The following is a 72,089-nucleotide window of genomic DNA, read 5'->3' as shown; positions in this document are numbered from 1 at the left end:
TTTCTAGAAGATCTTGAATTTTTCAATTTGGAGCTCAGTTTCCTTATCACAAGCTCAATCTCCCAAGGCTGGTCAAAATGTGCAGAATGAAGCTGCCAAAACGCAGAGTGATGTTGTAGTCAACTTTTGAAGGTCTTCCTAAACTGCAAATTGACCTTATGATAGCTCAATAGAAATATCTCTGTCTCTAGTTATCTTTTTACTCATCCAGAAGGTCATTTGGTCAATCTAGATAGGAGAAATCTTGATTTTTCCAAAGTCACTCCAGAAGTGTAACAACTCTTTTCTAACAACTGTATTTTTGAAATTTCTCTAAAACCATGACACATGTGTAAAATGTGAAGGAGGTGTTTCTTCCTTGGCCTATTTTGGATAAAAATCTCTCTCACATTTTCCAAATTCTACCTTGTTTGGTCTAAAACATAGTTTTAAGAAAAACCAGCCCTGTGCGTGGCAAATGATTTGTCCCTTGGAATGACTTATTGAAAAATGATGGAGACATGATGTGTATGAGTTGGAATGGCCTCATATTCGCTGAAATGACCTCCCTTCTGCCTCATATACTCAGATTCTTCTGATTTCATAGCCAACCCTAGCTCAATGGGTGAGAAAATTAGGGTTTGGTGCTTGTGGAAAATGATGATTTGGACACCCTTGGGAAAAAACAACTCCCTTTGGCATGCACTTAAACCTTTGAAGCTTTACCCTTTCACTTGGCTATTTCCTTTGAAAAATTGATCTTTTAATGGTCTGGCATCTTTGGAACACTGAGTTAATAGCTTGGGATGGTGAAATTATTACATTTGAAAGACATAAAATTACATAATGAAATAAGCATTTCTCTTTACAAATAATCTTCACATGCTGAAAGGGTGTTATTTGATCACCCTTTACTTGCTGGTCCTATGCAATGGAATGGAACCTTGGTAACCCTAATGACCTAATGAAATTTTGAAAAACCCTAAAGACCTAATGAGACTTTTAAGGACTAAATTTCAAGATGCCATAATGACCACATGACTGATACAAATGGCATGATAAAAATAACTTTATGGATGATGTACAGTCAACAAGATATGAAACTATGCCAGAAAATAATCGCATTTAAGGAAGAGTGATGTTTTTCGACTAGGACTACCATCAGTGACTAATTTTTTGCATGACCTAGTGGAATGATAAAAAAAAAATTGAATCAGACCCTTAAAATGATATGAAAAGAGGATTTTTTATCACTGATGGTAGGATGCAAATACTAACACACATTGGCTCCATTGGGGATGGTAGCTCCTTGGAGGTGCCAAGAACACCATAGACCAAGTAGCTTTATCCATTGGGCATGGAGTAAAAAAAACTCAATCTGAAATACATGACTGAATACTGATGACTCAAAGACACAAACTGACTTTTACTCAACTAAAAACCACCTCGATAATAAAACACAACTGACAAACTAGAAAAGATGCTCAAAATGGAGCTTATTCAATAAAACCTACACTAACTGCTCCATTCATCACCTATCAAGTGAAATGAAAGAACCAATGCAACCAAGTAAGCATTCTGTCTGCTGTTTGAATTCTCCACAAGTGCTTTTTTATGAACAAAAAGACAGAACTAATGAAAGGAAACTCCCATGAAAACTTGTAAACATATCAAAATTTTCCCAGATTAAATAATATGGATGCTCTATCTGACTCCAAAAATACTGCATAAGGATCTTGAAATTCATGTGCACTGGGACTTAGCTCATCCAATGGATTACTTTGTTTCTCTTCATACCATGAATGCAAACTTTCATCTGAGCTTTGTGACGAGACTCCTACTGAAAATGATAAAGAAATTGGCTGCCGGATCAAGTTTGTATCAATATTTCTTTTAAGCTCACAGTTAGCTAATGGAGAAGGACTTTCACTATATACATTATCCAACACATCAACTATTGGATCGTGAAAAACTTGAAAAGACTGTTGCAACCCATTTTCTATTGGTTCCAATGAGATTGCATGATTTTCTACAGGCTGCTCATCCTTTATTAAAGATATACTATGTAAAATTCCGCTAAAAAATTGAAATGATGCAAAACATAATGGTATGGAATCATCTTCCATCATTTGATCATATGTTCCAGCTGCCAAATCTTCATCTGCAGCTTGACATTCAATGGCATTCGGGGGCTACAAATCTATATATGAGAAGTCTTGAACAAGGATTTCATTGCCCTCTAGATAGTCAAAATCAAAACTTATCAACGGTTGATTTCTGATTTCATGAAAGTGGTCTTTGATGAACTAAAACAAAGTAAAACAAAGAGGCAAAGATCCTTCACCTACTTCAAAATTTTCTGCACTTTCCTCCTCACTTCCATAGCTGATATGCAACCACTGATCACTGTATTCGAGCTGTTGAAAGTGAACTTCCTTCTTCCAGAAACCACCTGTTGATTTGTCTGCAAGACTAGCTTCTGTTTGGAGAACATAATCATCATCATACTTATCAAACTTAGGCAAATCATCAGTATAAAACACATCATTAACCATACACGTCAGATCAACAGATCTCTCTTCTCCAAGATGATCAATAAAAAAATCGTTATCAGATCTATGACAACTGGGATAAGAAAAGAAATGTTTTGGATCAGCCACTTGTCTTTGCTCAATCAATGAGCCATGGTCTTGAACATCATACTCATTCCTTGTGGTGATATTTTGCATCATCTCTTCCATTGCACTTACCAAATGTCGAGCTTTACATCTAAAGATTTCGATTCCTCTATATCTATGTTCTTCATCTCTTCTTCCTTCAACTTTTCCCTTTTGATTAGCAGATTAGCCTCTACATCTACTACACTGTTCTACATCTCTTCAAGTGTTGTAAGGTTCCTTTCTCTCAGTTGAAACTCCATTTCCGGATCAAAGGCTTCCAGGTGAGCGAAATCAGGAGGAGGTCTTATATTAATAGGCATCAAACAATAAACTTGATTAAATCTGGCAGAAAATTGTTGTACTATCTCCCATGGCTGTCTTTTCAGATGGTTATACTCTTCTAGAATCAATAAAGGGTTTTGTCTGACCACCCACTTGTCGAGGAAAACTTTGATGAACTGCTGGAAATCTGAGATGCTCGCATCAGGTAGGGTTTTGAACCAACTCTTGACTTTTCCTTGTAAAGAAAGAGAGAAAAGCCTAATACTGACATCCTCTTCATCAACTTCAAAAAGGTCAAGAAAAGACTCAAAATTTAGTACATGTCTCTCAGCAATGATGTTGTCGCATTCACCACCAAATATTGGTAGATATAGGTAATGATCTTTAGGGAAAGCATAGAATATAGGAGGTAATATCAGAGGCTTGTATCTATATAGAACTTTACAAGGTATAGGAGTATATACAAAAGCTGTAGAATCAGTCTTGGTCTCTTAAGACTCATCAGTTTGGAGATGGTCATCATAAGATTCAAAAGAAGGTTCTTGATCAAAATCAAAGGCATGCGAATATTTTGTATTCACAATCTTCAAAGGGAAATAATCACATGCAGGTCTAGGATATTTTCTCAAATACAATATACTTTGCAAAGCCTTCTTGACATTCTTGAGAAAAGAGAAGAAATAATTTACAACAAAGAATGTAATGTCTTGGATGAAATTCCAACTTGAATACCTAATCTTTCCATATTGTCCCTTCATGTTTTTGCTGGTCAGGTTCATCCTCGAGTGGAGTCATTGGATCTAATCTCGAAACTAATTTAGAGTTGCCAGGTGAATGATTTCAGCCTTGGCATGCATCTGACCACTGTTCACCATCAACAATCAGATCTAAAATTGATACATTTGCTGAGGAACATAAAACTACATCCCTAGTATGGTCGCCACTATGTTATCTCTTGGATTGAACCTCAGGCTGAAGGAAGGCAATGCCAGGGTAACCACAAACCACGCTTAGCCAAATAAATAACCCTACTAGGCCGGGATAGGGCTCTCTCCGTAAGGATCTCAGTCAAGATGACTGGATCAGGTAAAGGATTTTAGGCTAGGTATAGTAGCACAAAAGTTTTGATTGGATTTTGTAGGGTTTTTGTTGGATCAGGAGGAGCTAGGCAGCTTAGGTCTGAGAAATTAGGTTAGAAATGTAGGGTGTTCTATGGGGCAAGGTAGGCATAGGCTTTAGCACTCTTTGGCTTGATGGGGTGAGATGTTTTAGACTGGTTACAAGCTAAGAAGGGCATGTGACAATCATGGATCCTTCCTAGACTGTGGAAAACATGAAATGGTGAATGATTTCCCAAGGCAGAGCACTGATACAATGGATTCTACCTATCAAACTTGAAAACATTCAACTAGAAGCAATGAAATGATATATGGCATACATAAAACATATAAACATATAATCGCAAAAGAAGAAACTGTACTAGAACTCCATACCATAGGGATCCCATAAGAATAGCTGCAATTCTTATTAATTTCCTACCAAACTGCACACAAAGGTGTAAAATCGAGCTCTAAGCATCCACACTGAGTCCAACCAGTAAAATGACTTAGAAACTACATGATATAGGACTCAAAAGAACTAATCATAGCCTCAGGTGTTGAATCCATGAGAGGAGGAGCAGTTGCAGAAAAGACTGAACTGATAGCTAAATACTAGGGTGCTCAAACTGACTCATCCCTAATATGAAGCAAACTAATTTATTACATGCCACTTTGGCCATTCATCTAATGTATCTACCCTAGGTAACAAAAACACACTTTAATTACAACATCATTATGAATTAAATTAGTGAAAAAACAAAATCCCCCAGGTGAAAAGTATTTTCTGAGAGAAACAATGAAAAATTTGGCTGCCTGTCAAGTGCGCAGCGCTAGTGTCAAACACGCAACGCCTGAAGGAAGTGTGAAGCACCATCTTCAAACCCACTTTTGACTACCTTCCTGATGTCCAAATTGAGCCCAAGATAGCTCGTTGGAAATCTTATCTTGTCTAGTTTCCAGATCTATCTTCAGTTTTCAAAATGAACTTGATTTGACCCTCCAAAAATGGACTCTCCCAAGACTGGTCAAACACGCAGCGCTTGGTCCAAAAATGAGGCAAAAATGTGATTTTTTTGCTAGTTTTTTGCCTATTCCACCAACTAGTTTTGCCTTCAAGGCTGGAAACATGGTTTTCCTATCTATCTTGGGCCTTATAAATCCAATGGTGGTGGCCATTCCTCCAACAGGTGCCTCCAAAAAGTGTGCAGCACCTAGCGCGTTGTGCGTTTGACTAAGCTGCTGATATAAAATTGCCTCAAAAAATACAGAAAAAGACAATATTTGCTAAATTGTGCCAAGAGTCTTCAAAATTGGTCAAGGAGCCGATGTTTAGTGTATCTAGGCATGGAGTGAAGCCTCTGCAAGTGTGTCAAGTTTTTCCTTTTTACATTTCTTCAATAACTTCTTCAAGTGATTATTGGTGGCCTGAAGCAAACCTTTCTTTTCGTCTTTGATCATATGATCATCAAGAATAGCCTCATCAACTATCTCTCTTTGCCTTTGCCCTTTAAGTTCCAAGGCTTTTTTCAAACCTCTAGTTCTAGGTTTGCCTCACTGTATGGTCTATTTTCTTCTTGTTCCATGGTGTTTTAATGTCAAACCCTAGGGAGGTATTAGGTTGTTGGAATTTATGTAACAGAGGAGGGGATAAGGAGTATTAGTATGATGAATATGAGTGTTGTGGTTTGGAAGCCTAGGTAGTTGTAGCACCTATGGTTTAGGGTTTTGGGACAAAGCTTTAGAGAGTGTTGGATGCAAAGGTTTAGGAAGAGGGAAGGAAGGTATAGGGGAGTATATGAAAGGGATTGTGAATACAAGGATAGCATTCGGCGATTCTAGGGTTTAGATGTGAAATTAAACCAAATCTTCAATAAAACCTTTCAAACACTTAGAAATTGACTTGAGGAGGAAAAGGAACATCCCTTACGTTTAAAGTACTTACTTATCTTGACGTTGAAAGCACTTTAGTAGAGCTGACAAGGCAATTTTAGCTCTCCTGGACAAATGCATAGCACCTTAAGGAAACGTGTAACACTGACTTCAAATCAACTTTTGATTACCTTCCCGATTTCCATATTCAGTGTGGGAAAGTTCGTTGGAAATATTGTTGAGTTTACTTTCTAGAACATCTTGAATTTTTCAATTTGGAGCTCAGTTTCCATGTCAAAAGCTCAATCTCCCAAGGTTGGTCAAAATGTGCAAAATGAGGCCTCCAAAATGTAGAGTGATGTTGTAGTCAACTTTTGATGGTCTTCCTCAACTCCAAATTTAGCTCATGATAGCTCAATGGAAATATATATGTGCTGAGTTATCATTTGACTCATTAAGAAAGTCATTTGGTCATTCTAGATAGGAGAAATCTTGATTATCCCAAAGTCACTCCGGAAGTGAAAAAACTCTTTGGTAACAACAATATGTTTGAAATTTCTCTAAAACCATGACACTTGTGTAAAAAGTGGAGGATTTGTTTCTTCCTTTTCCTATTTTGGACAAAACCCTCTCTCACTTTTTCTGAATTCTGCCCTGTTGGGTCGGAAACATAGTTTGAAGAAAAATTGGCCCTATGTGTGGCAAATGATTTGTCCCTTGGAATGATTTATTGAAAAATTATGGAGACATGATGTGTATGAGTTGGAAAGGCCTCATGCTCACTGAAATGACCTCCCTTATGCCTCATATACTTAGATGTTTCTGATTTCATAGCCAACCCTAGCTCAATGGGTGAGAAAATTAGAGTTTAGTGCTTGTGGAAAATGATGATTTGGACACCCTAGGGAAAAAACAACTCCCTTTGGCATGCACTTAACCCTTTGAAACTTTACCCTTTCACTTGACTATTGCCTTTGAAAAATTGATCTTTTGATGGTATGACATCTTTGGAACACTGAGTTAACAGCTTGGGATGGTGAAATTATTACATTTGAAAGACATAAAATTACATAATGAAATAAGCATTTCTCTTTACAAATCATCTTCACATGGTGAATGAATGTTATTTGATCACCATTTACTTGTTGGTCTTATGCAATGGAATGGAGCCTTGGAAACCCTAATAACCTAATAAAAACTTGAAAAACCCTAAAGACCTAATGAGACTTTGAAGGACTAAATTCCAAGATGACATAATGACCACATGACTGATACAAATGCCATGATAAAAATAACTTTATGGATGATATACAGTCAACAAGATATGAAACTATGCCAACAAATAATCATATTTAATGAAGAGTGATGTTTTTGGACTAGGACTACCATTAGTGACTAATTTTTTGCATGACCTAGTGGAATGATAAAAAAAAAATTGAATCGGACCCTTAAAATGATATGAAAGGAGGATTTTTGATCATTGATGGCAGGATGCAAATAATAACACTTACATACACATCTTTCAACATGTATGGTCAACTATGGAAGAAAAGGAAAATGTTTACAAGTTCATGTGATTAACTCCCCCTCATTCTTTTTTCCCCTATACTTACTAATTTCCTATCCACAAGTATGTTCTAGTACTTTTAAATCCTACAAGTCAAAGAGGCTCAGAGCATTTCTCTGACTTTTGGTGGGACCGGACCCTCGACTTAATGACTTATGGACACAAGTGCTAGAATCCCCTTCATAAAATCATTCCCCCTTCATACAATCCATTTCCCCTCATCACCCTAAGAAAACCCCTTTTCCTAAGGTTAAACACCATTTACCTAGGAAAAGTGAAAACCCCCATGTAAATCCCTTTTCGCTCAAAAACCCACAAAAAACCTTTTATCCTAAGTATAAAGCAAAGTGCGCGAAATGCATACATTTTACCTTTTTACTTAGGAAAAACCCACTCCGCCCATCGCATTTCATATTAATTATTAACTTTATTATATAATTCCCGATATAACCCTTTTCCCGTATATTAACTAAATCCCTATGTAAATACCCCCAACCCTTAGTTTTAATAGAAACTAATACATTTACCTTATTAAATCCCCCATTAACCCCAAATAAACACAAAGCACTTATGATTAAAGCTTCGGGACCCCCCAAGCCTCCATATATTTCACCCGTGCTACATCATCACCCGACCACTGTCTGATCATCCATGCTCAAATCCTACGACACGCAGCCATATCATCCTCACCCAATTCCCAAACTTTACCCAAAGAGTTAAAATCCCTTATTAATCCCCACCCGATCATGGTTAACCTGTGATTAAACATTAAATAATCTCATACCGCCAAGGTTTAAAGCCTGCCCCCCCCTCCTTAAGCCCAAATTTCTACCAACTGCATGTTTCCCATCACCTGACCATCATCCAATCAACATCCAGCTCATCCAACTATCCACGACCATATCGGCCACGCTCGATGGCTGAACGTTACCTGCCCGATAAGGCGGTTTTCCCTGACCCGCCGATGACTATGTGTCACGCTCTAGAGTATATCGGGTGACCCCTCCTAAAAGCTACCTTCACCTCATAAGCGGTGCGACGACCCTTAATACCACCTCCCCGCCAACCCGATAAACTACCTATTATCCATAAATATAAACATTCGCGCCATATTCACAAAAGTTATCGTTAAGCTTAAAACCGTGAAAACCATGTTTTCATGCCTTTTTCCTGTTTCACAGTATAAACCCATTAAACCCTTCAGCGCCACCCTGAACCTCTGCGACAAAATTTCACCTCCATTTACGTCCAAAACACTACCACGACCCCTTCCCCAGGCATCCCTATGCAAATAAAGTCATCAAGTGCCTTTCCAGCCGACCGAGGTTTTCTTAATAATTGTTGAATTTTACAGGTAATCAGCCAAAGACCAGAGCTTGGATAAACAATTCTGATACTAGTCGCAGAACTTTTTTATGTTGGAAATAATACTGAGAGGGGGGGGTGAATCAGTATTATCACATTAATAAAACTTTTTCATTTCCATATGCTACTTCCACAACTTCTTATGATTCAGTTAGTTGAGTGCATTAGAACATTATCAATCATATTAACAGTAAACTGGTGCAGTAAAATAGAACATATCATCACACATAAGTCACACACATGAACACCATGATATAAGGTGGAAACCCAATGTGGGAGAAAACCACCTTCTGCAAGTCATCTCAATCTTCTTCTTAATAAGAAAATTCTTTTACAATATTTTGTACTGGTGCAGTCTTATACCAGTACGGGAGCTACAACCCCCTTTGCTCTTGTACTAGCCGATTCATTTACTAGTACGCAGGCTGCTACCTGCTACAATGCTCCATAGATTTCCCTTAGCTCTTGTAGGTGCTGGCCTACAATCTTCTCTCCTCCAGGTACCACGTTTTATCAATTTTCAGACTGGATACACTGAAGCACAACACATAATCTAAAAGGCCACATTTCATCCAATTTTCATACTGGACCCAACAACAACATTGAAGCTCATAATCAAACAACCTTTTGAATCACCCAATCACCAAATCAATACATAAAGAATGAGAGTTATCAACCAAATCTAGTCCACCAGATCATATAAGGATAAGTCATTATGAACCTGATCCATTCATCTATCAATACCGAAGCTAATCATAATCATTCAATCAATCACTGTTGTTATCAGAACATAATACCAGACATCACTTCAAAACCCAGAACACAACAATAATAAACAGGGGCAGCTAAATAGATTTCATGAAAAGTCCACAGCTTCACCCATAGAACACCTGCGTACATCCACACTGTTTCAAACTGCTTTCCTGCGCACCCACGCACTGTGTCTCACGGACTTCCTGCGTACCTCCGCTCTGTGTCCAATGGAATGCCTGAGCCCCTCCGCATCTTCTGCAATTCTGGGCCTGCGAACCTACGCACCTGCAGCGCTTCTGCGCCTGCGTATCTGCGCACCTGCAACGCTTCTGCGCCTGCGTATCTCCACACTTTTCTTTCACTGCACTTGCAGTCCTGCGGGTATAGACAATTTTCAGACTTCAAGGATAACCTAGACTATCAGATCTACAGATCTGATCATGCACCGAGGAGATATCAACCCATTAGTAGATCCGACTTGTAATTCTCATGTTTCTCCTTGATATTGATTCAACTCTCTCTCACAAACCGATTACAAGAATTTCAGATCTAGCTTCTCTTAAGATCTTCTAATTTTGCACAAGTGTCTAGCCAAATGGTCTCCTTTGCTTTATATAGGCAAGCTCTTGCTAAAACCATGAGTCAATACCATAGATAACCAATACAAGGGGCCCAAAAACATGGGGCTCAATAATAATAATAATATAAAACAATACCATTGACCAAACCATAGGATCAAATACGTCGGGCTAAATACTATATTCCACCATTGGATTCCCACGTGAGAATACTTTTTCACTGCATGAAAGTGCGTGAACTAGAGTCCTCACTTTTTACATGGTGTACCTGCGGGTATGTACGCACTTTATCTATGATATTCCTGCGGGTCCGCAGCTTTTGTATGGTATACCTACGTACCTCTTATTTTCTTCATTATTTGTGAGCTAATCATCAATCTCTGCTACTGACCTATTGTACTGTGATCCATCACCTGTATGCATTGCCATCAAGGACAAGACTTTAGCCATAATGCCAACAATCTCCCCCTTTGGACTTGATGGCAAAGCTTACTAAGAACTTGATCTATGTATTATGTCACATCTGATATCTCTTCTATAGATTCATCTGAATGTATATAAGTGAGATATTCTTCTATGAGTGGGTTGCCATCAAGTACAACACATGCATCATAATGAGAACAATCTCCCCCTTTGGACTTGATGGCAACAACACCACATTACTCTCCTCCTTTGACATCAAGGGCAAAGGGTTATGCTCCCCCTAAGAACATGCTCCCCCTGACAGTAAGCAAGGTCTGCAAAAAGATGTTCTACAAGAAGAACATGACTCTATACATCATAAATGACCTTCCTATCACCAAAAGACTCAATACATATATCCATCACCCAACCAAGTGAGGATCATCCACCCAACCAAGTGGGGATACATCAGAAATATGAAAACCAAGTACATTACATCCTCATCCCAGGCATAGTGGGGAAACCAACATAGGTCGTTGCATGACCTGAAGAGATGACTACAATAGATACTATTACATCATGAGTCTTGATACGACCTTTACAGGGACCAAACACCTAAATAAGATCATGATAAACATCAGCAGCAACATTGTATGATCTGCTCCATAGTATCTGTCAACAGCAACTAGATCAACAACTTGCATTAGTGCATGAATCATCAAGGTATGTCCGCATCAACAGAATTTCACATTCTATGTGAGAAACACCATAGCCATCATGAACTAAGTATCAACAATCTGCATTAATCATCATATGTATGAAACAATCCTATCATCATAAGAGCTCATTATCATCATGTCTCCAAATCATCCCTATATCCAGCCAACAATCCTCATCCATATGAGCCAAGAATAAAAGGAATCATGCATCATAACTGTAATATATGATCTTTATGCATATGTCAACAACAGCATATGAGTGAATCATCATCAAGAAGATGTGAATTCAAGCTAAGTGCTTCTCCTTATCCTCATGAAAGTTACCATGTAATCACCATTAGAGAATCAACCACAAATCTGATCCAAGAACGATGTGAACAACTCATAGCAAGATGAATCATTTATCTATATAAGCATCATCACCAAGGACTATTAACCATAATGCCAACAATGCATTAAAAACATATGCTTCCCCTAAACTGGTGCCATCTGTCAGATCTTATCAACAAGAAAAGTCAGCAAATAAATGCCTTAAGGCAGATCCGCAGTTTCTCATTGTATGGCCTGTGTGGCTCTACACTTCACCTTCCGCTCCTCTGCGTATCCACACACTTGACTTTCTGTGATTCTGCCTATTCCAGCAGAGAGCCTTCTACTACAGCGCGTACCCACGCACTATTTCTTCAATCACGTCGCCTACTACTATTGTGGCCACGCACCCTCAGATGCAATCGCGCCGCGTATCTACGCACCTGCGGCTTCTGTAGCGCCGCGTACTTTCACTGTGCCTCCGCACCTAAACCTCTGCCACACCGCATACCTCCACACTGGGACTGTGCCTTCGCTGCATATCCTCGCACTTTCACTGTGTATCACCTGCGTTCCTCTGCACAGGAACTTTCACTCTGCTGCGTGCGCCTGCACTTTCACTGAAAATCGTCTGCGTACCTCTGATTAGAACCCAATTAACAGTCCTCCTCTGTGCAACTGACAGTCAGATTCCCAGATCTGATCTTGTGCTCGAGAGATCATACTTCATAGATTCACTTCCAACTTCATTTTCCCTACTGCCTTTCTTCAAACAAGCATATACGCGATTGTGCAGTATCCAACTCAAGGAAATACGCGACTTTCCTTTATGGAGTTTGCATATGAGATTCAGGACACTGAAGTTTTGTACTTTCAGCTCCCTCTGATTCTGGTATGTCTGTACGTTGTGCTGTGCCGCCTTTTTCTGACTGTACTTCCTTTTTCCTCCATATCTTCAAGCGTGATGATGACATTTTCTCCTTTTGATATGGTGCCCACACTTTGTTCCTGCATTCCTTAGCTATATGTCCAAGCTTGTTACATGCATAACATCTTACATGTTTCATATTCCTCCTGTAACAGTCAGTAGCTTTATGACCATATGTTGCATACCTATACTAATAGGTTTCATATTTCATGATTGACAAGAGAAAGGCCAAATATGCTCTGCTTTGAGTTCACAAAGATCCCATATTTCCTAGAAAGCAAGAGGTGGGTAAAGTGTTTCAAGTATTGAGGACCTTATTTCAGTTTTGTGGATGATTCAACAGCCTAATCTGGGTCATGCCATCTTTCAATTTTGAGTTATAGAATAGAGAAAGAAGTCTGTCCAAACTGTTTAATCTTGGCAGACAGCTAGTTTAGGTAGAGAAGAAAAGGATCCCAACAGCCTAATCTGGGACCTTGGAAGAGATAAGGGTAGAACTAGATAGAAAAGAATAAAGAAAAAGCCAGAGAAAAGAAAAGGCAAGTAAGGGTTTGCAAGTCCAAATGCACCCTCTAAGAAGAAACAAAAAATGCTAGGGAAATAGCTGGGTAGGCAGTTGTGGTTGCAGAAAGGGTATTTTCACCATTACACATATGTCAACAGGTGTTTTGCCAAGGCAAAATCTATCAATAGACAAAGTGGTTAATTCCATCATATTACAGCAAGGAGCATGACTAACTTCCCTCTTCCCCTCTATTCCATTACTAACACTCCCTTTCTTTCAGCTGAGATTTATGAAGAGAGATCATGGTTTTATGGTGGTTCTAGTTCATTCAGAATCCACATTTCTTGTCTAAGATCTTTTCATTTTGATCTACTCTCAAAACCAAGTCAATTTCAGATAAACTCAGTAAAATCCCTTTCATTTGCTCCCTTCATTCATATTAACCTCTAATTTTACTATATAGCTCCCCTATTTTACCCCTTCCCCTAATAATACTAACACTAAGGTGTATAAAGCCCCAAATCTTATATATGCTCCCTCCCCTTGGCATTATAGCCATATGTTCTTCAAAAGGGACCAAAGTGACATCTGGTCACTTTGGTGAACCTGTCCCATCCCATTCCCCCTTGCTGCAAGTCAAACTGCTCCTCAAACCACCATTTGCATTGGAAAACCCTTATAAAACCCTATTCCACCTTCAAATCCTTTGCAAAAATTACCAAAGTCAAAAACCCGCCTCTGGCGCATTTCCAAAGGGTTAGCGCATTATTGGTTAAATGAAAAAACATTCGAAAAACCAATAAAAAACCCGCAAAACCTAAAGTTCCCCGCCCACATATAACCCGAGCACCTCCATACTCCGCCCACCGTCGGATCAAGGCCCGAAGATCTGACGATCCACGTCAATATCGGAGCGGCTCCCACTGCTGTCCTTTACCGCCCGAGATGCTGACGTTGCGTCACGTCAGGGCCTCTCCACGCGTCAAGCGCTGAGGTATCTCGGAGCCGGGCCTGACAACTTCGGCGCCGTACCCAAACCGCCCCGAGAAACCGTAGCGGTTAGCTTTGACCGTAACCGCTACGGTCCTAAATGCCACCTATTTTCCGCTAACTCATCGCCACGTCGCGTCCGCTCGTACTCACCTCTGCTATTCGTCCACCTGTCCACTGACGTGGTTGCCACCTCATCGCCCCTTGGACCAATAATCTACTGCCACGTCACCCGACGACGTCAGCTGACATCACCTCACCGTGACCCACCAATGACGTCATGCTGACGTCATCACGAAAAAGCGCCAAAATGGTAAAAAACCCATATTTACCCAAAAAAGCCGTGTTTTTCCCACTTTCACTCCTGTCGCTATTGTTCTCCCTGCATGACCGTTTACGTTCGAATTTCCGCCAACCTGTTGATTTAACCCGGGCGACCTCCTCAGCAGCAACCGTGCACACCTGCTCGACCTCTGCTCGCCAATTTATAGGTATTTACAGTTGTCCTGCCCTCCATACGACGGTTATTGAACTTTAATTTGCTCAGAAGGATAAAGGCACCTCAAAAACTATAGTTACACTACCCATTTCCCTCTGCAAATCCACATTTTCCACTGTGAAGTCGAAAAGCACCAGCCGAGCCATAATTCCGGTAAATTCACCCAAAAACAATACTCACTGCGTATTCTCGGAAAATTCCTTGTTGGTCTCAATTCACCCGCTGGAAGGGGACAGTTAGACCTTAGAGAAGCTCTGCTCCTAAAAAACAAACAGTATTTCAATTGTTGTTGAGTAAATTCCCCTCTAGTATCCAAAATACAAATTGTCTTTACAGAGAATCACCTCTATTCTGTGTTGCTTCCATTTTGACTATTCACCTACAATTGTTGCACTTTGAAGAACTATGGAGACTCCTATTGCTCTAAATATCAAGCCCCTCAATGCTCCTCACCAAGAATTAGCATGGAAAGCCCTGGGAGACATGGATTACCAAATGCTGGACTGGTTCCCTATGGGAACCAAATACAATATCCAGATGATGAATGAGTTAAAAGCCCAGCACCTGAGTGGGGCAGACATCTTGGGAATTTGGGACTCAAATTTACCCATCTACAACCTTCCCCAAGTAAATCCTATGCCAGAACTCATCTACAGCTGCCAGGAATGTTATGACCCAAGCCAAAGAGCTGTCATCAGCCCCACAGGCTCAATCCTGTTCCAGATTACCCCAGAAAGTATAAATGGAATGCTGCACTTCCAAACTGCCAAGCAATTGACTCCCCTCTTTATGCAGAATTTGATAAACAAAGGGACCAAGCTGTCAAATGACCAAATCATTAAAATCAATCAGTTGTTTGTAAGACCAGGCTCTGAATCAGTCAGAACCCCTCCTATTGGGTATCACTACTTGAATGATTTGGGCAGGATGTTAGTGGATTTAATCAGTTATGTCCTAGGATTCAGGGGGATAGAGGATGTGGATGATAGCCTAATGGAAATGCTGTCTATATTCTCTCCTGGTAAACCCCCAGCTGTACATTATGACTATGCAACCTACATTGCAGATAAAATCCATGAGCAGTTTATGAACTTGAAGAGGGAAAGACTATTCAGGTATACTTCATATATATACCATCTATTCTTGTTCTATCAGCCAGCCACCTTCTCTGTTCCTTTGAAGCCACTCAATGCCCAGGGAATTCCAAGGTCAGTTGTGTTCTGGACTTCTGTTTTTCATCATACCTCTGTATCACCTTACACATACACTGAGTTCATTGACTTATTCATCCATCCAGTCATGACAGTATTGCATGGTACTCCTCCTCCTAGACTAACTGATGACATGAGGAGAATTCTCCATTTGAATAAGTCCTACAGCATTGGTAATTGGTACTTCTACCAAAACCACACAGTCATCAGGATATATGGCTGTGAGTTGAACCCATTTAGGTTGCCAAGGTATGTCCCCATGAGGCTTTTTGCCTTGGAATATTTCAGACAGTTTGGGAACTCAGACTATCTTCATTTTCAGAGCAACAACAAGAAGTCACAGTTGAAGGTAAGGAACCAGCTGGGTCCTTTCCTATATAACAAGAAAGAAGAGGGATGGAAAGAGGCAAACACTATCTTGGAAGGCCTCAGACTGCAAACCAGCTTTGAATGGATACCCTATGACCCCAATCATGCTATTTCCCTCAGGAGGATTAGATACAAATTGGGTAGCTATGCACACAAGAGACAACCCGAGATTGAACAGTATGCCAATGCATCAAATTGGGAAGAGGGTACCCTAGAGGAGGAAATTACTAATGAAGAGTTACTTGAGAGAGAGGCTAGAAATATGCAAAAGGAAGCTGACTTGGAAACTTGTGGACAGGTGCCCCTCTCCTACAAAAAGCAACTTGGAGCAGCTGTTACATCATCAACAGCACAGCAGCAAACTGCCGAGAAAGCACCACAGACAGCAAGCAGGGATAAAGGGAAGCAGGTGGAACAGCCACCTCCATTGACAGAAGAACAAGTGGACACATTGCTACAGCAGCAAGAAGAGATGGAGCAGCAGGAACTTGGGCAGCAACAAGAAGAGGAACAGTTTAGTGAACAGCAACCCTTGCAGCAAGAAAAAGTGACTGATCCTCCAAGCTCCACTGAGCAACAGGCTCAGACAATAGTGCCTCCTAGGGCAGAAACTACTGTTGATACCTCGGTCCTCCAAACCCCACAAAAGGAGGACTTAACCAGGAAAAGGGATAGAGAGACTCCCTTGACCTCATCTTTCAATCGGGGAGAGAAAAGACAAAGACTAAATGACTCTCAAGAGGAGGATATAGCAGTAAGGCAAGCAATGGGCATGGGCCCACCCAGTGGAGAAGTTTCAGCCAGTTCATTTCAGCATGAACATGATAGAACTATAGGAGGAGAGGTCAGCTCCTCCAGCCAGCACAGAGAAGGACAGTCAAGCATCAAACAGCAATTTATTGACATTAAGAGGAGGAGTGATCCTATTAAAATACAGCTGTACGATCATTTGTTGAACCTGGCTCCTACAAATCAGCAAAGACTCATGTCTGCCTTTGATGTAAGTGAAGGCAAGATGATCATGAGTCACCTCATGCCCACAACACTGCATCCTCAATCTACCTCGGATTACCTAAGAACCAACATGGAGGTGCTGGCCAAAGACATACACCCTATGGATAAGATTGAATTACATAAACAAACTGGTGAAATGGTGTATGCCTCCTTGGCAGGTGAGACATTGGAGAACTACAAATTGAAGAGCAGCCTGGATAACACAGCATCTCAGCTGGAATTGGAGAGAGCATCATCACAAGCCAAGGACAATAGGATCAAGTCCTTGGAAGAGGTAATTATAGAAATAGGACATGATCCTAAAGATGTCAAAGGTATCCAAGAACTCCTGAAGATAAGGGATGCAGACATGGCGGCTTTAAGAAAGAAAATCAAGCTCCCAGCCACCATCCACCCACAAACAGACGAGGTTGCCCAGCAAAGGCAGGAAAAGGATGCTACAGACCTGCTGGTATCCCTGTACAAGGAGCTGGTTCGGACTCAAGACCAGCTAGGACAATCAGAAGCTGCAAAGGCAGCACTACAAACAGCAATGAAGCAAAGAGAAGAGGGCCAACCCTCCCAGCCTCCTCCTGTGATAATTAATCTTGAGGAAATCCCTCCAACAACTACTCCTCCTCAGCAAACGGGAACTACAACACCATCTACAGCAACAACTACACCAACACCAGGACAGACTCCCAGTCTGGATATGCAGAAGCTACAAGCTGAGATCCAAGTTCTTGAATCCCAAATGAAAGAGCTTGATGAAGTCAAGAAGACTCTGGCCAAGGTGAATGAAAAATTTGACAAAAGCAAGCAGAATGAAGCAACAAAGGAGAGAGAGATAAAGGCTCTAAAAAAGAGAATAGATGAACTAGAAAAAGAGCTTGCACTAGAGAAGGTAACAACAGAACTAAAGGCAGTCCTCTGGAGTAACATCGGTCGATCCATCACCAATCAGTGGCAGTACATTGAGACTATGGATGAGCAAATAGCACTCATCACCAAGGCAAACAAGGAAATACACAGAGCCAGAGCAAGCCTTGGCCACATGCCAGATGCTGCCAGCAGAATGGTCAATGTTTTAAATAACAAAACTAGCTCTCAACTAGCGGCCATGGGAATTACTAACAGGACTGAAACAATCTCAGTAGTTAAAAGAGTCCTGACACTAAGAAGTCTAGTTGGTACGCTGGAGAGGAGGACACAGGATATGCAGACCGAGATCAACAAGTTCCTGGACAGATTTGTGGCATTGCAGAACAGAGGCCTCCCCAGCATTTTAAGCAGTGTAGGAAGACTGCTCACCCTAGAAAATTACAACAAAAGGATTGATGCCCATGCAGTAGCACAAATTGCAAAACAGCCCAGTACCTCAGCAGACACAGGGCCAGCATCAGGGCAGAATCTGTATGATAGGGTGGATAATCTGTTTTTTATTATGAATGAAATTGATCATCTGTTTGATACACCACCAAATTTCTTTAAGTACACTGAGGCAGATGAGACTATGGGGGCAATCATAAGACACCAATTGCCCACACAGGAAGAGTGGAGGAATCTGACACAGGTAATCTTATCAGGTCCGAACCCGTGAGGTTGGTTTTTTCTCCAGCACATGAGCAGTCATACGCAGGCACAATTTTGATGAATAAAAACTACAAGGAAGAGGCAGATGCTGAGCCAACTCGGTAGAGCTATTTACTCACTACTGCAGCAGTCACAATCACAGGTGACAAACACAGCATACAACGCACAAGCCATAAAGTCGGGTTCTCCAGCATTTAATCAAAGTATCTCAACCGACTCAGCAGATCCCAAAGGCCAAAATATCTTCTGACAGAACATTAATGCGCCTTTATTTTGTATTCAATGCTGTAATAAATTTCTGATAATAATATCTCAAAGTTGGTAAGAACATTAAGTCTGAGATAACTCAGGACTCAGATATTTTTGTAAACAATCGCAAGTATATATTGGCCCCTCACAGAAGCTTAAGGGGTTGTTGTTATTTTCCTTTTGGAACTCTCACTTGCTGTAAAAATTCTCAGAGAAATAATACAAAGGGAGAATGGAATTTCAAAAGCTTGGTGTATTTTATGCGTTGTGATGAATGGTGAACGTTGCAGGATTCCAGAGTGTTTCATAAAACAATAAGTTTTCTTAAAACTCTGTATTACATGTTTTCGAGTCTTTTGTTCTCTTTTGTTGTCTAAATATTTTACACTTAATAGCAAAGTAGAAGAATAGTTCCAGGATTTAATCACCGATTACCCTGAACTCAAACTGAGCTATTATCCATGTTTTCTTCAGATACAGTAAAAGAAGTGTAATTCTTAGTTGCTGCACTTTAAAACTATATCTTTTACAGTGATAGATATTCCCAGGGATTCAAGTTTGCCCCTGAGACATCCATCCATTTCTCATAACCAGTTTGGTGAAAATACTTAAACATTTAGTGAAAATCCTTAAATGCTCTCACTGCTTGTTTAGCCTGTTCATGTTATTAATCAAAAGTTTGTTCTATAAAGCACCCAAATGGCCCTGTAAGTTTCACCAGTTCATCTCAAAGTTTCTAGACACCTACAGCCATAGACTCCATTGCCCAATGATACTTGACTCTCTGAATAATACATCACAAGAGATCTGAAAGAAATTCTTCAACCAAAACATAAACGAAACCCGTGCTTAATAGCTAGCCTAAAACCCTATCATAAACAGTTACAAAATCATAAAGAGAGAGCCCTCTCTGATCACAGTTTGGCTAGAAACAATGATCCAAAGATTGGTTAGTCGTTACCCCGGCCGTATTCCCTTGGGAGTCATAGGGAACAACCTGGGTGTTAACATAATTGGCGACTCCGCTGGGGACTATCAAGATTTTCTCAATTACTATCTATCTTCCAAAGCTACCATCAAGCCTGAAACTAGCCAAGAGGCCTTAGGACTGTTTCTGCAAAACACAGGGACAGCTTTAGGGAAGAGCTAACTAGGGAATCTTCATCCTAGCTTTGAAACATATATAGTCATTCCAGAATCCTTACCTAGTCCTTGTACATATATAACCTCCTGTATAAAGTTCTAAAAGAATACTTAGAAGCTGGCTCCCAAAAGAAACCCAAGGCACACTAGGGCAAACCCTGACCCTGATCAACCCATCATTGTTGATAACCCAAATATCATTCCAAAGAACATAAGGAGACAGCAAAAGCAGGAGAAGCCTGCTGATTCAGATATAAGTTCAGACCAACCTATCCTCATTCCAACTCCTTGCAAAGTCCTTTTCCGTTCCACACCTAATTCCCCTAGTTCATCATCAACCCCTCAAAGTCCTCCTCCCCCATTCTCACCATCTGCACATACTCTTTCAACCAGTTTCCCGCTTGTTACCCATCCTATTAACCCTGTTACACCTGTAATCCCAGCTGTCCCATTTGTTCCTATTAACCCCATAAACCCCATAAACATGGCCAACAGATATGCACCTCTGCAGATACCAGCCAATGCTCCAGCTCTACCTCAAGACTACCAAACCAAAATCTCATTTTTTGACTCCCATGGCCCTTTGACAGCTGTCCAGCATGCTAAGAAGATGCAAGACCACTTTGAGACCTATGAAATAGATGATGACAGTGTCAGGATGAGAATTTTTGTTCAAAGCTTAACCGGGGATGTTAGAACTTGGTTTAGATCCCTGAATGCAAATTCCATTGCAACCCCTGAGGTCTTGTACCAAGAGTTTACCAACAGATGGGAGAAGAAGAAAGATCCCCTACACATACTCGGTGAATATAACACTATCAAAAGAGGTCCCCAAGAAACAGTTTTGGAATATTGTGCTAGGTTTAACAATGTATATAATGCTATCCCCCAGAACTTAAGGCCCCCTCCTGATTTGGCCCTGTATAACTTCCCTGACGGTTTTGACTCTGATATGGCCTATCAGCTGAAAGAAAGAGATCCTCCAACCCTTGCAGAAGCTCAAAGAGTTGCAGTCACTGTAGAGGCCAACCTAATTGCCAAGAGAAACAGGGGAAAGCTGGAAAAGAAGGCTGGCTTCAGAGAAGAGCCCTCAGGTTTTGATCAAAAGTTGGATGCAATACTAAACAGCATGAAGAGACTGGGTGAGAGAGTGGAATCAGTTGAAAGAAAATCATCATGGGAGGCATCACAAAGCAACCCTCCTAGAAACCCAAATTTTAGGAGAACTCAGAACCCAAACATAGGAAAAACAAGTGCTGACCAAGATATCAGACCCCCTTTTCAAGAAAACTATGCAGAAACTTCCTCAGCCAATCAGCTCAATGAAGATCCTGAAATCAACTTAATGGGTCTGGATGGTAAAATCCATGTTTTCTTAACACAAGAAGACCATGAGGAGGATGAAAGCAAAACGTTCCAAACTAAATCAAGAGAATCCTTTGACTTTAAGCAAGGATATGATACTGCTGTCTATGAAGTCCATAAACAATACAAACTAAGGAGTAGGACTCTGAATGTAAATCAGCCTGAAAAGACAAACGAGAAACAGCAATCTAGAGAAACCTCAGTCACAGAACTTAATGACAAAACAAGCTTGCCTACAAAAGAAGTAGTGGTTGAGGAGGTTACTGAACTACTGTCCCCACTACAACAGCCCATGGCAACCTCTTCCTCTCACCCTAATCCAAACATTACCCCTCAAGACATGAGTATGAGGGGCAAGTTTCAAAATCAAGATGAAATCCAACAAGAGGATTTAATGAACAGAGAAAGGACTGCTACCCGTGACTCCAAAACCCAAGTTGACAAACCCTTTGACCTAGGAGCAGAGATTGGCAAGTTAAAGGTAGCAATTCCCCTTTCAGATCTAGCCAAGCATGACATATATAAGCAACAGATCAAAAAATCCCTTCAGCTCACCAACAGCAAAGATGATGTAAATGTGCTAGATGACACTCCAGAATTACTGTTTGGCCCAGAGGTAGATGGAAAAACAGTAGTCACAGGGGTTTTACCTTTTTATGTCAGCCTGCATGTTCATGATAAAATACTGCACAATGCAATGTTTGACTCAGGTGCCTCTCATAACCTGATGCCAAAAGCAGTCATGGAAAGATTAAACTTGGATATAACAAGACCATACAAAGACCTGTTTTCTTTTGATTCCAGCCAAGTCAAATGTTTAGGCCTAATAAAAGATTTATGTGTGTCTCTGGTTCAATATCCCAACAAGACTATTCTAATGGATGTTGTAGTTGCTGATATCCCACCCAAATATGGGATGTTGTTATCAAGATCATGGGGAGCCAAGCTCCAAGGCTCCCTGCAATTAGATATGTCATATGCAACCATCTCTGTCTTTGGGCAACCAAAAAGACTTTATAGGGAAACACTCATGAAGTATATGGTCAGCAGTGAAGAAAAGCCTCAAAATTTTCCAATATATGCTGTCCATTCGGACATAGACTCCTTCATCCTCTTCAATGACAGCACAAGCCTCTCAAACAATGATATTAGGACCGAAGCACTCATACAAGAACAAAACATTGATCAGATAAGTAGAACCTGCCAAACATTGATCAGCCCAACAATACACAGTATCCCTCCTCTAGTTGTCAAAGATGGTCAAAAAAGTGATGAAACTGTCCTAGAAAATAAATGGGAAAAGAAACCTCAACTCATGCTCACATTTCCATCCCATGAACAGAATTTTAAATCTCCTGTTCAGCAAGACATCCTGTGGGTCCTAGAGTTTGATGGCTCAGTTAACAAGTTAGGGGCAGGAGCTGGAGTATGGATACATAACAAAGAGAAAGGCTATGCAGAAGGCAGGGCTTACAGATTGAATTTTAGATGCACTAACAACATGGCAGAATATGAAGCTCTCTTGCTGGGCCTAAAGCTAGCAAAATCACTACAAGCTCCTAAACTCTCCATTATGGGAGATTCTGATCTAGTAATTCAACAAGTGAAAGGATATTTTGTCACCAATGACAAAAGATTGAGGTCCTACAGGTCTGCTGTAATTGAAATATTAGAGACCTTCTCTGAGTTTGTTATCACAAAAATTTCAAGGGGCCACAATCTCCATGCACACAGCTTGGAAACATTTGCCAGCACCTTCAAATTCCCATTGGAACCCAACAATTGTTTCACGGCAGAGGTCAAATATAGGCCTTCTATTCCAAACAATGTCAAAGAGTGGCAAGTATTTGAGAATGACATGCAAATAAACAACTTTTTAACCTTGCAACAAGAGTTCACAGGATTAAATATTGACCTTGAGACAGCAAGTCAATCACAAATATTTGATGGAGCAAGTCCATCACAATTACAGTTTCAACAGTCTGCTCACCCAATGTCACCTAGGACAGCAAAACAATTACTGACTCCAACCATTTTCGACAATGAAAACATTCAGCAAATTCACCAAATTGACTGTGAAGAGGTGAGCAACGCTGAAGATGAAATCATACAACTCAAAGACAATTTCCTTCCAGCAGGCCTTACCCCACTAGAGGACATTTTTGACTCAAATGATGTCCCCAGAAAACCAAAGATGCAGCCATTAGATGCAGCAATTGAAAAATGCAACATTGGTACCACTGACAAGCCTAAAATAATAAAGCTATCTGCTGCTTTGCCCCCTGAGCAAAAACCCAAATATATTGATCTCTTTAAAGAGTTTCAAGATGTCTTTGCTTGGGGTTATGAGGATTTAAAGTCTTATGATACTTTTGTTATCCAGCATACCATTCCCCTCAAGCCTAATCAAAAACCATTCAAACAGAAATTGAGAAGGATCAATCCTATGCTCCTTCCTTCCATTGAAAAAGAATTACAGAAAATGTTCAAAGCTGGTATCATAGCACCAATCAGATTCTCTGAATGGATTTCAAATTTGGTCCCTACAAGAAAGAAAACCGGTGAGATTAGACTTTGTGTAGACTTAAGGAATTTGAATCAAGTATCACTCAAAGATAACTACCCTCTACCCAAAATGGATCACATTCTTCAAAGAGTAGTAGGGGCTTCGAGAATATCATTGCTTGATGGTTTCTCAGGTTTCAATCAAATCCTGGTACACCCTGATGATCAGGACAAAACTGCATTTACAACCCCATGGGGAACTTTCAAATATGTGAAAATGCCCTTTGGATTGAAAAATGCAGGGGCAACGTTTCAGAGAGCAATGGACATTGCTTTTGCAAAAGAGATTCATGACTTCTTGGTCATTTACTTAGATGATCTAACACCCTTTTCAAAATCTGACCAAGAACACTTGAAACATTTAAGACAGATTTTCATAACATGCAGGAAATATGGTATTTCCTTAAGCCCCAAGAAGTCATTATTTGGCTTGGAAGAAGGGAAACTTCTAGGACATATTATTTCAAAAGATGGCATAAGAATTGATCCAGATAGGATACAAGCTATCCTACAAATGCCTCACCCAAGGAATGTCAAGGAGCTACAAGGATTCTTAGGGAAAATCAACTTTTTAAGAAGGTTTATCCCTAATTTAGCAGAATTAATCAGATTACTAAACAATATGCTAAAGAAAGATTCAAAGGTCAAATGGACTGTTGAAGCAAAACAAGCCTTTGAAAGTATAAAATTAGCCTTGACTCAAACCCCAGTGTTAACTAATCCTCAGTTTGACAGAGACTTTATCATTTTTTCCTTTGCCTCCCAACATACTATTGCTGCTGTATTATTACAGAAAGATGACCAAGGGAATGAGAAACCTATTGCCTTCTTCAGCAGAGCTCTTAGAGATGCCCCCCTAAAGTATCAAATAATGGAAAAACAAGCCTATGCTTTGATCAAGGCTATTAAAGACTTTAGGATTTACATCCTTTACTCCCATGTTGTGGCTTATGTACCAAGTCCTATTGTCAAAGACATTCTCACCCAAGAAAACTTAGAGGGTAGGAGAGGAAAATGGATTGCCAATATACTAGAATTTGACATTGAAATAAAGCCTACAAAGCTGATAAAAGGACAAGGTTTGGCCAAATTAATGACAGAAGCAAATTTCCAAGCCTTAGACATCAACCAACTGGATAGTGAAACAGAGCTGGCGACTCCAAAGATCAATGTAGCCTTTGAACAATCTCCTTGGTACTCTGATATCTGTTATGTGTTACAAAACCTGTGTGCTCCCCCAGGACTGTCCAGAACTAAGTGTAGGTTCCTAAAAATGAAAACATCTAGATTTTGTGTGATGGATGAAAATCTACTGTGGAAAAACCATGAAGGTATTTTGTTGCACTGTCTAATAGAGAATGAAACTAACAATATTATGCAAGACTTCCATGCTGGAGACTGTGGTGGACATTTGTACTGGAAGTCCACTGTGGACAAGATATTGAGGGCTGGTTATTACTGGCCTACTATGTTCTCTGATGTTAAGAAATTTACAGCCTCATGCCACAAATGCCAACTGTTTGAAGGCAAAAGACAGTTGCTGCCACTTCCTTTGAAGCCCATTGCAACAGAGAGACCTTTCCAACAATGGGGCTTGGATTTCATTGGGGAAATTCATCCCTCATCTTCAGGGCAACACAGATGGATTTTAACAGCGACAGACTACTTCACCAAGTGGATTGAAGCTGCCCCATGCAGACAAGCAAATGATTCAGTAATCATTCAATTTTTGGAAAATAATATACTGGCTAGATTTGGCTGCCCAGAGAAGATAATAACAGACAATGCTGCTGCCTTCAGATCCAAGAAGATGGTGAACTTCTGCCATAAATTTCACATTACTTTGGGCCATTCTACAGCCTACTATCCTCAAGGAAATGGCCTTGCTGAATCATCAAACAAAAGTTTGATAAATATCATAAAGAAAGTGCTGGAAGAGAACAAAAAGAACTGGCATAAGAAACTAGTAAATGCTTTATGGGCAGACAGACTGACAACTAAAAGATCAATTGGGACCAGCCCATATGAGTTAGTCTATGGATTAGAGGCCAGATTTCCTTCATCACTAGGAGTGCCGGTTATGAAACTGCTGCAAGAAAGCCAAGCAGAGCCAAATGACATGCAAAGAAGGATTAACCAGATAATTTGTTTACAGCAGACCAGAGAACAAGTTTTCAGCAGAGTGCAGATACTACAAGAGAAACTGAAAAGGGCTTTTGATAGAAGAACCAAAGCAGAAGATTTCAATGTAGGGGACAAAGTTTTAAAGTGGGATGCAAGAAGAGAAGAGAAAGGGAAACATGGAAAGTTTGACTCTTTATGGAAAGGACCATTTGCTGTCCAAGCAGTACAAGGTAACAACACTTACTTCCTTAAAAGTCTGACTGAAACTGACTTGGATGAAGGTCCTGTCAATGGCAGGATGCTGAAGCACTACTTTGACTATTCCCCATGAGTGGAACCTAAGGATTCTTTGTATATATGCAGATGTACATATTGTTTTCTGTTTTAGATTGTAAAAAGCAGTTTTCCCAAGTGATTCACCAAGCAGTAAAAGGCAAATAGAATCAGAGGTCTTCCAAAAGAGAAACACACTATTTTGACACATTCATGCAGCAGATTTCAAAGACAAAGATGGGCAGTCAAGGAACAAGGCAATCTGACCTGCTGTTCTTGGTCTTTCAAAAGAAAAACCATCCCCATGTGGAGCCACTGTTGCATACCTATACTAATAGGTTTCATATTTCATGATTGACAAGAGAAAGGCCAAATATGCTCTGCTTTGAGTTCACAAAGATCCCATATTTCCTAGAAATCAAGAGGTGGGTAAAGTGTTTCAAGTATTGAGGACCTTATTTCAATTTTGTGGATGATTCAACAGTCTAATCTGGGTCATGCCATCTTTCAATTTTGAGTTATAGAATAGAGAAAGAAGTCTGTCCAAACTGTTTAATCTTGGCAGACAGCTAGTTTAGGTAGAGAAGAAAAGGATCCCAACAGCCTAATCTGGGACCTTGGAAGAGATAAGGGTAGAACTAGATAGAAAAGAATAAAGAAAAAGCCAGAGAAAAGAAAAGGCAAGTAAGGGTTTGCAAGTCCAAATGCACCCTCTAAGAAGAAACAAAAAATGCTAGGGAAATAGCTGGGTAGGCAGTTGTGGTTGCAGAAAGGGTATTTTCACCATTACACATATGTCAACAGGTGTTTTGCCAAGGCAAAATCTATCAATAGACAAAGTGGTTAATTCCATCATATTACAGCAAGGAGCATGACTAACTTCCCTCTTCCCCTCTATTCCATTACTAACACTCCCTTTCTTTCAGCTGAGATTTATGAAGAGAGATCATGGTTTTATGGTGGTTCTAGTTCATTCAGAATCCACATTTCTTGTCTAAGATCTTTTCATTTTGATCTACTCTCAAAACCAAGTCAATTTCAGATAAACTCAGTAAAATCCCTTTCATTTGCTCCCTTGATTCATATTAACCTCTAATTTTACTATATAGCTCCCCTATTTTACCCCTTCCCCTAATAATACTAACACTAAGGTGTATAAAGCCCCAAATCTTATATATACTCCCTCCCCTTGGCATTATAGCCATATGTTCTTCAAAAGGAACCAAAGTGACATCTGGTCACTTTGGTGAACCTGTCCCATCCCATTCCCCCTTGCTGCAAGTCAAACTGCTCCTCAAACCACCATTTGCATTGGAAAACCCTTATAAAACCCTATTCCGCCTTCAAATCCTTTGCAAAAATTACCAAAGTCAAAAACCCGCCTCTGGCGCATTTCCAAAGGGTTAGCGCATTATTGGTTAAATGAAAAAACATTCGAAAAACCAATAAAAAACCCGCAAAACCTAAAGTTCCCCGCCCGCATATAACCCGAGCACCTCCATACTCCGCCCACCGTCGGATCAAGGCCCGAAGATCTGACGATCCACGTCAATATCGGAGCGGCTCCCACTGCTGTCCTTTACCGCTCGAGATGCTGACGTTGCGTCACATCAGGGCCTCTCCACGCGTCAAGCACTGAGGTATCTCGGAGCCGGGCCTGACAACTTCGGCGCCGTACCCAAACCGCCCCGAGAAACCGTAGCGGTTAGCTTTGACCGTAACCGCTACGGTCCTAACTGCCACCTATTTTCTGCTAACTCATCGCCACGTCGCGTCCGCTCGTACTCACCTCTGCTATTCGTCCACCTGTCCGCTGACGTGGTTGCCACCTCATCGCCCCTTGGACCAATAATCTACTGCCACGTCACCCGACGACGTCAGCTGACGTCACCTCACCGTGACCCACCAATGACGTCATGCTGACGTCATCACGAAAAAGCGCCAAAATGGTAAAAAACCCATATTTACCCAAAAAAGCCGTGTTTTTCCCACTTTCACTCCTGTCGCTATTGTTCTCCCTGCATGACCGTTTACGTTCGAATTTCCGCCAACCTGTTGATTTAACCCGGGCGACCTCCTCAGCAGCAACCGTGCACACCTGCTCGACCTCTGCTCGCCAATTTACAGGTATTTACAGTTGTCCTGCCCTCCATACGACGGTTATTGAACTTTAATTTTCTCAGAAGGATAAAGGCACCTCAAAAACTATAGTTACACTACCCATTTCCCTCTGCAAATCCACATTTGCCAATGTGAAGTCGAAAAACACCAGCCGAGCCATAATTCCGGTAAATTCACCCAAAAACAATACTCACTGCGTATTCTCGGAAAATTCCTTGTTGGTCTCAATTCACCCGCTGGAAGGGGACAGTTAGACCTTAGAGAAGCTCTGCTCCTAAAAAACAAACAGTATTTCAATTGCTGTTGAGTAAATTCCCCTCTAGTATCCAAAATACAAATTGTCTTTACAGAGAATCACCTCTATTCTGTGTTGCTTCCATTTTGACTATTCACCTACAATTGTTGCACTTTGAAGAACTATGGAGACTCCTATTTCTCTAAATATCAAGCCCCTCAATGCTCCTCACCAGGAATTAGCATGGAAAGCCCTGGGAGACATGGATTACCAAATGCTGGACTGGTTCCCTATGGGAACCAAATACAATATCCAGATGATGAATGAGTTAAAAGCCCAGCACCTGAGTGGGGCAGACATCTTGGGAATTTGGGACTCAAATTTACCCATCTACAACCTTCCCCAAGTAAATCCTATGCCAGAACTCATCTACAGCTGCCAGGAATGTTATGACCCAAGCCAAAGAGCTGTCATCAGCCCCACAGGCTCAATCCTGTTCCAGATTACCCCAGAAAGTATAAATGGAATGCTGCACTTCCAAACTGCCAAGCAATTGACTCCCCTCTTTATGCAGAATTTGATAAACAAAGGGACCAAGCTGTCAAATGACCAAATCATTAAAATCAATCAGTTGTTTGTAAGACCAGGCTCTGAATCAGTCAGAACCCCTCCTATTGGGTATCACTACTTGAATGATTTGGGCAGGATGTTAGTGGATTTAATCAGTTATGTCCTAGGATTCAGGGGGATAGAGGATGTGGATGATAGCCTAATGGCAATGCTGTCTATATTCTCTCCTGGTAAACCCCCAGCTGTACATTATGACTATGCAACCTACATTGCAGATAAAATCCATGAGCAGTTTATGAACTTGAAGAGGGAAAGACTATTCAGGTATACTTCATATATATACCATCTATTCTTGTTCTATCAGCCAGCCACCTTCTCTGTTCCTTTGAAGCCACTCAATGCCCAGGGAATTCCAAGGTCAGTTGTGTTCTGGACTTCTGTTTTTCATCATACCTCTGTATCACCTTACACATACACTGAGTTCATTGACTTATTCATCCATCCAGTCATGACAGTATTGCATGGTACTCCTCCTCCTAGACTAACTGATGACATGAGGAGAATTCTCCATTTGAATAAGTCCTACAGCATTGGTAATTGGTACTTCTACCAAAACCACACAGTCATCAGGATATATGGCTGTGAGTTGAACCCATTTAGGTTGCCAAGGTATGTCCCCATGAGGCTTTTTGCCTTGGAATATTTCAGACAGTTTGGGAACTCAGACTATCTTCATTTTCAAAGCAACAACAAGAAGTCACAGTTGAAGGTAAGGAACCAGCTGGGTCCTTTCCTATATAACAAGAAAGAAGAGGGATGGAAAGAGGCAAACACTATCCTGGAAGGCCTCAGACTGCAAACCAGCTTTGAATGGATACCCTATGACCCCAATCATGCTATTTCCCTCAGGAGGATTAGATACAAATTGGGTAGCTATGCACACAAGAGACAACCCGAGATTGAACAGTATGCCAATGCATCAAATTGGGAAGAGGGTACCCTAGAGGAGGAAATTACTAATGAAGAGTTACTTGAGAGAGAGGCTAGGAATATGCAAAAGGAAGCTGACTTGGAAACTTGTGGACAGGTGCCCCTCTCCTACAAAAAGCAACTTGGAGCAGCTGCTACATCATCAACAGCACAGCAGCAAACTGCCGAGAAAGCACCACAGACAGCAAGCAGGGATAAAGGGAAGCAGGTGGAACAGCCACCTCCATTGACAGAAGAACAAGTGGACACATTGCTACAGCAGCAAGAAGAGATGGAGCAGCAGGAACTTGGGCAGCAACAAGAAGAGGAACAGTTTAGTGAACAGCAACCCTTGCAGCAAGAAAAAGTGACTGATCCTCCAAGCTCCACTGAGCAACAGGCTCAGACAATAGTGCCTCCTAGGGCAGAAACTACTGTTGATACCTCGGTCCTCCAAACCCCACAAAAGGAGGACTTAACCAGGAAAAGGGATAGAGAGACTCCCTTGACCTCATCTTTCAATCGGGGAGAGAAAAGACAAAGACTAAATGACTCTCAAGAGGAGGATATAGTAGTAAGGCAAGCAATGGGCATGGGCCCACCCAGTGGAGAAGTTTCAGCCAGTTCATTTCAGCATGAACATGATAGAACTATAGGAGGAGAGGTCAGCTCCTCCAGCCAGCACAGAGAAGGACAGTCAAGCATCAAACAACAATTTATTGACATTAAGAGGAGGAGTGATCCTATTAAAATACAGCTGTACGATCATTTGCTGAATCTGGCTCCTACAAATCAGCAAAGACTCATGTCTGCCTTTGATGTAAGTGAAGGCAAGATGATCATGAGTCACCTCATGCCCACAACACTGCATCCTCAATCTACCTCGGATTACCTAAGAACCAACATGGAGGTGCTGGCCAAAGACATACACCCTATGGATAAGATTGAATTACATAAACAAACTGGTGAAATGGTGTATGCCTCCTTGGCAGGTGAGACATTGGAGAACTACAAATTGAAGAGCAGCCTGGATAACACAGCATCTCAGCTGGAATTGGAGAGAGCATCATCACAAGCCAAGGACAATAGGATCAAGTCCTTGGAAGAGGTAATTATAGAAATAGGACATGATCCTAAAGATGTCAAAGGTATCCAAGAACTCCTGAAGATAAGGGATGCAGACATGGCGGCTTTAAGAAAGAAAATCAAGCTCCCAGCCACCATCCACCCACAAACAGACGAGGTTGCCCAGCAAAGGCAGGAAAAGGATGCTACAGACCTGCTGGTATCCCTGTACAAGGAGCTGGTTCGGACTCAAGACCAGCTAGGACAATCAGAAGCTGCAAAGGCAGCACTACAAACAGCAATGAAGCAAAGAGAAGAGGGCCAACCCTCCCAGCCTCCTCCTGTGATAATTAATCTTGAGGAAATCCCTCCAACAACTACTCCTCCTCCTCAGCAAACGGGAACTACAGCACCATCTACAGCAACAACTACACCAACACCAGGACAGACTCCCAGTCTGGATATGCAGAAGCTACAAGCTGAGATCCAAGTTCTTGAATCCCAAATGAAAGAGCTTGATGAAGTCAAGAAGACTCTGGCCAAGGTGAATGAAAAATTTGACAAAAGCAAGCAGAATGAAGCAACAAAGGAGAGAGAGATAAAGGCTCTAAAAAAGAGAATAGCTGAACTAGAAAAAGAGCTTGCACTAGAGAAGGTAACAGCAGAACTAAAGGCAGTCCTCTGGAGTAACATCGGTCGATCCATCACCAATCAGTGGCAGTACATTGAGACTATGGATGAGCAAATAGCACTCATCACCAAGGAAAACAAGGAAATACACAGAGCCAGAGCAAGCCTTGGCCACATGCCAGATGCTGCCAGCAGAATGGTCAATCTTTTAAATAACAAAACTAGCTCTCAACTAGCGGCCATGGGAATTACTAACAGGACTGAAACAATCTCAGTAGTTAAAAGAGTCCTGACACTAAGAAGTCTAGTTGGTACGCTGGAGAGGAGGACACAGGATATGCAGACCGAGATCAACAAGTTCCTGGACAGATTTGTGGCATTGCAGAACAGAGGCCTCCCCAGCATTTTAAGCAGTGTAGGAAGACTGCTCACCCTAGAAAATTACAACAAAAGGATTGATGCCCATGCAGTAGCACAAATTACAAAACAGCCCAGTACCTCAGCAGACACAGGGCCAGCATCAGGGCAGAATCTGTATGATAGGGTGGATAATCTGTTTTTTATTATGAATGAAATTGATCATCTGTTTGATACACCACCAAATTTCTTTAAGTACACTGAGGCAGATGAGACTATGGGGGCAATCATAAGAAACCAATTGCCCACACAGGAAGAGTGGAGGAATCTGACACAGGTAATCTTATCAGGTCCGAACCCATGAGGTTGGTTTTTTCTCCAGCACATGAGCAGTCATACGCAGGCACAATTTTGATGAATAAAAACTACAAGGAAGAGGCAGATGCTGAGCCAACTCGGCAGAGCTATTTACTCACTACTGCAGCAGTCACAATCACAGGTGACAAACACAGCATACAGCGCACAAGCCATAAAGTCGGGTTCTCCAGCATTTAATCAAAGTATCTCAACCGACTCAGCAGATCCCAAAGGCCAAAATATCTTCTGACAGAACATTAAAGCGCCTTTATTTTGTATTCAATGCTGTAATAAATTTCTGATAATAATATCTCAAAGTTGGTAAGAACATTAAGTCTGAGATAACTCAGGACTCAGATATTTTTGTAAACAATCGCAAGTATATATTGGCCCCTCACAGAAGCTTAAGGGGTTGTTGTTATTTTCCTTTTGGAACTCTCACTTGCTGTAAAAATTCTCAGAGAAATAATACAAAGGGAGAATGGAATTTCAAAAGCTTGGTGTATTTTATGCGTTGTGATGAATGGTGAACGTTGCAGGATTCCAGAGTGTTTCATAAAACAATAAGTTTTCTTAAAACTCTGTATTACATGTTTTCGAGTCTTTTGTTCTCTTTTGTTGTCTAAATATTTTACACTTAATAGCAAAGTAGAAGAATAGTTCCAGGATTTAATCACCGATTACCCTGAACTCAAACTGAGCTATTATCCATGTTTTCTTCAGATACAGTAAAAGAAGTGTAATTCTTAGTTGCTGCACTTTAAAACTATATCTTTTACAGTGATAGATATTCCCAGGGATTCAAGTTTGCCCCTGAGACATCCATCCATTTCTCATAACCAGTTTGGTGAAAATACTTAAACATTTAGTGAAAATCCTTAAATGCTCTCACTGCTTGTTTAGCCTGTTCATGTTATTAATCAAAAGTTTGTTCTATAAAGCACCCAAATGTCCCTGTAAGTTTCACCAGTTCATCTCAAAGTTTCTAGACACCTACAGCCATAGACTCCATTGCCCAATGATACTTGACTCTCTGAATAATACATCACAAGAGATCTGAAAGAAATTCTTCAACCAAAACATAAACGAAACATGTGCTTAATAGCTAGCCTAAAACCCTATCATAAACAGTTACAAAATCATAAAGAGAGAGCCCTCTCTGATCACAGTTTGGCTAGAAACAGTGATCCAAAGATTGGTTAGTGGTTACCCCGGCCGTATTCCCTTGGGAGTCATAGGGAACAACCTGGGTGTTAACACCATACATATTGCAAGCAAAGCAATATCCATTAAAGTACCTTGAATGTGATAATCTTTCTGCATAATGGTCTTGAACCCTTCTTCTTCTAGCTGCAACATGTCCAAGATTATGACATACATAACATTCAACATTATTCATAGGAGGAGTAAAGGATTTTCTTTGAGGAATCTCTTTCCTTGGTTGATGATGAGATTGATCTTTCATTTCTCCATTGATCACTTTAGATTTCTCTTTAGAGTTCCTTGCCTCACCTTGTGAACTAGATTCACCTTCAATAGAATCATGGAAACCAAGACCAGTCTTTATAGCAGGAGACCTTTGACTACTAAGAATATCATCCAAGACTTTAGAACTATCTTGAAATCGTAAAATCTTATCCTTTTATTCTAATTTCCCTTTCAAGATATTTACCTCAATCTGAAGATGTTCTTCCTTTTCAAGAGATTGCTTTTTCAAATCTTCTTCATCTTTCCTTCCTTCTTCCATTTGTTCCCTTAGTTTGAGAATCTTCTTTTCTTGTTCTTCATTCAGATCCTGCTGCATTTGACGAGCTCGGAAGGCACATTCCAGCTGAGATTTTAAGTTGATGACTTCGTTGTCTTGTTTTTCAATTGCTTTATGTAGATCTTCATTCTGCTTCTTTGATTCTTCAAGATCTCCTTTTAGTGAGAGGATTGTAGCTTCAAGATTTTCATAGTAGCTGGATCTATCTTTGAGTTTCTTGATGGTTGTGCTTCTTTCGTTGACTTCTTTTCTTAATGATGCCACTTCATGCTGCAATTTTTGACATTGGTCTTCCTTGTCCTTGAGTAGTTTTCTTACCTTGTTTCCTTCTTCTAGTTGGGCCTTTAGTTTGGTAGCTTCTTCTTTGAAGTCACATTCCCTTTTGTTCAATAGATCTTGTTGATCTCTAATTTTGTCTGTCAGCCTTTTAAATTCTGCCTCTATTTGATATCTTTCTTGTTCACCCATAAGAGCAAATTCAGTAGTTTCGCTATCACTTTCATCTCTTCCAAAAGGAAAGATAGCTGGAACATCAGAGGATAATATACCTGATAATGATTCTGAATCTGATTCTGAATTTGAAGAGCTTCCTATACCTAATCCCCAATTGATTCTCCCACTGTCATAGTTCTTCTGAGATAACTTCTTTTTCTTAGGTGCTTTCTTCTTAAGCTTCTTTCCCATTGTTCCACGGATCTCCTTCAAGCGATCAAGCTTCTATCAAAGGACCGGCTCTGATACCAATTGTTGGAAATAATACTGAGAGGGGGGGGTGAATCAGTATTATCACATTAATAAAACTTTTTCATTTCCATATGCTACTTCCACAACTTCTTATGATTCAGTTAGTTGAGTGCATTAGAACATTATCAATCATATTAACAGTAAACTGGTGCAGTAAAATAGAACAGATCATCACACATAAGTCACACACATGAACACCATGATATAAGGTGGAAACCCAATGTGGGAGAAAACCACCTGCTGCAAGTCATCTCAATCTTCTTCTTAATAAGAAAATTCTTTTACAATATTTTGTACTGGTGCAGTCTTATACCAGTACGGGAGCTACAACCCCCTTTGCTCTTGTACTAGCCGATTCATTTACTAGTACACAGGCTACTACCTGCTACAATGCTCCATAGATTTCCCTTAGCTCTTGTAGGTGCTAGCCTACAATCTTCTCTCCTCCAGGTACCATGTTTCATCAATTTTCAGACTGGATACACTGAAGCACAACACATAATATGAAAGGCCACATTTCATCCAATTTTCATACTGGACCCAACAACAACATTGAAGCTCATAATCAAACAACCTTCTGAATCACCCAATCACCAAATCAATACATATACAATGAGAGTTATTAACCAGATCTAGTCCACCAGATCATATAAGGATAAGTCATTATGAACCTGATCCATTCATCTATCAATACTGAAGCTAATCATAATCATTCAATCAATCACTACTGTTATCATAACATAATACCAGACATCACTTCAAAACCCAGAACACAACAATAATAAACAGGGGCAGCTAAATAGATTTCATGAAAAGTCCGCAGCTTCACCCATAGAACACCTGCGTACATCCGCACTGTTTCCAACTGCTTTCCTACGCACCCACGCACTGTGTCTCACGGGCTTCCTGCGTACCTCCGCTCTGTGTCCAATGGAATGCCTGCGCACCTGCAGCGCTTTTGCGCCTGCGTATCTGTGCACCTGCAAGGCTTCTGCGCCTGCGTATCTCCGCACTTTTCTTTCACTGCACTTGCGGTCCTGCGGGTATAGACAATTTTCAGACTTCAAGGATAACCCAGACTATCAGATCTACAGATCTGATCATGCGCCGAGGAGATATCAACCCATTAGTAGATCCGACTTGTAATTCTCATGTTTCTCCTTGATATTGTTTCAACTCTCTCTCACAAACCGATTACAAGAATTTCAGATCTAGCTTCTCTTAAGATCTTCTAATTTTGCACAAGTGTCTAGCCAAATGGTCTCCTTTGCTTTATATAGGCAAGCTCTTGCTAAAACCATGATTCAATACCATAGATAACCAATACAAGGGGCCCAAAAACATGGGGCTCAATAATAATAATAATATGAAACAATACCACTGACCAAACCATAGGATCAAATACGTCGGGCTAAATACTATGGTCCACCATTGGATTCCCACGTGAGAATACTTTTACACTGCATGAAAGTGCGTGAACTAGGGTCAGCACTTTTTACATGGTGTACCTGCGGGTATGTACGCACTTTATCTATGATATTCCTGCGGGTCCGCAGCTTTTGTACGGTGTACCTGCGTACCTCTTATTTTCTTCATTATTTGTGAGCTAATCATCAATCTCTGCTACTGACCTGTTGTACTGTGATCCATCACCTGTATGCGTTGCCATCAAGGACAACACTTTAGCCATAATGCCAACGGTTTACTCCAAGACTCAACAAGAAACCTATTCAAAAATCCTATATTCAAAAGAAGCAGACCATTATACAAGGAACATAGATGAAGACAATTACACACAGAGCCGAGAAGAAAACGTTCATACTGAGACATGGACAGTCAAAGCAGAGAAACCAAACAAAGTATGCAGTTAGAAGACAAGCAGATAAAACATACAGAGACTTGATCAATATCCACTTCCTGATGCTGATACACATAAAAACAAAATAATTTACTGTTGAAACACACTATAAAAGGATAAAAATGTGCAGTAAAGGAAAAACATTGTAAAGAATAAAGACAGGCCAGCAAGCAAAAGAGTATCAGTGACAAAGAGTATCAGATGAAAGCCTGAAGTAAATAAAGCCTCCAGTGTGATAATTCAAACAACAAAGGGCATAAAGAGCTAAAAAAAAAACCATAAAATCGAGCAATACCAAAATAGAAGGGATAGAATGAAAGCATTTCACTAACTGTCTCTATCTTCCTACGAGAAGATATCTTTATTTGCTAGATTAAATCTCAAGTTAGTTTGAGATGTTTGTAATAAAACCTTAGTATAAATGATTCACAATTCAAAGTAGGTAGTGTGGATTCTTAGACATTTCCATAGACTTCTTGATTGAAAGACTATAAAGCCATTGGAGCATTGATTGAGCTAGCAAGCTGGATTGATGAATAAAGACAAGATATTTCAAAGTATTCATGTGTAGAGCGAAATGAAAACAAGTATTTTCTCATGTTGTTGTTATCTTTCTTAAAGTTTTTTCCATAATGTTTATCTGAATTTGAATGCCATAATTGGAGTATTATCTCAGAATTTTTTTAATTACACTCTGTTATAACAGTTAGGAAAATACATGTTTTCTAATGATAATCTAAGTTAATGAATTCTTAATTGCTCCTTAGTTTAGGTTGTTTCTTTATAATCTATAGCAAAGGATTCTTAATTGCCCATTGTTTCTGATTACCCTTTTTTCCTTGTTTTAATCTTGGTCTAAGAATTCTTAATTTCTCTCTCACCCTGGTTAAAACCTTTTCACCCCTCTGGCCCAAAGACTTGCACTCTACTCTGCTACCTTGCCCTTTTAACATTCCCTTTAGTGAGTTGATCTAGTTCTGTTGCCCTTCTTTTGACTCCATATGCCCAATGGTCTAGAGACATCATTCTATCCATCTTTTTAAAGAACCCCACCACCCAATCTTCAATACAAATCAAAAACACCCTTGAACTTTCATAACTAGCCTAAAATCCCATCAAACAAAGCTAAATCATATAGAGAGAGCCCTCTCTAAGCATTAGGAAGGCTAGGTCTTGATCTCCAAAAGTGGTTTGTGGTTACCCCGACGATCTCTTTCTTTAACCTTGGGAAATTAGTGGGTGATAACATAGTGGCGACTCCACTGGGGACAACAACTCCTCAGTCATAATAAAGTCTTAAAAAAATCTAATTCTATATTTTGAGCCTCTTAAAGTCATTTGTTAGAAATTATATTGAAAAAATCTCACAAAAACACTTAAAAAATTTGAAATTCTAGCTTCTAGGAAGACTCATTTTACTAGAGCTAATCCAGATCCCAACCCTCCCCTAGTATTTAATAATCCCAACCTGATTTTGAAAAAATCTCAAAAAGAAGAAAGTTCAATTATTCAAATACCTTTAGTTAAAGCTAATTCATGTCCTCATGAGTGGTTATTTTTAGAAGATCTTCCCTTTGATGTGCAATTTTATCTTTCATTATTTAAAACAAAATCTGAAAGTGAAATATATGAAACTGTTCTAGATCTTGATTTTATTGCAGACCTTGAAGTCCAACAGGCCAACAGATCAATTGATGAGTACATTATGAAATCTCCACAATCATCCATTAATACTACTACTACCCCTAAGTTTTCTGAACAGTTCTCCACTACTTTGAGTTCACCATTATTCCCTTCAACTTCAATACCTTCTAAATTCCATTCTACACCACCATTTATACCTTCACTCCCTCACCAACCTATCATTACTCATTCACCACCTACTAGTCCTGGTTCTTCATCCACTACTGCATTAATTCCAAGTATCTCAACCCCACATCTTAACCCCTCCCAACCTACAACAATGGCAAACAAATATGCTCCTCTTGTTTTACCTGCCCAACTTCATGCTATGCCTACAGATTATCAGAGTAAGATTCCCTTGTTTGATGCTACTAGTTAGTACACTTCCCAGCAACATGTAAACAAGATGTCTGACTTTTTTGAACTACATGAAATAGATGAAGCCGATGTCCAGATGAGACTCTTTGCACAAACTTTGACTAGTGATGTCAAGAAGTAGTTTAAAGCCTTTCCTACAAAACACATAGCAGACCTAGCAAATTTCCAAAGGTTGTTTATTGATAGGTGGGAAAAGAAAAATAATCCCTTACAAATCCTTCAGAATATGAGAATATTAGGAGAGGACCTAATGAAGTTGTTCAAGATTACTGCACTAAATTCAATAACATATATAATGCAATCCTATTTAACCTTAGACCCCCACCTGACTTAGTGTTAATAAAGTTCCCTGATGGTTTTGAAACAGATATGACATACCAACTTAGGGAAAGAAACCCCCCAACATTAGAAGAAATGCAAAGTGTAGCTGTTAGTGTAGAGGCTAATTTGTTAGCTAAAAGGGCTAGAGTTAGAAATGAAAAGAGAACTACTAAGGATGAAACTTCACCATCTGATATTAAAATAGATAACTTGGCCAAAAACATGGAAAGACTAATGGAGAGAATAGGTAACATGGAAAGGAAACCCCAATGGGATAACCAACAAGCACCTCCAATTAGAAACCCAAATTTTAGAAACAACCAAAACATGGGGAAAAATGAACGAGATTAGAACATAAGGCCTCCTTTTCAAGAAAATTATGTAGAGATCCCATCCAAAAGATCTAGAGCATGATACAAAAATTAACCTAATGGGAATAAATGATGAGGACATTGTTTTTCTAACCCAAGATGAGCAGGAATTGTATATGCTGCAGCAATTATAGGTACAATCTGGTGAATCATTTGAATATAAACAAGGATATGACTCTTCTATCTTCAAAGTCCATAAGCAATATAATATAAGAAGAAAAAAGAATGTAGATGTCCCTGACCAAACTAAGAAAACAACACAAAATCAACCCAAGAAAATAAAAGAAGCCCCTGTTTCAAAGATCCTCCAAATTCTCCCTAGGCAGAACCCAACCCAAATCCTTCTGGACCCACAATTGTAGATATAACCTTTGGTCAACCTTCTTTTAATCAACCATCCACTTCAATTCTACTTGAAAATCCACATAAGGAAATCCCCAATAAAGAAAAAGAAGACAATCCTACTCAAATACCTGCTACAAAAACTCCAAACCTTCAAATAGAAAAAGCCTCTTTTCCATCAATTTTGGACCAAAGATATCAAAGCTAAAGATTCCAATCCCTTTAATAGAACTAATCAAGAATGAACCTTATAAATCATAGATAAACCAGACCTTAAACATTACTGAAAATGAGGATTCAATTAACTTGTTTGATGACCAATCAGAACTCATATTTGGTCCAGATGTTAATGGCAAACCATTAGAAGGAGGAGTTCCACCTTTTTACATTAGCCTTAGTATCCATGACAAAATTCTACACAACGCAATGTTGGATTATGGGGCCTCTCACAATTTAATGCCCAAATCAGTAATGGAGAAATTGAACCTAGACATTACAAGGCCTTACAAAGAATTATTCTCATTTGACTCCAGTCAGGTAAAGTGTCTAGGATTCATTAAAGACTTATGTGTTACTTTAGTCCAATATCCTACCAAAAGCATCCTTATGGACATTGTAGTTGTTGACATCCTACCAAAGTATGGTTAGTAGATAGGATCGGCCTCAAAACTTTCCCATGTACTCCATACGCTTAGAAATTGATTCGCTTATCTTGTATAATGTTGATCAAACACAAGCAAAACTTTTAGACAGTATTGATATAGAACCAAAAGAAATTTCAGTTTCTACACAAAATGAAACTAACAGACTATAGAACTATTCAATGAACAAGAAGGTCAAATTGTTGTAAATGATGAAAAGTTTGTTGCACCAAATAGTGAAAATTATGATCATGAGATATTATGGCATTTAGAATTTGATGGATCAGTCAATAGGTTACGAGCAAGAGTCGGAGTGTGGATATATAAATTGGAGAAAAATTACTCAGAAGGCCATGCATATAGATTGAATTTTAAATGTACTAATAATATAGCTGAGTATGAAGCATTAATTTTACATCTTAAGTTAGTTAGGAGTCTAGGAGCTAAGAGAGTTTTTATTATGGGAGACTCTAAACTAATTGTAAAACAGATTGATGTTGTGTATATGACTAAGGACCCTAGATTAAGTTGTTATAGAGACACTATTGTAGAAATACTTAACACTTTCCTAGAAACAAAGCTTGCAGTAATCCCTAGAAAACATAACATGCAAGCCCATAGTTTAGCAATGTTTGCCAGCACTTGTAAATTACCCTTCCAACCTAACTATCAATACACTACTAAAGTTAGGCATAGACCCACAATTCCAGATAATTTGAAGAATTGACAAACATTTTCTAATGATAAACAGATAAATAACTTTTTACTTTCAGAAGCAGAGTTCGTAAATAAAAATATAGATACTGATACATCCATAGATCCTGACACTAAGGATAAGATAGAAATAAATGAGATAGAAGATGATGAAATAGATAGACTTAACCCAACTAAATTTACCAAATCAGATGTAGATAACTTAGAGCTAATGGAGATTGATGAAATAATCAATGAAGAAACCGAAGTAATTAATCTCAAGGATAACTTCTTACCAAAGGGATTAACCCCTCTAGAAGATTTATTTGATTCAAATGATGTTCGTAGGAAACCTAAAATGGAACCATTAAGGTACAATATAGAGGAATGTAATATAAGTGATGATGAAAATCCTAAACTGATCAAACTTTCAAAATCATTACCTCCGACTGAAAAAGTGAAATACATTGAGTTGTTGAAAGAATTTAGGGATGTCTTTGCTTGGAGTTACAAGGACCTTAAATCCTATGACACCAACATCATCCAACACACAATTCCTATTAAAGAAAATCAAAAGCCTTTCAAACAAAAACTAAGAAGGATCAATCCTGTCTTATTACCTGCAATTGAAAAACAAATTCAGAGGATGTATGATGCCAAAATAATTGCACCAATCAGATTTTCTGATTGGTTCTCAAACTTGGTGCCAACTAGAAAGAAAACTGGTGAGACTAGACTCTGTGTGGATCTCAGAAACCACAATAAAGTGTCACTAAAAGACAATTATCCCCTCCCAAAAATGGATCACATTTTACAAAGAGTAGTTGGATCAACCAGAATCTCTTTGTTAGATGGGTTTTATGGTTATAATCAAATCTTAGTTCATCTAGATGACTAACCCAAAACTGCCTTTACTACTCCTTGGGCCACTTTTATGTATGTGAAAATGCCGTTTGGGCTAATGAATGCAAGATCCACTTTCCATAGGGCGATGGATATAGCCTTTGCTAAAGAAATTCATGATTTCCTTGTGATATATCTAGATGATATTACTGTATTTTCAAAGTCTGACAATCAACATTTGGATCATCTAAGGCAAGTTTTTATTAAATGCAGGAAGTTTGGAATCTCCTTGAACCCCAAAAAGTCCTTGTTTGGGTTAGAGGAAGGAAATTTGTTAGGTCACGTAATTTCAAAAGATGGTATATGAATAGGCCCTACAAGAATAGAAGCCATCTTCCAAATAAGACACCCCGAGAACATTAGAGAATTACAAGCTTTCATAGGAAAAAATAATTTTCTTAGAAGATTTATATCTAATCTAGCAGAGTTAATTAGAACACTAAACAACATGCTAAAGAAAGATTCCACCATAAAATGGATTATTGAGGCTAAGAAATCATTTGAAGACATCAAACTAGCACTAAAACTCCTGTATTAATCAGTCCTAAATTTGACAAAGATTTCAACTTGTTTTCCTTTTCTTTTGAGCACACAGTAGCTGATGTCCTATTACAGAAAAATGACCAGGGCTATGAACAACCCATTGCTTTCTTTAGCAAAGACCTAAGAGATGCCCCCTTGAAATATAACATAATGGAAAAACAGGCCTTGGATTTGGTCAAAGCCATTAAGGATTTTATGGTATACATCTTATATTCTCACATAGTAGCCTACGTTCCTAATTTAGTACTAAAAGACATCCTAACTCAGGATGGTCTTGATGGAAAAAGGGGAAAGTGGATTGCTACTATTTTAGAGTATGATATAGAAATGAAACCTACAAAGTTGATCAAGGACCAAGGTTTAGCCAAGCTCATGCCTGAATCTAACTGTTAGGCCATGGATATAAACTTTATTACAGCAATAGATGATGAAGAGGAGATGGCGACTCCACTAATCAGTCGGGCCTTTCTTGAATAACCTTGGTATGTTGATATTATTTATGTTTTACTAAATTTACAAGCTCCTCCTGAATTATCTAGGACTAAAATCAGGGTTTTGAAGATGAAATCCTTAAGGTTTTGTATATTAGACAATGTTTTTTTTTGGAGAGATCATGAAGGTATTCTTCTCAATTGCTTATTAAAAGAAGAATTTGACAAATTTTTACAAGAGTTTCATGCAGGTGATTGTGGAGGACACTTTTACTGGAAAACTATTGCAGATAAAATCCATAGAGTTGGTTTCTACTAGCCTACCTTATTTGCTTATGCCAAAAAATATGTGACCTCCTCTCACAAATGTCAAATTTTTTAGGAGAAGAAAACGCTCTTACCTTCACCACTCAAGCTAATCTCTGCTGAAATACCTTTTCAACAATGGGCTCTAGACTTCATTGGTGAAATTCACCCACCCTCCTCTACCCGGACACAAATGGATCCTTATAGCCACAGACTACTTCACAAAATGGATAGAGGCCATACCTTCAAGGCAAGCCACAGATATTGTTATCATAACCTTCCTTGAAACCAATATTCTATCAAGATTGGGATGTCCAACTAAGCTCATTACTGATAATGTAGCAGCCTTTAAATCCAAAAGAATGATGGATTTCTGCAATAAATACCATATCACCCTTGCCATTCCACACCATATTACCCTCAAGGTAATGGACTGGAAGAATCCTCAAACAAAAGCCTAGTAAATATCATCAAGAAGTTACTAGAGGACAATAAGAAAACTTTGAATAAAAAGCTAGTCAATGCCTTATGGCTAGATAGATTAACTACTAAGAAATCAATTAATACCTCTCCCTATCAACTAGTTTATGGAATGGAAGTTGTCTTTCCATCCTCTTTGGGAGTACCAGTAATGAAGATACTTCAAGAAATGTAGGTTGAACCAAATAGTATCCAAAGAAGAATCAACCAAACTATTCATCTACAACAAACAAGAGAAGAGGTCTATGTCAGGTCTCAAGTTGTGCAAGAAAATATTAAGAATATTTTTTATAAGAGAACCAAGGCTGAAGATTTCTACATTGGTGACAAAGTGCTCAAGTGGGACTCAAGGAGGGAAGATAAAGGAAAACATGGGAAATTTGATTTCCTATGGAAAGGTCCCTATGTCATTTATGCTTATAGAGGAAATAATGCTTTCTTCTTGAGAGAAATTGATGGTACATATGCAGAAGGTGGGCCAGTGAATGGTCGAATTCTAAAACATTACTTTGAACCTAATTACTAATTTTCATTTGTACATATTCTATTTTCAAAGGTCTAGTTTGGATTGGATAGTGATATCTGAAGTTGAATCCTGAAGAGAAGGCCCTAATATTTAAAATATTCACTATCATAAGTATCAATAATGCAGATTCATAGAAGGAAACTTTGCAATGAAATGTCATCCCCAAGTGGAGCCACTGTTAGGTTCCTATACCAATAGGAGTCATAATTTTGAATGATTAAGGTCAAGCCTTGTAATATTGTACATACCTTTGCTTTCTGCAAATGTTTTCCATATTATAAAAATAAAAGAATGTAAAGAGGGTATGTCCTAAGAGAAAAATCAAAGGACAAAAAGAATAAGAGAAGGTCAAAAAAATGAAAATATATGAACCCCAAAAACAAAAGAGACCATGAAAGTGTGCAAGTCTAAATGCCACTACTATTTACTTTTATGCATAATAATGATTGTGTGCAACTTGTTATTCATGCCACAGTACATGGTAATCAAACTATTTAATCTTGGTTATCTCATGCTTTGAATTTTATGTTTATAGTTAGAGAATAAAATCTGACCAAACAGTTTAATCTTGGCAGATCATTAGATAGGTAGAGAAAATAAAAGGAGCTCATAAGCTTAATCTGAGCCCTTGGATGATATAAGGTTAGAATTAGATAGATTACATTCAAAATAAAAATATATAGAATAAGGGTCTGCAAGCCTAAATGCACCCAAAGGAATGAAGAAAACATGTTAGAGGTAAGAAATGGGTAAGTAGAAGAAAGGTTGATGAACTACAAAGTTAATTGGATCAAAGCACATGCATCATGCTTATACACATCTTTCAACATGTATGGTCAACTATGGAAACAAAGGCAAAGGTTTACAAGTATATGTGATTAACTCCCCCCTCATTCTTTTTTTTCCCTATTCTTACTAATTTTCTATCCACAAGTATGTTCTAGTACTTTTAAATCCTACAAGTCAAAGAGGCTCAGAGAATTTCTCTGACTTTTAGTGGGACCAAACCCTCGGCTTAGTGACTTATGGACACAAGTGCTAAAATGCCCTTCATAAAATCATTCCCCCCTACATATAATCCATTTCCCATCATCACCCTAGTAAAACCCCTTTTCCTAAGGTTAAACACCATTTACCTAGGAAAAGTGAAAACCCCCCATGTAAATCCCTTTTCACTCAAAAACACACAAAAAACTTTTTATCCTAAGTATAAAGAAAAGTACGTGAAATGCATACATTTTACCGTTTTACTTAGGAAAGACCAACTCCACCCATCGCATTTCATATTAATTATTAACTTTATTATATAATTCCCGATATAACCCTTTTCCCGTATATTAACTAAATCCCTATGTAAATACCCCCAACCCTTAGTTTTAATAGAAACTAATACATTTACCCCTTATCCCGACAAAACAAATAAATCCCCCATTAACCCCAAATAAACACAAATCACTTCTGATTAAAGCTTCGGGCCCCCCAAGCCTCCGTACATTTCACCTGTGCTACTTCATCACTCGACCACCGTCCGATCATCCACGCTCAAATCCTACGATGCGGAGCCGTATCAGCCTCACTTGATGCTTGACCTTTACCCAAAGAGTTAAGCTCCCCTATTAAGCCTCGCCTGATCATGGTTAACCTGTGATTAAACCTTAAATAATCTGATACTGCCAAGGTTTAAAGCCTGCCCCCCCCCCTTAAGCCCAAGCTTTTATCACCCACATGTTTCCCATCACTCGACTATCGTCTGATCAACATCCGACTCATCCAATAGTCGACGACCATATCAGCCATGCCTGATAGTTGAACGTTGCCTGTCCTATAAGGCGGTTTTCCCCGACCCCCCGATGACTATGTGTCACGCTCTAGAGTATATCGGGTGACCCCTCCTAAAAACTGCCTTCCCCTCATAAGCGGTGCAACAACCCTTAATACAGCCTCCCTGCCAACCCGATCAGCCGCATATTATCCCTAAATATAAACATTCGTGTCATATTCAAAAAATTTGTCTGTTAAGCTTAAAACTATGAAAACCTTGTTTTCGTGCCTTTTGCCCATTTCACAGTATAAACCCATTAAACCCTTCAGCGCCACCATGAACGTATGCGACGCAATTCCACCTCCATTTACATCCAAAACACTGCGATGACCCCTTCCCCAGGTATCCCTGTGCAAATAAAGCCATCAAGTACCTTTCCAGCCGACTGACGTTTTCTTAATAATTGTTGAATTTTACAAGTAATCAGCCGAAGACTAGAGCTTGGATAAACAATTCTGATACTAGTCGCAGAACTTGTTTACTCCAAGACTCGACAAGAAACCTATTCAAAAATCCTATATTTAGAAGAAGAAGATCATTATACAAGGAAACAAGATGACGACAATTACACACAAAGCTGAGAAGAAAACGTTCATACTGAGACATGGACAGTCAAAACAAAGAAACCAAATAGAGTATGTAGTTAGAAGACAAACGGATAAAACATACAGAGACTTGATCAATATCCACTTCCCGATGTTGATACACATAAAAACAAAAAAAATTATCGTTGAAACACACATTAAAAGGGTAAAAATGTGCAGTAAAGGAAAAACACAGTAAAGGATAAAGATAGGTGAGCAAATAAAAGTGTATCAGTGACAAAGAGTATCAGAAGAAAGCTTGAAGTAAATAAAGCCTCCAGCACAATAATTCAAATAGCAAAGAGCATAAAGAGCTAAAAAACAAACCATAAAAGCCAGCAGTACCACAATAAAAGGGACAACATGAAAACATTTCACTAGCTGTCTCTATCTTCCTGCGAGGATATATCTTTATTTCCTAGATTAAATCTCAAGTTAGTTTGAGATATTTGTAATAAAACCTTAGTATAAATACTTCACAATTCGAAGTATGTAGTGCGGATTGTTAGACATTTCTATAGACTTCTTGATCGAAAGACTATAAAGCCATTGGAGCATTGACTGAGCTAAGAAGCTGGATTGATGAATAAAGACAAGATATTGCAAAGGATTCATGTGTAGAGCGAAGTGCATAAAAGTATTTTCTCATGTTTTTGTTATCTTTCTTAAATTTTTTTCCATAATGTTTATCTGAATTTTAATGCCATAACTGGAGAATTATCTCAGAATTTGTTTAGTTACACTATGTTATAATAGTTAGGAAAATACATGTTTTCTACTGATAATCTAAGTTAAGGAATTCTTAATTTTTCCTTAGTTTAGGTTATTTCTTTATAATCTATAGCAAAGGATTCTTAATTTCCCTTTTTTTTTGGTTACCCTTTGTTCCTCATTTCAATCCCGGTCTAAGAATTCTTAATTGCTCTCTCACCCTAGTTAAAACCTTTTCACCCCTCTGGCCCAAAGACCTGCACTCTACTCTGTTATCTTGCCCTTTGAACATTCCCTTTAGTGAGTTGATCCAGTTCTGCTACCCTTCTTTTGACTCCATATGCCCAATGGTCTAGAGACATCATTCTATCCATCTGTTTAAAGAACCCCACCACCCAATCTTCAATACAAATCAAAAACCCCCTTGAACTTTCATAACTAGCCTAAAATCCCATCAAAAAAAGCTAAATCATATAGAGAGAGCCCCCTCTAAGCATCAGGAAGGCTAGGTCCTTATCTCCAAAAGTGGTTTGTGGTTACCCCGGTGATCTCTTTCTTTAACCGTGGGAAATTAATGGGTGATAACAGAGTTTATGGCAACCCCTACTGATCCAATCATCTAAAACTGATATCCTCACTCCTAACTCTCTCCCCCTTTGACATTAATGAAAAAGGGTTCAGATCGTAAAAAATGACCATAGTTGAATAGGAAATACTCTCCCTAGACATAAGTTATGCTTGATCAAAATATAGTAGAGAAGCAATATACATATCTTTATACAACAATAAAGTATGTAACTCCCAAGGCATTAATAACTAACTCATATACTTTCTCTCCTAAAGCAGGAGCAACATAATCCATGTCATAAGAGTAGCAGTAGATCAAGTCACCAACACATAGCAACAACAACATAATGTGACCAACTAGTAGCAACAACATAATGTGACCAACTAGAAACAACAATTTTCATCAACTCTATAGCAACAACATCATATATCCAACCAAATCTAAAGCAATAACAAAAAACACATCCTCTCCACAATGTACTATCTAACAATAGAAAACTCATTCATCATCAACAATAATATCTCAATCAAGTGCACTCTCTCCTATCTCAATGGGCAACGACAACCTCTTCTAAAGAGAACATGGTATCAAAAAATATATGATGAAAAGGTCATAACATCATGACTAGGGAAAATTTTAAGAATGGAAATTTATCCTAAAGTTTAAAAACCTTAGCGAATCTTAATAGTCCATAAAATGCAAATTATAAAATGTTTGATGATATTTTTGTAAAAATATTCAAATTTTTGATGATTTTATGTGGCCTCTGTAATTTTTTGACAATTTTTAAGGTTAAATAATCTTATACTATAAAATTTGGGTGAATCAATTTTAGAAAAAATGGAAATTGGTGAATCCTTTTTTAGGAAAAACACGGAAAATTAGCCCTCCTATGAATATTAGCCTTTAAAATTTTCCCTGATCATGACCAACCATACTCCATTGAATGCAAGCATCTCCATGGCTAAATATGTACTGATATCTATATCTATATCTATATATATATATATATATATATATATATATATATATATATATATATATATATATATATATATATATATATATATATATATATATATGTATATATATATATATATATATGTATATATATATATATATATATATATATATGTATATATATATATATATATATATATATATCCCTACCAATGCCTCCATGCCACATGCAAAAGGCTACTCCATATGGACCATTGACTATGACAAAATGATACATAACAAAGTACAGGGCTTCACGAGCCTATTACATGGTTACTAAAAGATGATACATGATTGTACAATGACATCATTAACCCCATACAAGACTTTAACCACTCTCATGACTCAACATATGTCATTCATGGTTCATGACTCTAAGACCAAGAACAAATGATTTACAATGATTTCATGAGCATAGTACAAGGCTTTATGATTGAGATATACCACAAGTAAAAAATGAAACCAAGACCTCATACATGGCTAAAAGATATCTTCTACTAAAAATCATCTCATTAAACTATGCCCACTATAATGACATAATGAAATTACATGGCATGTATGAGAAGCATTGTGTTCTCAACTTAGTAGCAACATATATACAATACATATCACATGATAGACATGTGATTTCCTCTCCAAATCATCATCCATAGATCAAAATTTCTGTAGCAGTGATCAATCATGACACAACAATGCATAGTAGCCTGACAGTAGCATCATAGAAGCTCTTTTCATCATGAAAAATACTCACAATAATAGTATTAATAACCAACAACAAATGGCAGCATGATGAATAAAAAATATTGCACACCAATTAGCACAATACATCAGCCCTTTGAAATTATTCATGGAAGCAACTACAACCAACATTTGGAGCACAAGTTTCTACAAATAAGATCAAAACTAGCAGAAACAAAATATGATGATGTAATGTTAGCATTGTTAGCACTCTATAATTTTCCAAGATTGCAAAAGAAAATCACAAAGGTAACCACAAACCATTTTGGAAGTTGGGATCTAGCCTTGCCAGCTTCAGAGAGGGCTCTTTCTATAATATTTAACTTTGTTGTATTAAATATTAGGCTAGTTATGATTGTTTGAAGTTTGGTTTTAAATTGATTGGTTGATTAAGTGCCTGAACCTTCCATTGGGCTATGGAGTCTACAATTCAACAAGGGTCTATTTCATATTTAAAAAAGGATTTTCACAAGGAAAGGTAGCTAAACTAATTGGATCATTTATATTTAAGTGAAATGGAATGGAAGAAAAGATATAAGTTCAATAGAATTTAAAGAGAAATTAACAATTCCTTAACATTATATCTATAGAAAACATTGAAATTATCTATAGCTGGAAGCAAAGTCTATATTTCAACAAATTATGTTCATCAAATTTCTATAAAATAATTCGGATTTCAGAAAACATAAGCATGGAAACAAAGTAATAAAACATTCATAATGAGAGAAGCATGTCACCAGATAGTCTAACACATGAATCTTGTGAAGAATGTACTTTTTATTACTGATCATCCCATCAAATGAAAATAGTTCTAGAATGAAAAAATCCACGTGGAAATCAACCCTTGATACTTCTAAAAGAGAAGTATTTATAAGATATTTACAAAAAATCTTGTCAAAACCGACTAGGATGTATTTAGGAATTCCTAAACTGAATCTACCTAACTTATTACAAAAATTTAGGAAAATTTGAATTGTCTGAGGTGCTGGCACTAAATTTGTGGAATTGTTGATTGTCTAGCCCTTCGAATCATGTTGTTCTTTTGATGTTGAGTTGTACAACCAAATCCTCTACTTACTTTGGTTTTCACATAATTTATCCTAGTGCTGCAGCCTGCTCACTAGGGATAGTTGTCTTTAGTAACTTTCTGTAAACCTCTTCAACTTCAGTGTATTGTTGGGGTCCGAGTGTGAATAAACTATTCAACCCTTTCCTACATTAATTCATCAATTTGGGTGCATGCAATTTTCAACGCAACGCACAAGGTAGATGCAGGGGCAAGGTTACAGCTTACTTCAACCAAGGATTCGTGACTAAGAAATTAAAGCATCACTGTAACAGTAATGGAAAATAAATTCCAGAACTTAAAAGGCATTCACAGCAGTCAATAGAGGTTTGTAACAACAATAAGAATAAACACATAAAGAGTAAAATAACACACACAAAAGAAATACGCAATACCTAATCAAAGGAGCAGGCCCAGCTCTCTGATCAGGGATGCATTAAATTAGAGCTAAGGGAAGAACAACAAAGATGCTTGTATTATATTAATATGTAAAAGAGCTGTTACAATGCATATCTCTATGCGGATAACCCTTCACACAAGAATAAGACCCTTTTTATATAATACATGGGTAATAACATATTCACTAAAATCTGGCAACTAAATGCCCAAAATATACATCAGTTCATAACAACAACTAGTTTTTAAGAGAGCAAGAACAGAAACAATCCAAAATAAGCTTGAAAATAGCTACGAGTTGGTCATGATATCACAGTGTTGCCGAACAGCTACTGTGAATCGCGCAACTGCTGCTACGTGATGTGAAAGTGATACCTATTCACCGAAATCTGTGGAAAGAACAAGTTTTAGTAGTTCACATAGGTAAAACCCCCGTGACTTTACTTCATCAATTAAATATTCCAAGAGACATAAGAAATAAGGGTTACCTCATGAGTTTATCACAATAAATGCATATCAATTGGTGGAAAAAGGATGGAAGTATGGGTAAAAATGTAAGGAAAGGACAAGAATATTTGGTTCCCAACATCTCCCCCCAAATAACCTCTTGCATGCCCTCATGCAGTTCACTGCTTCCGTAAGTCTAGGTTAGAATGGCTATGATCCTCATGGAGTTGGGTGAGATCATATTCTTCTGCCATATCTGTTCCTGGGATCTTGTATCCTTCTGAGAGGAGGGATTCCTTCCACCAATCACCTAGTACATTAAATGTTGGGGTATAATGCTCCCCTGGCAACCAAATGACAGGGAACCTGAACTAGAGTCCCATCCACCAGACCCCACATGTTTGGACGCATGCAACATACCTTGGCACCTGACTTAGTTCCCGTGAAAAATTTGGTGCTCCAAAAGGTTCCTTGTTCCAGACAGATGTAGGTGACATCATCCACCTTTTTGACAATTATCAAGGGCATCATATTGAAACGTGACTATTTTTTTGACACAAAGATAAATGCACCACTTTTGTGTCCTTAGCATCTATTCTCTATTTCTCTTGATCTCTAAAAATGTGGTGTGCTTATTGTACATAGTTACGAACCGTTCATGCTCTCCTCTCATCATAAGAGGCTTCGTGTTTTGATTTGACTCAAACCTATTAGAAGCCTTCTGCTAGTTTATCTGGTTGAGAGTATAGGAGGTGAGAGCCCTTAAATGAATTTCCCCCACATATGGGACCAGGTTATATTCTTTGTCATCACGCAGGAAGTATCCATGCAGATAGAACTCGCACATCAAATGATGGGTTACTATGTCATGGATTCTCAATATATGGAGGAAATATACAGATTCCTCGATCTCATGACTAACTTCCTTCTTAATGCTTTCCAAACAGAAGAAAAGAAATTTCTCATGCAAGAACAAGGCATAGCTAGAAGCAGGAGGGCGACATGCCATTACCTGTTGTGCCAGGCTAAACATCTGTTCTTTGTTAGCCTTCAATTCCAACACTTGCCCTTCCAACTGTTCTACTTTGAGCTACTGATTCGCATGCCTCAGCCATAAAATGTCCAATCTCTCTACATATTCGAAGATAACCTTAGACGACTACTCCTGAACTCTTTCCACCTCATTCTGATAGCGAGCTATGGTGGATTTCCAAGTTTGAATCTCGACTTTCAAAGAGAATTCATGGCCTTTGAACAAGTGCTCGATAGCATCCGTTTGAGTAGTAGCATAGGTCATCGCCACATCTTCTACCTGTGTTTCTGTCTCGACCACCATAGCCTTAGGCTTCTTAACCCGTCCTTTATACTTCCTTACCTGCTTCTTAAGTCAATGCACCTGTCTTCCAAGTCTTCGAACCTCTATTTTCAATCACATAGCCTCTTTCAATTATAGCTGGTATTTTTTTTTAAGGGGTAGCCTCCTTTTCTTGCACAGTTCTATCCACTCCTACTTAACAACCACTTCGTCTTGCCCTACAGCTGGTTCGGCAGGTGGTGTATTACTCAGAGGAGTACCTATAGGTCTTTTTGTCAAGTTCTCCTCCTTTTTTTCCTCTCTCTCGATCACTTCTTGCTTGAAAACCAACTCAACTGGCTTCGCAGCTGGTTCATTAGGTGGTGGATTACTAAGAGGAGTATCGACGGGTCCATCTGTTGGGACCTCCTTTCTTGGTACCCCTTCCTCAGGATCAAGTGCTTCCTTTTTAATAATTAACTTGACTTGCTCTGGAGCTGTTTCGGTAGGTGGTGGATGGATCAGAGGAGTATCCACCAGATTTTTACTGGAACATCCCATCCTAGTTCCCTTGTGTCAGAAGCATCCACTTCTTCCTCCCTTCTGGGCTCCAGGGCATCTGTTGCCTAAACAATGCCCTCTTCACCCACTTGTTGTCCCTATTCTTCTGCAGTATGTTCTTCCTCCCTCTGTTCTTCGGAACGACCTTGCTGAGAGTCAACAACCAACAAACTAATAACAGCCGAGCCTTTAACCAACCCATCAAAATTTAGAATGGGAGGAACATCAACCTCCTTTTCTGAGCTTTGGGGAGAATGACACTTGCGCTCCTCTGGGAATGGAGGCACATAAAGGGAATTGAAAAATGTTTTCTTCCTAATCTATACCAGTTCCGATTGTAACCTCAAGCTCTCTCCCTTCATCTGCAACAATTCCACTCTGGCTTGGGGCTCCTTCTTGTTTTGCCTCCTATCCCGCAGTTGACACTCGTTCTTGTGGAGCAGTGTCAACCTCGGGATTTATTCCTTCTACATTTTTCGGTACTGGATGGGTTAGCGTTAATTCTTGTGTGGCACCACCGCCCATATCCAACACTTCCTGAGCATATGGTGCTAGCACTGTCCCCTCTAGCACATCGTTAATAAAGGTGGACTCTTGTATCACCATGTCAACCCTATGCATTGTATCCAGGATTCCTTCCTCCGTCGGCTCCATGATCTCTTCTGCTCCGAGCCTCTCTTGCTTTGGTCTGTTTTCTTCCATTGGCCCCACAGTCAAGGTTGGTTCTTATGGAACAACCTCGGTTGTGGTACTAACAATTTCTTATGTTTCAAATCTTTCCTCCCCCATTCTGTCTTCTTCCATTGGCCCCACAGTCGAGGCTAGTTCTTGTGGAACAACCTTCATTATTTCTTCCACTTCAAGCTCCATTTTTTTGTCCTCCATTTCCATCGCTTCAACCTCTACTAGTTCCTCCTCCATTCCTTTCGGTTCCTCTTCTCTAGCAGCTATAATAGCTGTTATCTCCTCTTCTGTCGATTCTTAGAATGTTGCCCAGGGAATTTGAAACCAGGATAGTGCATGCATAAGCAGTAGCCAAACCAGACCATGGATAGTAATGACTGCTACAATTTGTTGCGAATGCTGAGCAGACTACGCCATCAATTGGAGGATCTTCAACAAAAATAACGACATGTTCAATGAGAAGACCCCTGACAATGAAAATCGAAGGTGAGCTAACACCGTGAAATGATACTTAAATATAGTGGTGTATCGCCCTTCACAAATTATGTATTTCATTACAAAACTTGCCACCTCACCCCATGGATGCGGTAATGAATTCCGATCATACCCCCAACCTTTTTGGACAATGTTCTTACCAGCCTATAGAAAATCTTTAGGGAACTCCAGGAAGGAAGTTCTCATGAAAACTAGCTTTGTCCCTACTGGGGCAATCCACTAACCTCTACGATAGCCTCCTCTGTGACATGGATTTCTATCTCTCTAACCCGAGAGCTCTCTTCACCAAAATTGAGTGTGAATTCTATTGCAATCCCTTTGTCAAAACCCTGAAACCTGTTAAAATAAACATCCCAACCTGCCTTGATGAAAATCTGCCACACTTCTCTGTTGTTTTGGACCAGTGTGGTATCCTCCAGCTCGTGACACACAGCCAACCCACCCATCGCTATGGAAATAGTAACTTCACTTGGACACAATCGGCTGTTGGGGAGAGAGTAGTGGCAACCACATTAACAGCAATGGTGATAGCATGGTGGAGCGTGGGGTGAAAAGTAGTGGAAGAAACCAGTAAAGTTTTGAAAGATGTGAAGAATAATGGCAAATCATGGTAATACAATGAAATGATTATAGTGATTAATTAGGAATGTGATGGGAAAAGATTGATTTGTTATTGAACGTACATAATTCAAATTCCAATGCGTCGGGAAATTATTATGAAATCACGAAATTTTTTGGGTTACCGTTCACACCAGATTTAGTAATGATGTGTCATTATTATAGTTCTAATGCGCCATCATTTGTTTATGACAGGACACCCCCAACTTAAATGTGGCCATCTGTGGTATGTATGTGTCTCATTAATGGAATATTTTAATTGAATCCATACGAGTCAACGGAGACGTACCTGGCGGTGGAGTAACAACATAGTAGCTGGCGAAGTAACAATAGCGGTGGAGTAATAGCAGTGGTGGAGAAAAAACAATGGCAGAGTAATAGCAGCGGCGGAGTAACAACCCCGACGAAGTAATAGCACCAACGGAGTAACAGCAATGGCAAAGTAACAACACCGAAAAAATAACAACAATGGTGGAGTAACAACACTGACGGAGTAACAACAATGGTGGAGTAACATCATCCGACACTTAGAAACTTTTTCAGGAGTAACAGCAGTGGCAGAGTAACAACACCGATGGAGTAACATCAATCGTGGAGTAACAGCATCCGACACTCAGAAAACTTTTTAGGAGTAACAGCAGTGGTAGAGTAACAACACCAACAGAGTAACAACAATGATGGAGTAACAACATCCGACACTTAGAAAACTTTTCAAGAGTAACAATAGTGGCAAAGTAACAACACCGATGGAGTAACAACAATACTGGATTAACAACATCTGACACTTAGAAAAATTTTCAGGAGTAACAGCAGTGGCAAAGTAACAACACCCATGGAGTAACAACAATGGTGGGGTAACATCATCAACTATTACTTGGAAAAAATTTGTCAGCTCCTCCTTGTCAGATTTTGATCATTATCCCTGCAAAATACAAATAAGTAAGTAGTAATAGCATATTATTATTATTATTATAATATATATTTTGAAGATCATAAGGAAGAGAGAACATTCTTTGCACCAACAACCATCAAACCAGATTTATCAGAGAGATGTTTGATGAAGGCATCCTTAGAAGTTGGATGATGGTATAATTTCAGACGGTGTCCATTCACTAAGAAAGAAGTACGAGTATCATCTATTGTAACCAATCTAACTGTTCCATTGTCAAACATAACATCCACGTCATAGGGCCCCATCCAACAAGTGCGAACCTTCCCTTTAAAATCTTTGAAATGGGAGTCATAGAGCAGTGCCCAATCTCCTGTATGAAATACCTTGTTCTTGATAAATTTATCATGCCATTTCATTCTCTGTTGTTGAATAGCAGTAGTTTTCTGGACAGCCACTGAACAGATTTTATCTAACTCGTTCAGTTGTTGTAGCCAGTTTGTTTGGGCCTTTGATAGATCTAATCGTACTTCCAAAGTTGTTTTGAGTGTACTGATCTCAAATTCTACCAGAAACAAGGGGGATTTCCCATAGACTAACTCAAATGGTGAAAATTCATTTGTATTCCGCTATGTTGTCCTGTATGCCTAGAGAGCTTCTGGAAGTTTTTGAGACCAATCCTGATGATGGATTGCTATAGTTTTTGTCAAGATATTTTCCAATGCCTTGTTTGTACTTTCTAATTGTCCATTCGCCTGGGGGTGGTAAGGAGTTTTCACCCTATGTTTGACCCCATATTTCTGCATAAGCCTTGCTATCATGTGGGATGTGAACTGTGCCCCTCCATCTGAAACAATCTCCCTTGGAGTACCATATCGAGCAAAAATCTCTTCAAAAAGAAAATCTGCAACCACCTGTTCTGTTGCTTTTACAACAGCTCTAGTTTCCACCCACTTAGTCACATAATCAGTGCAGACCAGAATGTGAACCTTTTGATGAGAAGGTGGGTTAAAAGGTCCAACGAAATCAATTTCCCACTTCTCAAAAGGTTTGAGGACTACCTGGGGCTGCAATGGCATCTCATCTGATTTTCTAGGTTGCCCCATGCATTAACAATTTTCACATATTCAGACATAGTCATGAGCATCACGAAAGATGGAAGGCCAATAATATCCCATTTGTAGCACCTTGTGGCCTATTATTTTATCTACAAAATGTCCTCTGCAATAGCCATCATGGGAAGCCTTCAATATCTCATATATGTCATCTTCAGATACACAGCGTCGAAATTGTTGATCAACCCCTGTGTGAGAAAGGTACCCTGCCATCCATGAATATTATGTACTATGATGAATAATTTTCCGTTGTTCCCTGTATGAGAAGTGACGAGGTACCTTCCCCGTAGCAAGATAGTTAGCAATATTTGCATACCATGGAGTGTTAGAAAAAATTGCAAAGAGATGCTCATCTGGAAAATTATCTTCTATGGGTGTACCTTCAGCATTATTATCTAGTCTAGAGAGAAAATTAGCAACCACATTGTCCTTTTCTGGTTTATCTACTTTGGTGATGTCAAATTCTTGAAGTAACAACAACCATCTCGTAATACGACTAGGAGTAATGGGTTTATTCATCAAATACCTGATTGCTGCGTGATCAATGTGTACAAAGGTGGGATACCTGGTAATATAATGCCAAAATTTGTTGATGGCGTAGATGACAGAAAGAAATTATTTTTTAGTCACTGTGGATTTTAACTCGGCATGAGCCAAGTTTTTACTAACATAATAAATTGCATATGGCATCTTGTCCACTTTTTGTCCCAAAATTGCCCCAACTATTGTCTGAGAGGCATCTGAATGAATATGAAATGGTAATGTTCAGTCTAGCCCTCGAAGGATCGGAGCTCTATAGACAAGTTCCTTCATTTTGACAAAGGCTGCATCACAATCATTTGTCCACACAAAATCTGCATCTTTTGTTAGTAATTGAAAAAGTGGATGTGATATCTTAGCAATATTTTCTATAAAGCGCCTATAATAACCAGCACAACCAAGAAAGCTACGTACTTGTGTGGGTGTTTTGGGTATTGGGAAGTGCAATATTACCTTTATCTTAACTGGATCCATCTGAATTGTAGTAGCTGAAAGTAAATGTCACAAGACTATTACTTCTTCCATCATCATGTGGCATTTTACTGTACTCAAAGAGACATGTGCCCGTTTACATCTTTGAAGAACGTTTTCTAGATTTGCTAGCTCTTCTTCGAATGAGTCCCCGTATGGAGTAAAATCATCCATATAAATATCAACGTCGTTATCTACCAGATCAGAGAAAATCCCTAAAATTTCCATTTGAAATGTTGCAGGCACATTACAGAGACCAAATCGAAGGACCCAGTATGCAAAAGTTCCCCAAGGGCACGTGAAAGTGGTTTTATCCTGATCCTCGAGAGCTATCTGGATTTGGTTATACCCACTAAATCCATCCTAGAAGGAGAAGAACTTCTTCCCAACCAAAGTATCCAAGACTTGATCAATGAATGGTAATGAAAAATGTTCTTTATGTGTTCCCTTATTTAATTCTCTATAATCCACACATATCTACCATTTACTATTTTTCTTAGGAAAAATCACCAACGGGGAAACCCATTGGTTGTCTGAAATGGGGTAAATAAATCCTACATGTAGCAGCTTTTGAAGTTCTTCCTTGACAATGTTTCTCAGAGCGGGGTTCATTCTCCTCTAGGGTTGTCTTACAGGATGACAATCCTCTTTGATGTATATATGATGGGTACATAAATTGGTAGGAATACCTTTCTTGTCTGTGTAGTCCCAGGCGAAGGCTTCTTTGTTTTTTCAGAGAACATATAGGATTTATTTTGTCTGGGTTTCTGATAGATATGGATTAATATTTAGTGTCTTCCCTGGCTCTATCTCTACATAAATACTATCATGGGACACAGTTGTGGGCAGTTCCACAAATCCATTCGCTGTTTCAATATTTTGCTGTGTTTCATAGCTCAAGACAGATTCTAGAACTCGTTGATTCAAATCTGAAATAGAACAGGGATCACTAATGAAAGTGGTAATTGTGTCATCTCCTGTCTCTATTTTTAGCTGAAGGGTCTGTCCAACAGTAAGGACTAGTCTTAATTCCTCATCTTCATGTTCAGACTCTTCCCTTGGTAGAGGTTTCTTGCGGCCAACAGGCTTCACTAATGAGCTAGGTTTTGCAAGAGGGTATAACACAAGATTTTTAGTAACATGCCCATTTGAGATAACCATATGCCTAGAATGACACCAAATGTAAGCATCTGTGGTTTCCAACCATGGTCTTCCCAGAATCAGGGGACGGCCACTAGCTAGGGATTGCATTTGCAACACTAGGAAATCCATAGGGTAATGCCATGAATCAACTGAGATTGTAATGTCCTCCAACTTCCCTACCAACTTGACTGTAGATCGATCTGCTAGCTCTAACACAGTAGGTGTATGTTTCAAGTTTTGAAGACCCAGTGCATGCATAGCTTCAGCAGTAATGACATTTATGGAAGCACCCAAATCTACCAGCACATTTGGAAATTCTACTCCATTAATTTGCACATTTAGAATTGGCTTCTCAGGATCCCCATATTTCATAGGCATAGATTTTCCCATCATAAAATCTGATAGCTTTCCCACCAAATGAATGGTGAGTGGGTCCCTTGATTTCTTTCTAGGCGTTTTAGCACAATATTCTCTAAGATTTTTTTCATATATAGGTGCGTCCCTCATAGATTGTAATAGGTGGATGTTGAAAAATAGATTTTATAACCCCCCTAACAATTCAAACTCATCTTGAGGGATATATTTACTCAAGGCCAATCTTTCCAGATAAGGCGGGTCAGCTCAGTGTTCTTGAGTAATTAGCGGTTGAGGAGATGTCTAATTTTTACTAACTTGGTTTGATTCCTCTTCAATTGGTCCTTTCGCGTCACTGCCAACTTTTTTAAGAATGACAGGTGAGGGTTGAGCATCTACTACCCACCCAGATCTCAAATTCATCTGATAAAGTTCTGTGGTGGAGATATTGTATGAAGGTAGGTTGAGGGTGTCAGCTCGCCGAGCCCCTTTATTGTTAGGATTTGGATTGGGTTGGATATGAAGTTGAGGACGAACAGGCTGATTACCAGGAGATACATTAGAGGACAACTGAAGTTGTTGTTGTGGTATTGACTGGGGAAATTGCCCAGGAGGAGAGGGTCCATGCCAGTTCGAAGTCCATGAAGAATTCAAACTAGTTTGAGGAGCCCACTACTGCTAGGGTGGAAACTGATATTTGGGCCACATAGATGGATAAAGCATAGACTGAGGAGCCATATTAAAATTATTGAAATACTAAGATGGATCTGGAAACATACCTTGATATACCTTTGGTGTGCGAGGTTCCCATGGATTTTTGGATCCCATAAAATATAGTTGGTCCATCTCTTCGCCTGTCCCTTGAGAAACCGCTTTCAATCCTGGAAAGGTGGGGCATGAATTTGTTGCATGACTCAGCTCACAAATTTCACATTCTTCTACGGAGTTTGATGGACATTCACTCTATGGATGCTTATTTCTGCATTTTGGGCAAAATATAGCCATAGTCCTTTCCAATTTCATTCGTTTCTGTTTTACTTATAAAGTATCCATATGTTCAGACAGGGTACTGATCCAGGTGCATCTTTAGATACAATGGCATGGAAAAACTCACAAATCAAAGTGATCAAAATGAAATCAACTCAGGATCAGAGCATAGATCTCGTCATCTTGATTCCAATGGCGTGAACGGCACTTCAATCCGAGTTCGGATGATGAAGTTATCACACAGGGAAGGTCGTTTTGATCCTTAAGGAAATGAGGATTTTTCCTTTGAAAAATGGTTTTAAGCCTTAAAGGCAAAATTGCAATCGGAGAACTTGTGGAGGTGAACTTAAGAGAGGTGCAGTGGAACCTTCGATCATTGATCTCCTATCAAATCTGATCGGTGGACCAGAGGCAACCAGATCGGAAGTCTTACTTGTATTGGCGAGCAAACAGAGCGATTGGCGATAAAACGATTGACGAGATCGCTATTGGGACACCGGAGCGACATATGAGTAGGACACCAATGCGATTGACCAACACCAATATCAGCTATCGACAATCGGCGGTCGGCACTTCTCCAGTCACGAGACTTTAGAGACACTGATATGTCGATTTGCGACCTCAGGTCAAGCCAATATGCAAATTTGCCCGGTTTAATGTTTTTTGAAGTCTGAGTAAAAGAAATTTTGCCGGATTTTTAGTGTTTTTTAGGATTTTAAGGTCTTATTGCCTCAATAATAAAAAGGCCATTTTAAGAGGGAGTTACGTCCGTCAATCCTTCCACGACAACGACCTCCATTGTGAACTAGACAACCCTGATTTAAAGGGGATTCTGTCCAAAAGCCATTATAAAAACACGATCAATGGAAACAGCAGGGAGGAGGCATTTTAGCAGCCCACTGTTTCGTTTGGCAGGAGGCTGAGAGCGTATATTTGTCTGTTTTGGACAATTTTACATGACTCTAGCCCCTTCATTGCTGCAGACGCATTGGTGCTACTTACCTCTCCATATCAGGCATCCATTTTCACAGCCATCTATCAGATTAGAGGTATAAGCCTCTTGTGGATAGTTGATGATTGTAATTCTTTTCTTTCATGCCATTTAATAAGAAAGGCCTCCCCATTATTGAGCTAGGCCCGGAGACATAGTCCGAATTGGACAAACTCCATTATCAAGCCTTGGTGTCTTCTTTTGTGCCTTTTATGTGTTTACTTCTTCTTTTCTTATGTGAACATTTCTGTGTTAAGCTGCAATTTTGCATGTGATTCTTTCTATACATCTATAAGTGAAAAAATCTTTGATCAAGTGGTATCAGAGTAGGGATTTTTAGATGAGAATTGCATGTTTGTATGCTAACAAGAAGCAAGCTTCAAAGAGGTGAAGGGGAACTAGAACCTTTCGATCCATAAGCAGGGCATGCACCTCGAAGGAGAAGCATGGCAGAAGATGAAGCTCATCTTGAAGAGGAGCGTAATTTCAAAAAGACTTTCTATTCAATGGCAGAGATCATCTGGAGAAAGCAGAGGAGAGAAATCCAAAAGAACAAGGTTAAGCACATGGGAATGGTGGAGAAGAACCCTCTCCTTCTCCTTCTAGTAGAGAAGGCTCTCCTTCCTCTCACCACCATAATCAGAGAAATCCAGAGGATGCATCTAAAAAACCTTTTTTTTAATTAGATGTTAAATTTGATCTTCCTGTGTTTAATGGGTAAAGTAACATAGAGAAGCTTAATAATTGGATCAGGTAGATTGAGGTTTACTACAAGATTCCACAAATCGTAGAGGATGAGGCAAAAATCTAGCTGGCCTCTCTAAGGCTGGGCAACACAGCTCTCATTTCGTTGGAGAGCAAATTCCAGAGCAGTAAAAATGTGGGTAAGCTCTTTTCCTCATGGTCTGATTTCACTTCTGCGTTAAAGGAACAGTTTTATCCCTTAGGATACAAACAGAAAGCTTTGATGAATTGGCAATACTTAAGGCAAGGCAAAGGGCAGGATGTTCAGAGTTTTACAGAAGAATTTAGGAAGCAAGCACTGAATTTGGGTATTGCACTTGATGCACCTGAAGTTGTAACTAAGTATATTGGCTCACTGCATAGTTATATTAGACATTCATTGTTATTGTTTGAACCAACCACTATTGATTCAGCCAGCGTGAAAGCAATTCATATTGAGAACAGGGGCAAGAATGAAAGAGAGGATCAGTCCAGAAAGCCACCATTCAAACCTCCCAATGGAAAATCCAAAGCGAAATGGAAAGGGAAGGAGAAGAAAACAATAGTAGCTAAAGAAGGAGAGCAGCCTTATTGCAATCACTACAGGAAGGAAGGCCACGATGACGATCACTATTGGAAGTAGCACCCAGAAAGGTATCCAAAGAAGTATGGAGGAAAAGGGAAGCAGAAAACAATGGCAACGGCACAGCAAGACCTTGGATCAGATTCATGAGATGAAGCACTGGTCATAGTAGCAGGAACAAAAGGTAACCTTACACCTCCTGTTAATTCTAAATCGCATGAAGGCACCAGTTTTGTAGATGAGTCCCTTTCGAATGACCGAAAAAGAATTGAATTATTTCATATCAGGGTTATAGTAAATCACACCAAGGTAGAAACTCTGTTTGATACTGGGTCCCAAGCAAACTTAATTGCAGAATCCCTGGTAAAGAAGCTTGGCTTAGAGACAAAACTACACCCAAAACCTTACCCGTTGGGATGGATACATGATAAAGTGAAATTGAATGTAACCCAACAGCGCAAGTTCAAATTTGTGATTGCATCTAATCTAGTAGATGAAGTAGAGTTGGATGTAATACCATTGGATTTTTGTGGCATGGTATTAGGGAGCCCATACCTGTATGATAGAAAAGCATTCTTTTTGCGCCATGAGAATAAAGATCAGATCACCAAGGATGGGGTAGAATACATAGTGCGGGCTCATCAAAATAAAATTAATGCTAGCCTCATAAGCATTGGGAAAATTAAAAGACTAGTGAATTCCAGTAAAACATGCATGCTTATGGTTGTAAGGGAGAAAGAGGCCGAATTTGCTGATACGTTCCAGGGATGCGATGGGAAGCATAAACAAGAATTAATGGAATTGATTTCTAATTATAATGAACTATTCCAGGAGCCGAAGGGATTACCTCTGTAGAGGGAAATCCAACATGAAATCCATCTATTGCATGATGCCCCTCTGCCAAATATTGGCATGTACAGGATGTCGGCAATTGAGATGGAGGAGATCAAGAGGAAAGTGCAGGAATTGCTAGAACAAGGTATCATGAGGCCAAGCACCTCTCCATTTGGTTTGCCGATAGTTCTAGTGCCAAAGAAAGATGGTAGCTGGAGGATGTGCATGGATTATCGCATGCTAAACAAGATATCAGTGAAAAATCTCTATCCCCTCCCACTCATAGATGATTTATTAGACCAATTAAAAAGTGATGTTTATTTCACAAAGTTGGATTTTCATAGTGGCTATCACCAGGGCAGAATTGCGAAGCAGGACGTGTGGAAAACTGCCTTCAAGACCAAGCAGGGGCTATTTGAATGGATGGTGATGCCATTCAGGCTTTGCAATGCTCCAGCCACCTTTAATTGATGAGTTTGTTCTCGTGTATTTAGATGATATACTAATTTTTAGAAAGAGTTGGTTTGAACATGTGATTCATATAAAGAAAGTGCTTAATGTGCTGAAGAAAGAAAAAATCTTTGTAAAATTGTCAAAGTGTGAGTTCGGGAAAACCTCTTTTGGTTATCTAGGCCATATTGTTGGTCATGGTCAGTTAAAAATTGATCCCTCTAAAGTTGAAGTAATTGTAAATTGGCCTAACGCTACTAGTGTAACTAAGGTCCATAGCTTTTTAGGTGCAGTCCAATATTGGAGGAGATTTATTGCTAATTTCTCTATTAATGCAGCACCTTTGCACACATTGACAAGTGTGAAGCAGGCCTTCCAATGGGGAGGAAGATAGCAGAAGTCCTTTGAAACATTGAAGGAAAAAATTAACATCGCTCCAGTCTTAGCCTTACTCAATCTCCATCAGCCATTTGAGATCGAATCTAATGCCAGCAGTTATGCCATGGGAGCTATACTGATGCAGCAAAAGAATCCAATTTGTTACCATTCTGAGAAGTTTTCTCAAGCTGTGATAAACAATCCCACCTATGATAAGGAGCTTTATGCCTTGTGCAAAGTGTGAAAAAATGGAAACACTACCTGATCGACAAGGAGACCATCATCCATACAAATCATCAGCCCTTGCAATACCTTCAGTGATAAACCAAGTTGCAGCAATCTCGTCATTTCAAGTGGACGGGCTTTCTTCAACAGTTTCATCTGGTAATAAAGTATGAGAAGGGCACTAGCAATAAAGTGGCCAATATGCTATCTCGCCCTCCTATTTCTACTTCTGTTATTTTGCATAATGCTACATTATCTTTTGAAAGTTATGCTAAACAATATGATAACAATGATGACTTTAAGGAGGTTTATGCAAAACTAACCTATGGTTCACAAGTGGACAACTATCACTTGCAGGGGAAATTGTTGTACCACCTTGGTAAATTGTGTATTCCCATAGGAGAAAGATTACATGTAATTTGAGAGGCCCACACCTCTCTTGTGTCTGGACACTTTGGTGTCGAAAATACTTTATGTCATGTACAAAGATTTTGTTTTTGGCCTCATATGAAAAACATTGTGACTCGCTATGTAAATGGTTGTGTGATGTGTTTTGTTTCAAAACCCTCTAATAGAAAACTTGGGCTCTACACACCACTCCCTATTCCAAGTCGTCCATGGGAAAGTGTGTCAATGGACTTTGTAGGAGGTTTACCTTTGTCTAGGAAGAGTCACGACTATTTGTATGTCTTCATTGACTGTTTCAGCAAGATGTATATTCTTATGCCTTGTAAAAAGTAGATCACTACATAGTAGACTGCTTCTCTTTTCTTTCATCATGTTTGGGTCCACTTTGGATTACCCACATCAATTGTGTTAGATCGAAACTCTCACTTCCTTGGAGAGTTTTGGACTAGCTTATGGAGGATAATAGACACCAAATTGAAAATAAGCACAACATTTCACTCGTAGACCAACGAACAGACAGAGGTTGTTAACCGTACCGTGGTACACTTATTACAAGGCTATTGTGGGAAACATCCCAAGTCATGGGATGAACATCTCCCCTATATACAACATTCCTACAACCGAGTATTGCATTCATCTATGCATCATTTTCCATTTGAGACATGTTTTGGTTACCTACCAAAGGACCCTTTTGATATGGTCTTTGGAAGGGAAGATGGCTCCAGTGGACGTAATGATAGGGACAAAGCTCAGCATTTCATTCAACGAATCCAATTGATTCACCAAGCAGTGCGAGCAGTTGGAAAAAAGTCAAATCTGTTATAAGGCTCGACATGATAAACACTGAGTCGACCATCAATTCCAAGTGGGTGACAAGGTGTGGTTCCACATCAGCAAAGACATGATGAAGGGAGAGGGAAAGAAGTTGGGGCCAATCTAGTATGGACCATTCACCATATTAGAGAACATTGGGAACAATGCCTTTCATCTTGACTTGCGGTATATATGTAGATGTACTCAGTAGTGAATGTGGATAACCTAACACTCTATGAACCACGTTTGATCATGGACACTGATGAGGTGGCCACAGTTCCTACCGTCGATGATTTCGCACCAAAATATCTCGACGAGTTGCCTAAAGACATCATCCTCGACAGAAGAACCATGACTTCATGGAAGGAGATGTAGAATGCCTTCGAGTGGGTTTCAAGGGAATGTACCCCAGCAAGGCTAGATGGCTGGAGAAAAAGAAAGTGAGGGAACAATTCCCTCACTTGCCAATTAACTAATGAAAATCTTTTGGCGGTCCAAAAGCTCTTCAATGGGGAGGATTGATTGGTACACAATGGCATGGAAGAACTCGAAAATCAAAGTGATCAGAATGAACTCAACTCAGGATCAGAGCATAGATCTCATCATCCTGATTCCAATGGTAGGAATGGCACTTCAATCCAAGTTCGGATGATGAAGTTATCACATAGGGAAGGTTGCTTTGATCCTTAAGGAAATGAGGACTTTTCTTTTGAAAAAGGGTTTTAAGCCTTAAAGGCAAAATCACAATTGGAGGACTTATGGAGGCAGACTTAAGAGAGGTGGAGTGGAACCCCCGATCGCTGATCTCTGATCAAATTAGATCGACGGATTGGAGGCAACCGGATCAGAGGTCTTACTTGTATTGGCGAGTAGGCAAAGCAATCGATGATAAAACGATCGGTGGGATCGTTATAGGGACACCGGAGCAACATATGGGTGGGACACCGATGCGATCAGCCGAAGCTGATATCAATGATCGGCGATTGGCAGTCAGCATTTCCCTGGTCATAGGACTTTAGAGACGTCAATATGCCAATTTGTGACCTCAGGTTGCACCCAATATGCAAATGCGCCCAATTTAATGTTTTTTTAAGTCCGGGTAAAAGAGATTTTGTCAGATTTTCAGTGTTTCTCTGGATTTTAAGGTCTTATCACCTCAACGATAAAATGGCCATTTTAATAGGGAGTTACACCTGCCGATCCTTCCATGACACGAGCCTCCATTATGAACCAGACAGCCCTGATTTAAAGGGGATTCTGTCCAAAAGCCATTATAAAAACACGATTGATGGAAAGAGCAGGGAGGAGGCATTTTTGCAACACGCTGTTTTGTTTTGCAAGATGCCAAGAGAACATATTTGTCTGTTTTGGATAGTTTTACATGACTCCAGCCCCTTCATTGTTGTAGACGCATTGGTGCTTCTTACCTCTCGATATCAGGCATCCATTTTCATAGCCATCTTTCAAATTGGAGGTATAAGCCTCTTGTGGCCAGTCGATGATTATAATTCTTTTCTTTCATGCCATTTAAAGGCCTCCCCATTATTGAGATGGGCCAAGAGACGTAGTCCGAATTGGACGAACTCCATTATCAAGCCTTGGTGTCTTCTTTTGTGCCTTTTATGTGTTTACTTCTTATTTTCTTATGTGCACATTTCTACCTTAAGCTGCAATTTTGCATGTGATTCTTTCTATACATCTATAAGCGAAAACATCCTGGATCAGGTACTCAGGATATTAGTCCTTAAGTTATCCAACATATTTCCAATTTCTGCCTTCGTGACACCCCCACTAGATACTTTTGTTGACTGAATTCCTTGTTTATTCCTTGCAACTCCCATGAGCACTAAATTCATAGCTCACAGATGGTATCGAAGTCCTCTTTTGATATGTTTCCCTTTCCTACTATGTTTAATAGCTTCAGAGAGTCTTCTCGAAAGGCCCGGAGAAGGATAATTTTCAAAATGTCCTTATCGAGGGTAGAATGACCTAATCTCTATAATGTGTATTTAAAATGTTCCACACAGTCCTCCATGTTCTCATCTTCTTTCTTCATGAACTTGAAAAGATCTTCCTTAATATCCTGAGATTTGCAGTAATCCTGATACTTCTCCAGAAAATAGGCTTTCATACCATCCCATGTGGAGATAGCATTTCCTCCTAGACCCATAAACCATCACAGGGCTGTCCCTTTTAATGTAGCAGGGAAGATTTTTAGTTTATGATCATTAGTTATGTAATCATATCCCCGACACACAATATCAAATTCAAACATGAATGTGTTAGGATCTTCAGAAGTCAGTACATGAAAGCTAGGTAAAGTTGTCAAAGGAATGGGCTTCGTTGGTGCATCAGTCCCAAGATCCTCAATTGGGAAGTCAATAGTAGAGGTTGTGGGTGCCATGAATACCCTCCAATAATCACTAGGGATTTTAACAGATTCTTCAGGGAATGATGGAGGGGAGTTTATCGCAGAAGTTTGAGTTGCTTTAACAACACTCCCTTTATCCCTTAGTGATATGAATACCCCTACAACTTATTCTTCCCTATCACAATGGCTTTATTTTTCAGACTCGTTCTCTGCAACTTCTTCCCTCCTACTGGAATGGGTTGGTCCCTTAGATCTTCCTCTTACAACTTCTTCTTCCTCTATTACCAACAAAATATTCCTTCATCAGATATGTTGTTGCATACTTCCTTTGCTGCTGGAAGGGTTTGCTGCCCTAAATCAACAGGGGGAACTGTAGATAGCACTGGCTATTCTATTGATTGTCCCTCATATTTTGCTCGAGTACTTGGCCTTACAGCAACACGTGAAGATGCCTCTGATTCAGCTTTTGCGTTGATTTTTTGGATATAAGTATTCCTTCCCAAGTCCTGTCCTCCCTTCTTCGAGGCTCTTCCTCTGCCCCTTTTATTGGAATCTCTGTTCATGCAAGTTGGTGAGAGGAAAATGTCTAAATTAAGTCACTATGCTCAAGACCTGGAGTAGGGTGTCAAAAGACCATTCCCTCCCTAGAACGAGACACTGAACAAGGAAAGAACATGCATACAAGGAAATCTAAAGCTCAGGACTTGGAGTAGGGTGTCAAAGGACCATTCCCTCCCCAGGACAAAAGATCGGGTTTTAACAATGCAAAAAAATTCAAAACAGTTAACCAAAGCAAGTAACTCGGCCCAAAAATAATGAAAGCAACAAAAATCAAAATACAAAGCTCAGGACTTAGAGCAGAGTAGCACTTCCCTCCCTAAGATGAGAGATTGATCCTCTGGTCAACACAGATCGTGTCTTGCACCTTGTTAGCCTTCCCCGATAATGACGCCAAAATGTTGGGGTCCAAGTGTGAATAAACTATTCAACCCTTTCCTACACTAATTCATCAATCCGGGCACATACAATTTTCAAGGTAATGCGCAAGGTATATGCAGGGGCAAGGTTACAATCTTACTTCAACTAAGGATTCGTGACTAAGAAACTAGAGCATCATTGTAACAGTAATGGAAAATAAATTGTAGAACTTAAAAGGTATTCACAGCAATCAATAGAGATCTGTAACAACAATAATAATAAACACACAAAGAGTAAAACAACATACACAAAACAAATACGCAGCACCTGATCAGAAGAGTGGGCCCAACTCTCTTATGAGGGCTGCGTTAAATTACAGCTAAGGGAAGAACAACAAAGCTACTTGTATTATATTAATCTATAAAAGAGTTGTTACAATGCATTTCTCTACACGGCTAACCCTTCACATAGGAATAAAACCCCTTTTATACAATACATGGGTAATAACATATTCCCTAAAACCTGGCAACTAAATGCCCAGAATATACAACAGTTTAGAACAACAACTAGTTACTGAGAGAGCGAGAATAGAAACAATCCAAAATAAGATTGAAAACAGCTACGAGTTGATCATGCTATCACAGCGTTGCCGGAAAGCTACTGTGAATCGCGGAACTGCTGCTACATGTTGTGAAAGCGATACCTATTCACCGGAATCTGTGAAAATAACAATTTTTAGTAGTTCGCATAGGTAAAACCCCCGTGACTTTACTTCATCAATTTAATATTCCAAGAGACATAAGAAAGAAGGGTTACCTCATGAGTTTATCACAATAAATGCATATCAATTGGTGCAAAAAGGATGGAAGTATGGGTAAAAAGTTAAGGAAAAGATAAGTAGATTTGGTTCCCAACATGTATTTTGTAAATGTCAGTTTAGAGATCAAGATATTCTTAATCCCGTTGTGAATGTCTAGGTCATATGCAAACGTTTCCAAGAATTCTTTTCTTATCATGCTGATTCTTCCACCTATAATTTTAGAACTGTCTTTGGCTATGATCATCAATTTCTCACCATAATCAGATCACATACTGAGCTTATCATTTATTACTAATAAATTAAGAAATCCCTTCTAGTAGAGGGCTTCGAGCTTGTCGAAGAATATCTGCATGCCAATGTCTAGAATCTGACACGTTTCTTCAAGCTGCCTCATGAAATTTCTCCTAGTCAAAACCTTCTTGACTTCCAATATATTTTTTGTTCTATCTTCAATCTCCATCTCTTCTAATTCCTATTTATTTTAAGTGTTGAGGAACTTGATGAGCTCAATAGCTTCACTGGGTTTTTCACCCAACTATTTGCAGAATTATTCAATGGCTTCATTAGATATTTCAATCAGTTCCTATTGCTCAAATATAATTTGTATTGAAGGCCAAATATCTATCATATCTTCATTGATCCATTTCCAAATATTTTCTTTGACCTAGGCCAAGGTACTACCCATGGCAATGTCTTTTTCCATCTGCTGCAATCTCTGGGACAATGTATGGGATTTTTGTACTTATGTTAGGAGGGAATTCTCATATCTTGTGTTCTGCTCCTATAAAGTCTTCGCATCCTATCTTAAATTCTTTATTTCTTCTCCCTGTATAGACATGTTTTCCATGGATTGGGCCAACTTAATTGAATCATCTGTAGTTGATGTGGGAAGTACTTTAGAAGAGGATGTTCCTACTCTTGTAGCTACTGTAGGAATTTTTGTTTGAAGTAGGGATGCAATTGGTACTGCATCAAGAGGAACCACTGCTAGTTGAGAACTATGCTCCTTCTCTTTGATCAACTTGTCCATCTCTTCTTCCATCTCCTTGATCTGTGCACTCTGCTCCACCAGTAGTTTCAAAATTTCTTCTTTCTGTAACTCTATCTCTCCTAACTCCTTTGCCTGGGGATCTTTAGTCACAAGCAACTTCAATTGCTTCTTCAGGGCTGCTGTGTCAACATTATTCTTCTTATTAATGTTTTGAGGCTTCTGCGATCAGTGCTTTGTGTGTTGTTTTCTTCTGGAGTTCTCGCATCCATGATTTGTTTGTATCGACATTTCAAGCCCTCCAACATGGCTCATTATCAGGATAGATCAGTAATTGTGTAGGATAGATCTCCTTGAGTTTTAATAAATAGGGATGAGAGATGCACAGAGAATGGAAGCTGACTCTATTAATTTTTATTTTTTTTT

Source organism: Pinus tabuliformis, chromosome 9 (genome assembly GCF_031772625.1).
Source record: "Pinus tabuliformis cultivar Carrire ecotype Pingquan chromosome 9, CPIR1, whole genome shotgun sequence".
In the NCBI taxonomy this organism is placed as follows: domain Eukaryota; kingdom Viridiplantae; phylum Streptophyta; class Pinopsida; order Pinales; family Pinaceae; genus Pinus; species Pinus tabuliformis.
The sequence above is the reverse complement of the archived record's forward strand: the minus strand, read 5'-3'. Positions refer to the sequence as shown.